The following is a 72,089-nucleotide window of genomic DNA, read 5'->3' on the forward strand; positions in this document are numbered from 1 at the left end:
TTTAAGCGGGGCGACGTTCCTCTGCACCAGCTGCCCCTGGTGTTACTCCCCTGACCAGGCAGAAAAAGGTTATAAGATCTAATGTTCCTGCTTCTTACAGTGCAGAATGTTTTCCCAGCATGTCCTAACTAAAATTTGGGTTCAATCAAGTCATTCTTTGTATGAAAAATGGCACTAAGTTGAAGACTGTACCAAGTGGTGGTGGAAGATGTGTGACGTCGCTTACCTTAGCTTGTGACGTTAACAACCTTGCAACACGTACTCTCTGCAAGGCATATAACCTTAGACATAAACTTAGTTACATAGTAACGAGCTATGGTTTTGAGGTAGATCTTTGCCCCATGATGAGGTTGGTGCAAGTGGCCACATTTGTGACTGGCAACGTTTCTGCACTTCCCATCGTTTATGAAATTCTGATGGAACCAGTAACTCCTCTTCACGGTTCCTTCGGAAATGCAGGGAGAAATTGTTTCAGGCTAAATCCTGATACTTGCACAAACATGATTTTGCCCAGGGACCAGAATTCTGAGTGCTATGATATTATCATACCAGTCCTCAAATCAAAAAACATTTTTGGATATTGCTTCTTTATGTCGTTGGTGTTAGCTTAAGGCAGTGTTTGCTCCTGACACCTTTTCCCATCATATTATGAAACCAGGACTCTGGAGGTGGGAATCTTTTATAACAGTCTTTCAGCACATTTTATTTGTGGAATGTTGTTGTGGTGGGGACGTGTTCTGTTGTTTTTTGTGTTGCTCTTTTTTTGTGCTGCCACATTGCATCATAATTTTGTTTTGTGATGCTGTGGTTGCTGTGCTGTCTTCTCTTTTTTTCTCTTGTGATAAGTCATGTTCCATTTTTACTATGTTGTTTTTTTTGTTTTGTGTTATGTTCTGCTGCTTACTTTAGATATGTCAAAATAAATACTGCTGTATATCTGGAGAAAAGCAGCACACACCTTGCAAGGTCCTTTGGGAAGCAATCATTTATCATTATCTACGGTGGTAAAATAGAACCACTCCTGCTCTTCAACTTTTTAAGACACTAGCAAACCCAGAAATGTGACAGAGACTGGTGGCCATCCCACATAAGGTAAGCACTGGGATTGATAAATTAAGACAGGCATGCCTTCTGATTGCAGAGGCATTTGCTGGACTGTTGATAAAATGGATATCTATGGCCAGTTTTACTAAGGTTTCACATAGCGCAATGAACCAAACAGAGCTTGCCGCACTGTGTGAAATGGAGAGAGCAGAAATGCGCCATATATACTCTGAAATTACGCACTTCTTCTCGCTCCTGGCGCACTATGTGCCACCTAGCATCAAATCAGGTACCCTTGCACCATGTCTGCATTACAGGAAGGATGGTTTTTGTTCAGGAAGTAATGCATTCCTGCACAAAAATAATCCTGGGAGGTCTATTCCTCTTTCGCTGTGTGCTGCAGAATGCAGCGCACATGGAAGAGGAAATAACGAGAAGACAAAGATATTCCTCCTCGTTACGCCTCTCTGTGGAAGGCACACTATTTTGGCACACACTAAGGCTTACTGCCTTTAGTAAATATGGGATTGTGTCAAATGCTTTGGGTGGATACAAGGAAACCCCCATACTCAATCCACGAAATGCATATCACAACAAAATATAATGCAGTGTGGCACAAGGCACTCTACTGTATTACATTTCTTTACAAAGTCACACAAGGCCCCACAAATTTCCCATTGTTTGGTTTGTATGTCCCATTTCAGGACCTGTGTTAGCTTGTGATGATTTGCATCACGCAAGGACAATGCAAGTCCTTATTAATTATGCCCTCTAGATTTTTTATCGTACAGATGGCATGTTTGACAAACATTTTGGGTTCGATTCAGATTTCAGACGGAAGGGCTCCGGACGACATTCTGAGCTCTTCCGCCCGCATCGGGATGTGCTGGTCAGATTCCTTTCTGACCGAGCCATTCCGATGGGCTCAGTCAGAAAGGAATACAACTCGGATTTCCGGATAGCTTATGATGGGCTCAGAGAGCCCGTCTGCCGTCCGGAAATCCTTCAGTACTCCCCCGGCCGCCTCTTTCCGTCCAAGGGAGTACGATGGCAGGTTTTTAACTGCCTTTTCGTGCCAGTGTTTACAGCACGAAAAGGCAGTCGGAAACTGTCTTTGGGGGCCCCCAGTGGGCCCCTATGGGTGCGAGGCAGCCGAATGGCGGCCTGGGGGCACTGTTGATCCCTGCACCCAGTGGCAGGCACCTTGGGGTGCCGGCCACAGGTTGCAGGGATAAACTCCACCCCTCCATTTCACAATGCGGACATGCATTCCTGGTGGAATGCATGCTCCCATTGTGTAACATACGATTGCGACCCATACTTGCAGGGCCGTAACCGACGACAGTAGGTCGGTTGGTCATGGTTCCTGACCGGTTGGACTCAGGTCCGTCCGACATCGGAATCGGGCCCTTAGTGTAAGCATTTACCACTAGTGAAGCTTTGGCTCTACCATAGTTTTTCCCCCTATCAAACTAGCAAAATGTACTTCCGTCTGCTATTTAGCACTGAAAACAGATTTTCTGTGTTCTTGCAAGTTAACACTTTCCTTTAATAGAAACAAACAGAAAAAAATATTGGCTCAAGACAGGGGTTTTAGCAGTATTTCGTACTTGAATGTTACAAATTCAGTGCATTCACAATTTGTGGCACCAGTGAATACCCTCTCGATATAACATGCAATATCACGTTTGCAAGGGAACAAAATTAGGATTTTAATTTTACACGTTTGCGAGGAAATGAAATTAATAATTTTCTGAGTTAGGCAAGAATTCATCTCTGTACAGGGCATCTTTTTCTGAGCTCCCTTGAATTTGTCTACACAGAAGGGCATGTACATATTCTCCCCAGTCAGTCAGATCAGCAGATAGTTCCTCAACGGCCCTCTTTCTGCTCATATCCACTGCCTCTGACCATTGTCTACATCTCTTATGTATTTTTCAAATGCTGGTGTTTCCTTACTAACCCATGTGCTAATGGCCATGTGTCTTGTGTTACAATCATAGGGCACTTCCAAAGAAAATGGGAAACGTGTCTGGTCCTGATGACTGTTTGGATTTTAGTCCTCTCTCTTGTTATCAATTGTAATCAAATTTGAATGCAATGTCCATTGACAATTTAATTGTATGTAGAGATACCTTACCTGGTTCTTTGTTGCTGAACTCACATTTCAATGGTACATATTCAACGGCCCATCTGGAAAACAATCCCATGCGTCTCTAGATGCTTTTCACAACCTCTGGTATTGTGGAAAGGGTTGGCCATTGCTCCAAACATCTCTCTGGGGCAACACTAGTTTGCATTCCATGTGCGATCAGGTCAACCATCAATTTACAATTCCTGCTAACAACATTGTAGAAATATAAATGGCATGGAGCACCTTCCATAAATGTGACCTACCCTACAGTGGTTCTTGTTCTGCAAACTGCGAAAGTCCCATCTTTTCATATCCATCCAATTCTACATGATCTTGCCAGGCTCATAAACTGTGGGAAGGTGTCATCAACTCATAGTATAATCATAGAACATCTCCTGCTCTCTTGCAATTGTCTTTTGATATTCATATTCCTCTTAATCTGGGATCTTGACCACTTGCAGGAAGTCCACGACATACTGGTGATGTGTGGATAAATGACAGCTTTAGAAATATATCAACCCGCGCACCCTCCTACTGTTATGTTGCCAATTAATGTGTGACTTTGAATAACAGTTACTATTGTATCTATCTGTCCTAAAATATTTTCTCTTGTACTTTATAGTATATTATGTTTGTACAAAGTATATATTTGTTTTATTTTTTTACATACAGTTTAAATATTACTCATTGTTGACTTATGCTCTTATATTGCTTTTCCAAAAATGTACTTTCATAGTTTAAATGCACATAACAGTTACAATCTAGCTGTTTTGCAAGTCAGACACGTCTTTGTTAATGTGTTAGACTTATTTTTTAAGGTACATATAACTTTGCACCTATAAATTGGTCATTGTGAAGCAGTGTACATAAGAATATACTATTACAAGAAACAGCGATCACCTTGCCACATATTGCACATGCATGCTATATCAATAAATACACTTTTTCTGATCTTCTAATCAAGCCCCTATTAATTGGTTCCCGTAGTAAGTGAATATTAGGGTGACTGTTAATATTTCTAGGATCACTGGTGCTTAGCTAACATTACTCTGTATATATCATATTGATTTTTTAAAACGTGTTTTTTTTTGTTAACCATCACCGCCCACTGTTAAACGTAACAACCTGTTTTTATATATTTTTTGTTCGTTTAAATATGTCTATAGCGTTATTCCAAGAGCCTGCAAACAGATGTGACATCTTCATTTGATGTCACATTTAACATACCATAGAAAGTAAAACTATATATATATATATATATATATATATATATATATATATATATATATATATATATATATATATATATATATATATATATATATATATATATATATATATATATATATATATATATATATATATATATATATATATATATATATATTCACTGAAAAAACCATAGGTTATAGACCATATATAGTTAGGAATTAGCATTTACAAAACCTTGAAAATTCACTGAAAAAACCATAGGTTATAGACCATATATAGTTAGGAATTAGCATTTACAAAACCTTGAAAATTCACTGCAAAAACCATAGGTTAGAGACCATATATAGTTAGCTGGACATTTTATTGACATAAAACCAATGAAATTCCATATATAGTTAGTTGCACTAACTATATATCGCGCACCCGCAATCCACTGCTGATGATGTCACATATTACATCATTCATGACATGGTCAGTGACATCACTGATGACATCACTGATGACATCTCAAATGACATCACTGATGACATCACTGATAACAACATCCAGTGATTTTTTGTTTCTATAAAGTTTAAATATGTCTTACATATTGAAGAATGAGTGGATGTGTAAGTGTCTGGACGAAGGATTTAGTAGGTGCATGACTGACTGTATGAGTGAGTGATTAAATGTGTCTCACTGAGTGCATGGGTTAGTGACTAAACTGTCTTAATTTGTGCATCATTATGTCTGTTGTTCTGTAAACTGCTGCATGTGTTGATCAGTAGCTATATGAGTAACTATATGGGTTATTGATTGATTGCCCAAGTATTTGTATGGGAGACTGAGTGTGTGTGTGGCTAGCTGGGAGGTGTGTGACTCTGTGCAGATCAATATTGAACTTGTATCAATGATTGTATAAGAAGGTAAGTATGTGTTAGTATATGTTTGAAAATGTAAGGTGCTCTATGTTTAACTGTATAGACAAGAAAATGGAAGTGTCATTGATTCTTTCCAGGACTGACTAGGTGTGTGAGTAACTCCATGGATGAGTGGCAGACTGTGAGTGTCTGTATAGGTGTATGAGTGCATATGATAGTGTAAAGATGAGTGATTGTATGTATGAATGATTGTATGGGTGAATGAGTGAAGGTGTGTGTAGACGTAGCAATCAGTGAGTGCGTATGTAGTAACTAGTATTGGTGTGTCAATGGTTTCAAAAATTATACTCTCTTTTTAACACTGGTTATATTAAAATGTGAGGAGATGCATTGTATTGTCACATGAATGATATCATCAGTAATGTGGTCATTGATGTCAAATGAGATGTCATCAGTGATGTCATCAGTGATGTCATTTGAGATGTCATCAGTGATGTCATCAGTGATGTCACTGACCATGTCATGAATGATGTAATATGTGACATCATCAGCAGTGGATTGCGGGTGCGCGATATATAGTTAGTGCAACTAACTATATATGGAATTTCATTGGTTTTATGTCAATAAAATGTCCAGCTAACTATATATGGTCTCTAACCTATGGTTTTTGCAGTGAATTTTCAAGGTTTTGTAAATGCTAATTCCTAACTATATATGGTCTATAACCTATGGTTTTTTCAGTGAATTTTCAAGGTTTTGTAAATGCTAATTCCTAACTATATATGGTCTATAACCTATGGTTTTTTCAGTGAATTTCAATGGTTTTTTAATAGCAAATATCATAAGCTGTCGAATGTCAAGTACGTGGTAAGTAAAAACATTTTCGTGTTTATGCACACTGATCTGCTTTGAATGGTGCCCCCCCCCCCTCATTTCTATTAGGAGTACTCTCTCTTTGCAGATAGTGAAAGGTAGTTAACGCAGGCCTTTGCCCCGGTTGTAATCCGTCGTGCCTGCTTCTCTCTCCATTTGATTGATTGTTATCCAAGTATTTACTGTTTTAGAATTAGTTTTCTTTGGTTCATTCTCTATTTACAAACAAACACAGAGTCGCAAAACTCTGTTTAGTCTTTGCAGATAACGAAAAATCGTGTAAAAAAAAAGAAAAGGAATCGAGTAAAATCAGTAGGCCACTAATGGGATCTCTTTTTGACCTCGCTAAAATAGAAACATTAGGAACAACCCCTCATGACAAATACAAAACTAGTGAGATGAACTGAACTCCACACAATGATGGCTGCAAAACAGCTCGGCTCCGCCACCCACCCCGCCCAAAATAACGATAAAGAGCGGCTGCCATGATTGGTTGCGGAATGGCCACAACGGAGCTACGAAATGGTGGTGCTCTCATGCTAACCCCAGCTTCAGTCTGAAACATCCAGAAACACTGTAGACTACCAATTCGATCAGTTCCAGTAGCGCCCCAATGTAACCCGGTAGAGAAGAACTAGCCCTCCCCTCTTTGACTGATGGTTCTTGTTGCCTGTCCCTTCTGTTGTCATTTAACAGAACTATTTAGCCTACTGAAAGGGGTTGTGTTTCGACCGCTGGTTGGTGGAGACATTTTGACTATATTCTGGACCTGCGTTGTCGCGTAATGCGTCATATGACGCGCCGCGTTAGCGCATCCGGAAGTCATCCGGGGCGCGCAGCGCGTAACGTAAGCATAACAAGTCATGTGACTTGTTAATAAAACTTTTCATTGGTTCATTTTACTTTTCTTATTCTAATGATGAAAGCCTTGGTCATATCACCTAAAAATTACGCTTTTATTTACTTCCGAACATTATTTTTTCTTAAATATATGTTATAATGTTCCAGGCTAATGTACTTTCCCGGAAATTTTACAACTGTTCTGCAAGTAAAATATATTCTTTTTTCGAGAAAAAGAGCGTTTCTTCGTCCCATGACGGAGCCGTTGAGCAAAAGAGGGTCGACCTGCTGTCTTAGTCGCCGATACGCCTGAATATGAGATTCTTATCGATCACTTTATGTTGCAGGAATAGAAAACACAACAGCCCTTGACCATTTATCTTTACTGCGTTCCTTCGTATTATACCTTTTACCCTTCATGTAATTGGTCTGCTTTATTTCACTTGCCTTTTAATGATTCTAAAACAGTGACTATTATTAAAAACTTTACCAATGTATATACTAATACCATGTTTTCTTTTAAAAACCTTTATTGTGAAAATTTCATTATACAAATACGAGCCTATAACCACGTGGGCCTGCCACGGAGCAAACTGTAATCGTATATGATGAATAGACATTTACACTGTAGAGGAACGTAACGGGCGGGCCATTAGGTTGCAAGAACTAAGGTGTCTAACAGTTACGGAATCGGTGGACGTACATTTTATAATTAAAATACGACAGGGCCAGTTACAATAAAATTATCTAGATATACATTTGCGAGCAAGTACCATGGGTGACGTTAATTCGAATTTTCAACAGTACAGTAATCAATAACACATCAGAACTTAATATCAATAGGGATGTCGAAATATTCAATCAATTCTCGTCCCCGCCCGCCATGTGCTTCAAAACTGCATACGTATCTCGTGATTTCAAGGTTCTGCAACCAGTACACAACAAGGAGTTACGAGTCCCATTTATTCCGGCGCCATTTTGGGCGAGGACGGGCAGGTCCAGGATATAGTCAAAATGTCTCTACCAACCATCGACTATGATGATGTTCATATGCTGTATTTATTAGAGTAACACTCATCTGTCCACATGAAATTAATTTACCACAATCTAAACATGTCATTTTAATCTTTCCAAAGTTCTTCTAAATATTTGGGACCGTTTCCCTTGCCTCTGAAGCTCTCAGTGCCACTTCTTTGATGAATGTACTAGCAGGTCAGGGGTTCTCCTCCAAATCTCTCTTTTATGCAGCACTATAATTAATTGGTGCCACCTCTCCATATGACGATGCATGGTATAGTTACCACAACTATATTTTTTTTCGGTTCCTCTGGAGAGTTCATCGTGGCAGATGAAGCGTGTAACGTACCGGGCATTTACCTTTTTTTGCATGTACAGGAAAGGAAAAAAAAATCAAGCGTCTGAGTTCTAAGGTGTCCCAGGGCCATTTTAGTGGACCAGGCCCAAATCCAAAGAACAGGCCGCCATTTTGAGAGTCCTCTTGCAGCCGCCTGTCGCTGTAGCATCAAGAGCAGCCGAAACTCAGCTGAATGGCAACTGAAACGGTAAATGGGCGCCCCACTACATTTCAGCATTGTAGGATGACCACACCAGTACAGCAACTTGCTAGACATCACCTCGGTGCCATCCGGATCTCGGCGCCCCACTGCAGATGAAGTGCCTCTCAACTATGAAACCACCACGGTGACATCCGGATCTTGGCGCGTTGTGCTGCCTTCGGCCTATTCGCACATCGGTCCGCTACTGACGCCATCTCACAGGCTAATGGGGTGACCCACGCCGAGTTTCAGCATTGTAGGATGACCACACCAACTTGCTAGACATCACCTCGGTGCCATCCGAATCTTGGCATCTCAACGCCTAGTGGTATCTTCCATACAGAAAATATTGTTACACTGCCTTTGGCCCCATTCGCACATCAGTCCGCAACTTAGACATCACCTCGGTGCCATCCGGATCTTGGCATCTCAGCGCCTTGTGGTGTCAGTCAGAAAATATTGTTGCGCTGCCTTTGGCCCCATTCGCACATCAGTCCGCTACTGACACCATCTCACAGGCCAATAGGGCGCCCCACGCCGACTTTTACCACTGTACGATGGCCACACCAGTGGCACAACTTGCTAGACATCACCTCGGTGCCATCCGAATCTTGGCATCTCAACGCCTAGTGGTATCTTCCATACAGAAAATCTTGTTACGCTACCTTTGGCCCCATTCGCACATCGGTCCGCAACTTAGACATCACCTCGGTGCCATCCGGATCTTGGCATCTCAGCGCCTTGTGGTGTATTCTCTTCAGAAAATATTGTTGCGCTGCCTTTGGCCCCATTCGCACATCGGTCCGCAACTTAGACATCACCTCGGTGCCATCCGGATCTTGGCATCTCAGCGCCTTGTGGTGTCTTCTACTCCGAAAATATTGTAGAAAATATTGTTGCGCTGCCTTTGGCCCCATTCACACATCAGTCCGCTACTGACACCATCTCACAGGCCAACAGGGCGCCCCACGCCGACTTTTACCATTGTACGATGGCCACACCAGTGCCACAACTTGCTAGACACCACCTCGGTGCCATCCGGATCTTGGCATCTCAGCGCCTTGTGGTGTCTTCAAATCAGAAAATATTGTTGCGCTGCCTTTGGCCCCATTCGCACATCGGTCCGCTACTGACGCCATCTCACAGGCCAACGGGGCGCCCCACGCCGACTTTCAACATTGTAGGATGGCCACAGAATTGCGACAACTTACTAGACACCACCTCGGTGCCATCCGGATCTTGGCGCGTTGTGCTGCCTTCGGCCTATTCGCACATCGGTCCGCTACTGACACAAACTCACAGGCCAACGGGGCGCCCCACGCCGACTTTCAGCATTGTAGGATGGCCACACCAGTGCGGCAACTTGCTACACACCACCTCGGTGCCATCCGGATCTTGGCATCTCAGCGCCTAGTGGTGTCTTCTATTCCGAAAATATTGTTGCGCTGCCTTCGGCCCCATTCACACATCGGTCCGCTACTGACGCCATCTCACAGGCCAACGGGGCGCCCCACGCCGACTTTCAGCATTGTAGGATGGCCACACCAGTGCGGCAACTTACTAGACACCACCTCGGTGCCATCCGGATCTTGGCGCGTTGTGCTGCCTTCGGCCTATTCGCACATCGGTCCGCTACTGACGCAAACTCACAGGCCAACGGGGCGCCCCACGCCGACTTTCAGCATTGTAGGATGGCCACACCACTGCTGCAACTTGCTGGACACCACCTCGGTGCCATCCGGATCTTGGCGCGTTGTATTGCCTTCGGCCTATTCGCACATCGGTCCGCTAATGACGCCGCCTCACGTGCCAACGTATTTTCTCCGCATTTTACACCCTATGCCGCATAACAGGTCATGTGACTTGTTTATAAAACTTTTCATTGGTTCATTTTACTTTTGGTTTCCTAATGATGGAAGGCTTGATCATGTGACCTAAAAACAACACTTTTCATTGGATGAAAACTTTTTTTTTTTCCCAAACGATGAAAGCCCCACCTTGTTTCTGGATGTTTCAGACTGAAGCTGGCGTCAGCATGAGAGCACCACCATCTCGTAGCTCAGTCGTGGTCATTCCGCGAGCAATCATGGCAGCCGCTCCCCACCAGAAGCCTGCAGGAGTCGGAGCCCCCAAAACTTTTGATGAATTCTCAAGGCGGAGGGGACGCTTTCGAGAATGGGGTCCAAGACCTAGCAGACAAGCGTCCGATTTCCAAGGTGTCCCAGGGCCATTTCAGTGGACCAGGCCCAAAAAGGAAACAGCCTGCCGCCATTTTGAGAGTCCTGTGACAGCCGCCTATCGCTGCACCGCAAGAGTGGGCGCAACTCAGCTGAATTGCGGCTTTTGACACAGTGGACCAAAAACGGACGGAATGGCAACTGAAACGGTAAAGGGGCGCCCCACTACAACAGATGACACTCCACCTGGAGAGGCCCGTTCACGCCGCCTCCCCCGGGGCGCCCCACGCCGTTATTCGGAGCAGCATTGTACGGTACCAAAACCAGTGCGGCAACTTACTGGACATCACCTTGGTGCCATCGTTCTGCTGCCTTGGAACTATTCGCGCAACAGTTTGCTACTGATGACCCACCCCCCGCGACGCCCCATGCCGTTATTTGCTGGGTGGCAACTTACTAGACATCACTTTCGTGTCATCTAGATTTCAACGTTCTGCTGCCTTGGAACTATTCGCACAACAGTTTGCTACTGATGACCCACCCCCCCGCGACGCCCCACGCCGGAAATCTGGACGTTGTGCTGCGTTGGGACTATTCGCACAGCCGACCGCTACTTCGTTGTTTTTCCCTAAAAATGTTTATATGTTATTACTATTTTTGTTTTCTTGTATATATTTATAAATTATTAAAGTTTTATAATCTTACTACTTTGTCGGAGTGCTATATATTTTTAATGTGACACATAATTGTAAAAACTTTGATGTACAAAGAGTCATCCCTGGAATCTTCCGCTTCAGGCTCGGTCCCCTCCCCAATCACAATACAGGATGGTTTTCAGATAATAGCAACGCTTCTGCTGTGACGGATCTCATCGAGTGTAGGCCTTGATCTACTATAACTCCTTTGAAGAGGGGTGATTCTTTACAGCTGTGGCCATAAACTACATCTGCAGGGCTAGCTGATACCCTAGGACCAGCCTGGACAATCGGACACAGAGGAAAAGGAGTGTCAGAGGGTGCGGTAGTGAATAGGGCGAAAGGGAGGTGTCGGGCGGGCACAGGGTGTGATTCTCAGGGAAGAGCAGCGCAGATGGGGGGAGGTTTATTACCCATGCATAAGACAGAGAGCGGGGGTGACCACTGCCTGGGGGAGATGCTTGCGAGGGTGGGGAGCCATGCTAAGGATCGACAGCGTGCACAGAGTGGGTCTGGTCAAGGCATCTAAAATGGCTGCCGTGCACGACAAAAGTGTGGCATTTGAAAAAAGACAAGATGGCGCAGACAATGTTTTTCAACACTTCCTGATTTCCTTCGAATCGAACGTTAACAGACGTTGGGGCATATTACCAAAGTTAAGCGATATTTATCCATAACGATGCTTAGCAACGATTTTTTTACCGTCAGAAATTATCGCAGATAAACCTTGCTATTATCAAGGTTTATCGGAAATACGATAAAAAACGACCGCAATGCATTAATATCGCTGAAAACTCAGCGATATTCATGCATTACCGAGCTAACGCTCTTAGCCATGTTATCCACCTCCCATTGGATAACATGGCTAAGAACTGCTCAGGGCAGGTGGTAGCTTTTGGAGATATTCGCGCTTATCTCGAATATTTCCAAAAGTTGATAATAGGAGATAGCGATGTTAGCGACTGTTTCCAGTCGCTAACATCTTGGCATGCCCACTTTGCATGTCATTAGTGATAAATATCACTCACATGCAAAGTGGGGCCCAAGATGGTCGCTATCTTCTACTAGCCGTCGCTAACTGGTGTTAGCAACAGCTAGGTAATACACATATAATTTTATCTCCGCGAAGCGGAGCGCTGTTACAGATATATATCTTGTTTTTGAACGTTAATTTCTCAAAATGCACTGAAGCACATATATTGAGACCTAGCAAAGGCACATCGGGCTACCAGTCCCTACAATTTTGCCAAGTTTCGTGCAAATCCATTCAGCTGTTCGATCCTACCGAGAGACAAGATGGCGGCCGCTACGGACTGTTAGGAATGTTTACAGACACCGGAGAGCCAATCAGCTTCGCTTCGCAAAGCTCCGTAACGCGAAAAGTACGCGAAGCGGTGCGCTGTTACAGATATATATCTTTTTTTGAACGTTAATTTCTCAAAATCCACTGGAGCACATATATTGAGATCTAGCAAAGGCACATCGGGCTACCAGTCCCTACAATTTTGCCAAGTTTCGTGCAAATCCATTCAGCTGTTCGATTATTATTATTTTTTTTTTTTTTTGCCCCGCGGGGCCCTTTTAAAACCTCCACATCAAACCTAGGGGGTCAGCGACAATGTACTATGCCCCCTTATGGTCATTTGCCCCTTCGCTTTGGCCTCCTCTTGTCTCTCGATCCTACCGAGAGACAAGATGGCGGCCGCTACGGACTGTTTGGAATGTTGACAGACGCCGGAGAACCAATCAGCTTCGCTTCACAAAGCTCCGTTGCGCGAAAAGTACGCGTCCTGGGGCGCTGCCCGGTCCGCTGTTACAGATATATATCTTTTTTTAAACGTTAATTTCTCAAAATCCACTGGAGCACATATATTGAGACCTACAAAAGGCACATCGGGCTACCAGTCCCTACAATTTTGCCAAGTTTCGTGCAAATCCATTCAGCCGTTCGGGCTAAAAGTGAGGCCAACCGCCCTATGGAAATTAACATGGGAAAAACGCGTTTTGGGACCCCCCTTTTTTCTCGGCCCCCCCTTGACGAACCCCCCCAAAATTTTCAGGGGCTGCTCAGAAACAAAATGCGCCATTTTCCTGAAAATTTCAGCCAATTCCGTCCACAAACGCCAAAGTTATTAGACATAGAATTTTCAAAAATCCCATAGGGAAAAAATCCTAACTATATATACCTACTGGCGACCGCCAGTAGGTAATATATATATATATTATGTAATGGAGATAGACACGTATTATTTATTTTCTTTTTTCTCATTCTTTTTCCTTTTCAGTGTGCAAAGAAGTGAATAGCCGGATAAGGGGCGATACAGAAGTAGGACCTTGGCTACTAGACATGCATAAATCGAAGATGCCCTAATCTCCACAGAGGAGGAAGCTGCACCCATCAGCAGGGCGTGATGCACTATCCTGGAATGATTCCATCCAATCCAAGATGGGCTGCGGCTGGGAAGATAACTGAGGGGATGGCCGATCCAGACATCATATCCCAGGAGGAGGCAGATGAAGCTGCTCATCATAGCCAACAAGAAGTAACATGTGTGGTGTTACAGGGTCAGCCCTTCCCATCATAGAGGCCTGATGCCCCCCCCCCGTATCACTTCTAAAACAACTGGGGACCCCAGCTGCATCCCCAGCTACCCTCATCCTAGTGTTAGTGCCCTCTGTAAATATCTGTGGCTAAGAGTGGGATATGCCACTGACATCCCTGAGCCCCTACGTGGTGTTCCATCCCTGCATGCACCTTGAGCAGGTGAACATATCTGTTTTCCAGGCAGTCATGAATAAGAAGCCAGCTGGTCAATAGGCAATCTCATAGGTTCTTAAAGAATACACATTGCAGGTGAAGGAACACTGAGAGGAGCAAGCTGATCAGCACAGAGAGCTTTGCTACCTCCTGTCCTCCTCGAGGAGAGATGTTGGCGCAGCGGCCAGAGTGGCTGGCTCCGGAGCACAGGGTCACTGTTCGATCGCCAGCGGCAGCTCAGCCCAGCATCATGTGACACTGGGCAATAGCTCACTCAGGGCCAGATGTAGGTAATTTTTATTTACCGACCTCTTAAATACCGAGTCACACCAACTCGGTATTTAAGAGGTCGGAAAATAAAAATACCGAGATGTAGGTAATTGCAGATGTGCAATTACCGAATCGGAAACAGTCGGTAATTTCCGATGTGGTAAATACCGACCAGTTAATGCCCATGCATTCCTATGGGCTTTGAAGCCCATAGGATTGATTGGGCATATACCGGTCGGTATTTACCACATCGGAAAATACCGACTGTCACAAGGGTGCAGGGGGTGTCACTTTGACACCCTCTGGCACCCCCAAAAGAGGCTCGGGTGCCATGTGGCAGGCATACCTGCCCTAAGGGCAGGTCTGCCTGTCATATGGCATAGGTGTGCATGCACACATGTGCATGCACACCAGAAACGGTATTTTACCATCAAGTAGTATTTGATGGTAAAATGCCGATGTGGTACTGCTTGTGGGACTCAGAAGAGTCCCACCTACATACCAATTGTCCGGAATCAGTAATGATACCGACTCGGTATTTTACATACTCGGTAAATTTACCTACCGGTAAATTTACCGAGTCTGTAAATTACAGGGACCTACATGTCAAATTGCTTTTACCGGGTGGTAACGGCCGAATTCGGCCGTTACCACCCGGTAAAAGCCTACCTACATCTGGCCCTCAATCTCCCCGAAGGCCCCAAGCGACTTGAAACCTTAAGGGGTGATATGTTTGCAGTCTACAAATAGGAATTATTAATAGTATTAATATTACAGCAGCCATTTCCACACATTCCATCTCCCAGAGAACCTCTACCAGAGTTGTTGTGACCCACAGTATGTCTTTCCTGTCTGTCCCTAAGCCCTCCCAGGTATGTAAAGGTATTTTGTGATGCCTGGTCCTCCACCACAACCCCCCCTCCCCCACAGCACAGAGTACCTGTGTCTTGGGACGAGGGGTGGGAGATCTTGACCTCCTGAAAAACAGAAAGGTGAATATGGATTTTGTCCCTCAACCCAGGAAAGCATTTCAGATGCTCTATCTGTTTTGGGGGATTTGCTTTACATTTATTTGGACTTTGGACTTTTTTCTTAATTGAGCATTGATTTAGGCCTATTCAACTTTGATTGGGACTGCAAATGTTTTAAATCATTTCGTTTTTTGTGTGGATAATATCTCGACTTGACTGTGTACATAGACTGCTGGCCTGACATTCCAGTTGAGTTTTTTTCTAGTTGATGCCCCCTTCAAGTTGAACCTACTTTCATGGCCTTACACTCTATTTTTGATTATCCTGCTCACAATGACAATCGACCTTTCCATTAAAAAAAAAAAAAAAAAAATTAATACATTTTATATAAAAAATAATGTAATTTTTATGGTTTAAATATTTTATTGTTTTATACAGGGCATAACAACATCAATCCACCTACATACGCAGGCCAGGGAGAAAAAAACCCCAATTGGTCTATATAGAAAAAAGAAAGAAAAAAGGGAGGTAAGATGAAGAAGGAAAGAGGGGATAAACTGATAGGGCACTTATAGTCAACAAATTCATGTAATATTCAAATAGCAATGAAAGTATACCACATTGAGATGGGAGAAATATTTAGACGGCAAATCACTCCTTCGCTGGGCCTGGTGTTTGAGGCGGAGTAAACGCAAATAGACAGGACAGGTCATCTCAGTAAATTTGTTTTTTAGACAACGGATACTGGATCCCCATGTTTTATCGAACCAGGGTAGAGTGTGTGTAACAGTTGCCGTTAACTTTTCCATACCAAGAATTTCACAAAAAGTTTGGTGCCAATCTAACTGTTTTCCACCTTCGTTGTGCCAGAGACTTGGCATGTGATGTGGGAGTCAGGAGAAACGCATAGACATCTGAGAGAATGCCCTTATCTGACTGATGTGGGATTAACGATTTCTCAAATTTTGTGAGTGGGTGGCTGACAAAGGGGTGAATGTGGGGATGTAGAACCCAGTGTCGGAGAGCAAGGTATTGCCAATATGTGTTAGGGGGGAAGATTGTAATTGGAGAAAAGTAGAGGGTCCATCCCTCCATCAAAAAAGTCTCCTATTCTCTTGCAATTCGCTTTCTGCCACTTATTAGAAGCATCCCCCTTCACCGCCGGAGGGAAGTCAGGGTTTCCTACGAATGGAGTTAGGGGTGAAATGTGTGAGGAGAGGTGTCGTGTTGCATCGCGTGCACCCTGTTCTACCCCCCATTGTGGCACTGGTGACTGTCGAGATATCAATCCCAGGCTGGCGGTGTCTCCTAGGGAGCCAGGGCACTTTCCAAATGTGAAGCCCAGCAATTGTCTTGTCGATGAAACACTAGTGTTTCTCAGTGCTGACCTGTACCACTCTACCATGTAGAGTAGCTGTGTTGCCTGAAAATACCTCTCCAGGTGTGGAATTACCAGCCCCCCCCCCGTCAGCTTGGTGTAAGTACGCCTGTTTTATAGCCAGGCATGCTTTCGCTACCCCCCCCCCCCCCCCAAATGAACTCATGTATAAGGTGCTGAAATTTACTTAAAGCTGAGAGCTGTAATTGCAGAGTTTGCATAATGAACCTTTGCCAGGAGGAAAGTTCTGATCCCGAGTTAAGGAGAAGGATAGAATATTTCTCTAGGGCCAGGCGGGCATTAGTGGATATATTTGAAGCCCAAGATATTTGACCCACTGTGTGGCGCAGTCAAAAAGGGAACAAAGTCGCAAGATGGGCCTGATCTTCTTTGGAGATGGTTAAACTAGGAGCTAGGGTTTTCTGTAAATCAATCTTAAAACCAGAAACGCCCCTAAGTTCCTCAATTTTGTGCAGGACAGGAGGCAAAGAGGTGAACAAATGTGTAAGAGTATGCATAACATCATCCGCATAGAGTGCCACTTTATGTTCCCTGCCACCCATGAAAATGCCCATAACAGTACGGTGTTGATGAACCCTTCCCGCAAGAGTCTTCATATAGAGAGCAAAGTGCAAGTGGGACTGCCCTGTTGGGAGCCCCATGACACTCAAACTGATCGAGATAATATCCCATTAACTCTAACTTTAGCCTCAGGGGCCGGATAGTTGCAGCCTATCCAGCGCTGGGATCTCTCCCTCAATCCAAATCTAGCAAGTACTACTTAGATGTAGGGCCAGTGGACTCGGCCGAAATCCTTCTCTGCATCGACTGACCGAAGAAGGGCGGGTGTTTGAGATCGTTGCGAATTGTCTAGAAGGTGACCTGATCGCTTAGTGCTGTGGCCGCAACTCTTCTCAAGAATAAACCCAGATTGATCAGGGTCAATTAGGCGCTGCATGTATGGTGCTAATCGGGAGGCAAATATGCTAGTGAAGAACTTTATGTCAACATTCAGCAGTGAGATGGGTCGGTAGGAGGCACAATATGCCGAATCCTTGCTCAGTTTGGGGAGGACCACTACTGTGGCCATGCGCATTGAGGCAGTGAGAGCCATGGTGTAGCTAAAGGAGTTATATATGCGCGCTAGGAATGGGGTGAGTATGTCTGTTAAGGCCTTATAGAAATTGGAAGTGTAACCGTCTCTCTCTGGATTTTACCCAAGGGCAGCTTTTGAATGGGCAAAAGGACCTCTCCTCATCTAGTTTAGATGCTTCCCTGTCGGGAAGTTGAGTCACAGCCAGGGGCAAGTGCTATGTATGCTGCCACGGCATCTTTGCTGAGTGCCTCTGCAGTATACAAAGTGGAATAAAATCACTCAAATTCTTTTGCTATCTAATCATCAGAATACACTCAGGCCTCCAGTGAACCCACGATCTCGGGAATCCATTTTTGGCTGATCTGGGCATGGAGCCGCTGAGCAAGGAGCCTGCCTGATTTATTGCCCCAGCATAATATCTCTGTCTAGTGTGTAGGACTCATATTCTGCTGCATCCATATATAACGCCCTAAGTCATTTACGAGATGCAGTAAGTTGGCATCTCCCTTTCTGAGAACCAGTGTGTAGTTGGACTCCCTCTCATTCCATAATTTTCCTTTCCAAATGCTCACATTTGTTCCACCTATCTTTATTCAAATATACTTTATTCGGCTTTTGAAAAACAAAACCATAAAAGTTCATGATAAAATACAATTTACAATAAAATACATTTTAAATGACCAGCGTACAGTAAGGAAGGGTCCATGACATAAAAAGTTATTTTCCGCTCTATGATTATGGCAGTATCAAAGGGGTTCGTGATTTAAGCACAGGAGTTCGTGATTAGCCTTTGTTATATATCCAGATATTCAGGGGGGAAAGCACGGGATTATGGGATAAAAGTCATGTAAGTCCCATATTGATATTGGGCCGTCTCTTACTCGAGGCGGGCAGGATTTCAAATAAGGTACTATGTTTCGATCCCTGAATCTCACAAGTACCAGGTCCCCCGCAACGTCTTTGGGAAGAGAGCCCAGCCAACCAACCCTTCTAACACTCCTTATTACTCCGTATAAATTGGAAGGCAAGGGTCTATTTTTTGAGAGCCAAAATTTGGTTTTATTGACTAAGTCATATTGTCTCTCAATTTTTCCTGGTGGCAGCAAAGGTACACCCGCAAGGATGCACACATATGGTGCCGCTTCCGGAGGTAAATTGATAGAATTAGTTTTATTTTGACCTACTCTCGATGCAGTCAACTGTGGGAGGGAAACTTTAGTGGGGACTTTAGGTGTTTGTTGCCCTGAAGCAGTAGGGCCAGTGGGTTTTATTTGATGCCTTTTATACTGCACAAGTGGTTTTGAGCCTGGATGTATAGGGGAAGTCTTAGGGCAATTGGTTGTAGGACTATGTTTGCCAACCAGCGGATTTAACATAATGGCTTTCTCTATCTCGGAAAGCCGTTCCCCTAACAGGTTCATTTTTTCTAATAGGGGTGCTATCATAGAAGTAAGCAGTTGTTCGATAATGGGTATTAGTTGGAGTTGGGACGGGGGTGCTATCTCTTCTGGGAAGTCCGCAGACAGAGGGATCGTTGGGGAGTTTGCAGTGGATGGAGATGGGATCAGAGGGGACTCATTGCTTTGTGTATTCGGACAGCAGAATTTATTATCCAAAATGGATGGATCTCGAGGTGTAGCCTTATGTGAGAGTAAACTAACATTTTTGGGCAGAAGGGGAGTATCCAATGAGGCATATGTGGTTTTACAGAGGAGATTCAGCTCGTCTAGCAGGGAGCACGTTTGCCCACTGCTATCTACATAGGTGAAATGGTTCATGGTGGTATAGGGATGTAGGGCCTTGATATGAGAAAGAGTCCACTAATAGGAACACAGGAATCTTACAGGGGGTCGTTACCTACTATATAGTATGCCTACAATGTGGCAACCAAGGGGGGTGGCCCGTCCCGACCTTTTCCGGCCTTTGAGGGCCGTGGAGGGCCCGCCCTTTGCCCGGGCTTCGCCCCGGGCTATGTCCCGCGCGCGTCCCGCGTCGCGGGAAAGGGATAGGAATTAAATCACTACTGGCGAGGGGGCGGGAACGCCGAGGGAAGAGGCAGCAGCTGGGTAGGCAGAGAGCCTGCTGGACCTCGCAGTCCCTCGGCGTCTGCTTCACACAAAGTCCTTTCCCCTTCGAGCACAAACACACAGGGAGAGTGAGCGCTGACAGAGCGCAGGGATCCCACGACGACCTGCCCTCAGTGCCTGGAAACAGCAGCAGTCCGTGAGCGGCACCCGCGGAGCGGGGGCCGCAATAGGTATTTTAAATGTCCAAGGCGGGGGGCGGGAACGCCGAGGGAAGAGGCAGCAGCTGGGTAGGCAGAGAGCCTGCTGGACCTCGCAGTCCCTCGGCGTCTGCTTCACACAAAGTCCTTTCCCCTTCGAGCACAAACACACAGGGAGAGTGAGCGCTGACAGAGCGCAGGGATCCCACGACGACCTGCCCTCAGTGCCTGGAAACAGCAGCAGTCCGTGAGCGGCACCCGCGGAGCGGGGGCCGCGATAGGTATTTTAAATGTCCAAGGCGGGGGGCGGGAACGCCGAGGGAAGAGGCAGCAGCTGGGTAGGCAGAGAGCCTGCTGGACCTCGCAGTCCCTCGGCGTCTGCTTCACACAAAGTCCTTTCCCCTTCGAGCACAAACACACAGGGAGAGTGAGCGCTGACAGAGCGCAGGGATCCCACGACGACCTGCCCTCAGTGCCTGGAAACAGCAGCAGTCCGTGAGCGGCACCACCTATCTTTATTAAGGCTGGTCGATATGGCAATGAAATGCCCCCTCATGACTGCCTTTAAGGAATCCCACACCAACACAACTGGCATATCACTAGTGTCATTGGTTTCAAAGAAATCTCGGACTAACGCTGCAATTTTAGAAATATTAGCTTCATAGATGAGTAGTTTGAGATTAAGACGCCAGGTGAACTGTTGAGGCAACCCCCCAGGGAGGCACAATATGAGAGGAATAGGGACGTGGTCCGATAGATCCACCACCCCTATGTCAGCCAATACAGCGGCCAAGGTAAGACAAGGTTAGGTCAGGAAGATGTCTGTCCGAGCATATGTCTGGTGTGCGGCAGAAAAGAGGTGTATGACCTCGTGTTTGGATTGTGTTGTCACCACCCATCCACTAATCCCATGTCTGCCTGCCACCCCCCCCCCGCATTGCCTCGGAAAGAGCTCCCGATTGCACCACTCTCCGCGGACCTATCTAGCTGTGCAACATTAACCACATTGAAATCATCCCCAACCAATATGTCTTCATCCGGCGAGGATACAACCCTCCTAATTGCATTTTTAAGAAAGTTTTGCTAGGGTTAATTCATTCATTGACTGAAGCTATAGTAAAGCAGTAGCCCCTCACCTCCAATTGAAGGGACAGCAACCTACCAGGCAATTCTGCCTGCATTATAATTACTGTACCAGGAAGGTGTGAAGCTAGGAGTATGGCCACACCGCACTCTTCCAGGGCCCAGAGGAGACAAATTGGCGATCAAACCAAAGTGAGCGAAGGTGCTTCCAATCAGAGCAGAGTAGGTGTGTTTCTTGCAACAAGCTTTTATCAGATTTGTACTCCTTGAGAAAGGAGAAGCGCTTCACTGGTGCATTAAGGCTCCGTACATTAAAACTCAATATTTTGATCATTGGTTAACTGAGTTGGCACGTAAATGGTCAAACAGTAGGAGAAATTGTATGCAGATCTCCCCCTCAGTGTACAGAAAAAAAGGGTATATAATGCTGCAGCCCAAAAAACAGATTGTCGAGTATAAGGAAAGGAGGCTGAACAAGACGCTAAAGTGGACATATTCTCATTCGGGAGTATCGTTAACCATTATCGGAGTAAGCTGAATCCCATCGAAATTGAAACTTTTACCTGAAATACTAGAGGGAATAGCCACTATATGGTGAGTGCTGTAAAATTCCAAGTAGTGAGGTCAGTACATGTGCCAGGGTGTAAGCAATGCCCAGTGTCCGAGTAGGAGCTTAGGGGAGATGGCAGCAACAGCACAGGTAAATGTAATAGTGTGAATATAAGGAGAGGAAGGAAAGAAAGAAAAAACAACAACAATACAATAGCAATACCTCTCTTGTGATTCCGTCTGCCAGGCAGCCAGTCTTCTGGATGCCGCAACGGGAAACGGAAAGGTGGTATTGCCTTGTGAAGAATTATCACTTATTAAAGTTTGTATCGCCACAGTCAAGTCAAGCCAGACACCGGGGTCACAGTACCAGTTGGAGCCAAGTCTCTACCAAGAACAAACCTCCATCCAGGTGATCAGTCCCCCGCATTGTCCGATGTGCCACTGCGTTGTTGAAGTTGATGGAGCAATGCTTCTTGCTCTCTGTGACTCTCAAATACCGGTGGCTTTGCATGCAATTCTTTCACAGTATGACGTCTCAACTTGGGGTTTGAGCTGGTGAGGGACCTAGGCTGTGACTGATGGGTCTCATCTCCCTTAGGAAGCTCAAAACCCAATAAGGTATGCGCCTCTTCTAGAGTGCAAACTGCGTGTGTTTCTTGGTTCCAAACGAAGATCGGCCAGAAAGGGTGACCCCCACCTATATTGAATTCCCTTCTTATGTAGGAAGGCCATTGCTGGTTTCAGTGTTTAGCGTCGCTGAAGGGTAAATGGAAAATATTAAGTTTTGCGCCTTCATAGGTTATAATATGCAAGTCTCTGACCGCCGACATGATCAAGTCTTTTCGTTTATATGAGTGAAGACAGGTAAGGATGTCTTGAGCAGGCCCGCGGTCCTTGCAGGGCGACCCACTCTGTGAGTGTGTTCAAGTGGAATATCCTTGTCTCCCAGTTCCAGTAAAATATGTTTAAAGGGCCTCGTCACATAGTCTTCCAGCTTTCCTGTATCTGCTTGAAGAGCCACACCCCTGTTACGAATATTGGACCGACGAGACCAGTTCTCCAAGTCCTCCAGTCAATAGAACAGTTCTTTTTTTTTGTCTCTCAATTCTGCTTATGACTGTGGTTGTGGAGTTCTTGCGCCGGTAGACAGAGCGATCCAAGGAATCCAAACGCTCTCCCAATTCACCCAGGTCCAACCAAAATTTTTTATTCTAATATATTTTATTCAGTTGCATCAACTTAAGTAGGTTCAATACAATGGGATTTAAGAGTGACCATCTTACTGCTGATAACATTTATCGACAATCATAGATATTGGTCATACATTGCCATTCGCAGCTTCTCGCCATGTATGTCCCTCTTCTCAAAGGGGAACTATAGCCTTCAATCCCATCTGAGCTCTCAGGCGAGCCACGCTCTATGTCCTTGAGCTGGGAAATCGGCCTCCCCATTGTCCGTTCCAGTTCGCACTCATATCAATCTCAGTGAACAATAAAATAACGAAACTCTCCCTCCCCTCTTCCCCCTCATACCTTACCCAGCCCCTCCCTTAGGCATGTCACTCCATTATCTGGCTCTCAGTAGCAAATAGCATCTAGTCATGCAGGGTATCGGACTCCATAGGTCAAGTAGGATAGTATCCGAAGAGAGGAAGCCACTATATAGTACAAACATGCAGTCCCCTGAACTATCTGCTCAGGCATGGCAATTGTTTCAATCCCCACAGACAATTCTCCTCATTCAGGGGGTCGTTCGTCATCATCAGCTGGGTGTTTGAGTAAGTCCACTAATGCCACCCATGCTCTCGCCATGTCTAGCATTTTTTTATTGCTTGTTCTCTGGGCCATTTGTAATCTAAGAATCCCTTCACAGTCAGCCCACTTTGTGAATTCTTGCAGCCACCTTGAGACGCTAGGTGCACTGGTCGCCTTCCAGTGGCTGGTAATTTCTCGTTTAGCCGGGACAAGTCCCAGGTCTATAAATTTGCTGGTAACTTTTGTGCGGGCAGTATGAGGGAACCAATTTAATAAGCAATACCCCGGATGTTACATCGGGAGAAACCTCAAACTGGATGCCGCACCTCGCCTCCACAGCCACGGATTCAGGCGTAGGAAGCCGCCCCCAAGTCGTGTCCAGCAGTGGCCCCCAATACGAGGCCTCTCCCTTTGGTAGCTGATCACGTCTCTGCCGGGCTTCCTTGACCTGTGGCAGGTTTCAATTACTCAAGCTGCACCCAGAGCGTGAGCACATATTCTGCCCTGAGTCAGCCATTTTCTCTGCCCCGCTGTCAGCGTGGATGGTGTTGCCAGGGCCTCACATGGAGGAGGTCCACTAAAGAGCTACTGCCCCACTGCCATCTTTGCCACACCTCCACAATGTAATTTTTAAACTTATAATTATCTGTGTTGTTACATTTGTATGTGTGTGGGATACTTATAGATTAATGTGATTGTGTTGTTATATAGGTTAGTGTTCAATGTTCAACAGCCTGTAAAACAATGCGCAACAAAATCCTAATAATTGTGATACATAGTCATTGCCAGGCATTACATTAAAAGTTGTGGAATGGGATTTTAGCAGTTGAAGAGAGTGTTGTTAGGATGAGTCACTAAGTGGTAGATAAATACTTCTTGGGGGTGTTGCAAATCAGTCTTGGTCCTGCTTCAGTAGTAAAAGTCGAGTCTGAATGGCCATGTCAGGTCCGCTACAGATGGGGTGACAAGCAACCTCGGACCGGTTTCAACCTACGTAGGTAAATGGAAATCCAGTGTTTGTAAAGCACGAACAGCTACCCGAAGGCATCCCGGCACGTTGGGGGCCATCAGGAAGATTAGCAAGCTATTGCCAAGAGTCACATGGTGCCAGGGATCGAACCGTGAGCCCCAGATTCTAGCATCAGCCACCCTGTCCGCGGCGCCACACCTCTTTCCTTCTGATTAGTGAGGTATAACTGGAGTCCTATAGCACAGTAGGCACAGCACTTACGTCTAGGCATTTCCGTTAAACTGCTCAAAAACAACAATGCTGTGGAATAAATACTTGAATTAACCTTAGACACTAGCTTTTGCAAAGGGCTGCATTCCAGGCAATCGTTTTTCATCCAATGTGCTGTTTTAGACAGATACTCGCCTTATGCAAATTAGTCTTAGTCCTTCGTTAATAGGGAAAGTCCAGCCCAAACTGCCAGGCAAGGTCCCCTCCAGATGGGACCACAAGCAACTCCAGACTGGTTTCAACCTATTTTTACTTCAGTACAATGCCCTAAGTTCTAATCTGAGGTGGCATGGTGGGCAAAAAAATGATGGACTGGGATGTGGCCCTGACTATTTACCAGTCGCTGAGATTACTTCAAGCATTCCATACATCATTTTTTTGTTTAATTCAGTACGACACCCTAAGGGTGAAGGGTATTCCCAGTTGTGGTTCAGTGCTCACTGTACCACTGCAACCTAGCTGTATGCGATTGCAGAGTCTCAAATAGATTGCAACTGGTCTTTGGCTACTCGTGCTCTGATTCGGAGAGGTCTTGGCTTGGCAGTTTGGGCTCAAATGTTCCTATCGCAGCAGGGTCATGCTGATTTGCATATGGTTAGGTCTAATCGGAGGTGAAAAAGCAAAAAGATTGTGTGGGCACACTTGTCAAGTATAGTTCAATGTCTTAATTTATCTTCTCTTTATAAAAATTCCTGGCCAAAACGTTTCACAAATTCTTCACTTCCTCAAGGCCTCAAGATTATATCAACATCACTTCTATTTCTAACACAATCGGCCCCTTGATCTTTGAATCACTTGAAATAGGCTTTATAAATTTGGATCACTGTCCACCAGGAAAATGTTCCTTTACTGGCTTAGTGGCTACCACAATGTTGGCGCCTGAATCCATTCTCAACGACTTGGTTGTAAGTAGAGCAGTCTTCTCTTGCTCTGCCTTCTTTTGAGAAACTGATAACTTTGGAGGTGCTCAGTGAGAATTGAAGACCTCTGATTCGATGTTAAGTAGTCATCTCTACCGCATACCAAGAAGAGGTGGATCCTAAAACAGGGGATGCCTAAAGGGATGCAGAGGAATCCTGAGAAGATGCCAGGGGTGCTTCCAGACATCTACAGAGCTACTATGTGCTCTACTACAAGTATATTACATAGTTTAATGTTGTTGGCTTGTTAAACGAGCTAAGTCCTTTCCGCTTGAGGGTCTTCATGCTGTGACTGATGTGTCATTAAAACATCTGTTTTCAGCATTCTTCTGTTGGGTGGTGCTTTGTTTGGTCGATCCACTATTTACTGCAGGGCATATCCTCACTTACTAAGGATCTGGATTAAAAAAAGAGAATGATTAGTAATGCTCATGTCACTTACAGGTAATCTTCATTACTCTGACGTTCATTTACTTGTCAACCCCTTCAGGAATAACTTCAATAGATTTCCAGGAAAAGAAAGCTGTGTAGTCACTGTTAAAGTTCATGTTTATAAGATCGTCCTACGTAGAAGAGGTATTACTTGTTTAGGTAAACCTGGGGATTTCCAGTAGTCCTTTGGGGTGAATTTGTAGATCACCTTACTAATTAAAGTAGTGATGTCTAAGTAATGATTACTGATAAGTAATGTGAGATTTGCAAACACCTGTATATTTTCAGTTCAAGGGGAGAGCTGCTACTTCTTGTAGAGACATGAGAAAATATAATTTCCTCAAATTATAGTCCATCAAACCCCAAGTTTGGAAATTGGCCAGTGCCACTATGTTTGTAGGACGACTGAAAGTAGTACTCTTGAGTAAAATAAATACTTACAGCCAGATTCATCATCGGAAAATCGGCTCGCAAAGGGCCAGATTCTGAGAATCTGGCCCTTTGCGAGCGCAATTTTTGCCTTTGGGATTCATCATCCCAAATGCAAAAATCGCAAATCGCTAAATTGCGAGGAATTGCATTTAAGGAATCCTTATTTGAGATTCCTTAAATGCAATTCATGAACCATTTTAGAATTGCAAAATCGCAATTTTTGGCCGCTATTTACCGCGAAGTCTGACTTCGTGGTAAATAGCGAAAACTTAGAAAAATGCACTTTAGTGCATTTTTCTAAGTTGTATGTTACACACACACATGTCCTTTGGACACGTGTGTGCGCAACATCAGTCTACATCTTCATTTCAGGGGTGCTACAGGGTGTCCTTTGGACACCCCTGGCGCCCTTGAAATCGCATCCTTATTTGCGATTAGCAAATTGCTGATCGCAAATGAGGAATGACTCCCCATTCATTCCTATGTGCCTTTAGGCCCATTGGAATGTATGGGGAGTCATTCCTTATTTGCGATTAGCAATTTGCTAATCGCAAATAAGGAAGCTGTAGAAATCGCAAATAATATTGCGATTTCTACATGAATCTCGTTTTGCGAGTCTTTAATAGCGATTCCTTAATAATCGCTATTAACGACTCGCAAAACAGGACAATGATGAATCTGGCTGCAAGTTCCTGCAACAGTCAGAGGAGTTCTGAACACTGCTCCCATGTTACCTTTCAAAAAGTATTTTCACTAGCAACACTGTAATTTTCATAGGCACTACAATGTCTGCCTTTAAATCACTGTCTATCTCCTAAATTAGATACTGTCACCAGTACTGCTAAACTGGGCTTTCGGAACAACAAGGATCCCCAGTCTTGATTTCACATCACAGGGGCATTTTAATAATTTGGGGGGGCCGGGCCGATCATATTTTTGGAAACAAGTATATATAGTAGTAGGGGTCATTCCCAAATTACCCTCATATACCTGAGCATAAACATCAACAATGTAGGAAAAAAATAGAAATGGTACTGAGGGATAAATCACAGATATTTATTTTCAAAACAGAGTACAATTAATTACTCTGCTGTTCTCTTACTCTTATTGTAAACAAACTAATTTCTACTAATCTCGCTTCTGCATGTTACAAGTGACTGGAAAGGAACACAATATAGTCACAGCAAAATAATACAAATACAATATATACACACTATACATCTCATTACGGGAGAAAAATCACATTCATATATATATATAATACACTACATCTATACTATATATACAACATATACACCATATATTCAACATATACACATATCAACAAAACCACTAAATCAATAAATGGTTCCCCTACTGTGAACAAAAAAACAGAGTGTATACTCTAATGTCAGAACAATACACTATGAGGTAGTCCCTACAGCGCCTGAGGAATAACACCTCCAAAAATATACAAGGGGCGCTTCACTTTCTTCACACCACTCTACTTGATGGTACTCCTTTAGAAGTGTCGACGCTTGCGCGGTCGCGTTTCAGCCAGATATTTCTTATGGCATCATCAGGACAGGGGATTCAGTATTTGTAAACTGGGTAGTTGCTCTCTTAAAGCAAGACACGGCTGACAGGGACCATACCCACGACCGGCCTGCCACAAAATGGCCCTCCAACCCTTCGGGTGCTGTATTCCACTCTCAACGATAAGGAAATAGTATCAGCCAGTCCACTTAATTTTTAAAAAGGTGCAGTCAAACAGGCAATAAATACCTGCAAATTAATAGTCCCGTCACTTCCACAACGACTTCCAACAGCAAGTATCCAAACAGCGAGGGTGCGCGTCCCATCAGTCCCTGCTTTCAACGCGCACACGCGCTTACGTCATGCTCCGTCTGTCACTACCATAAAGAGCGTATTTTTGGGGCCCCTGATTGAGACAGCTTTGAATTTTTAATCCAATTTCAGCTCTTTGATCAGACATGCCACTGACAGTGCACATACGCACTCGTCCAAATTCTGAAGTTATTACATCTAATATTCAGGGATAGTGACATGTGTTTTCAATATTTTAATACAATAGCAGCCCACTAATATAATTGCAAATAATCTCTGACATTCTCCCATTTCTCATATGTGGTCCTGCTTTGATCTTAAAGAAACTTTGTTATGGTTGTTGCATAAAACAAACACATTTCACTGCAAAATGTCTGTAATAGACTCACACATCACCCATGTCAATAATACATTAAAAGGAAACTGTACTTAAAACAATCTGTTTAAGAATTACCCTAAATCATCAGGGCAAGAGTCTGTGGGAATTTAGCTGGCCCTATCAGGGGGCCTCCTGACAGTCTGGGGCCCTGGGCCACAGCCCACTTTGCCCATGCCTTAAAACGTCTCTATCACACCATGGCTTTTTAGGTCAACTCTACCAGACAGCACAAGCTGTCTGGTTGCAATAGGCCTATTGTCAGCTTACCTATAACTTATACTGGGCTTAAAGTCCACCCAATACTTACCATTGATTGACTTTATCTTCTCTTTCATTTGCACGCTTCATATTTGATGTCTTGCCTTGTCCATCTTTGTGTTTGACCCACGGCAGCGCAGTAAGAAGGCTTGTAACTGAGGCCCTACTTTTTTTCTTTTTGCTTAAGCATTCCATAAGAGTGCTTGTGTTTTCCATCTTTCATCCCAACACTACCCAGGCCGACTCCTCTTAATACCCCCTGCACCCTGCTGTTCTATTTGTTTGAAGTTGCTTTTTAACCCCTTGGCCGCGACGGTAATTCCGCCGTGGTGCTGGGGGGGAGGGGGGCCGCGCGGCGCCGCCATGCTCATGACGGAACCACTCCGTCACGAGCCACAGGCGCGCTGTGCTTGTGACAGAGTGGTTCCGTCACGGCCCCGCCCGCTCATTAGAACGGTCACGCAGGCGCGGAATTCCTGCAGCGTGGGCGGGGCGGCCGGGCCGTGACGGTACCACTCCGTCACCAGCACAGCACGTCCGTGGCTCGGGACGGAGTGGTTCCGTCACGAGCACGGAAGGGGTTAAATAAAAGCGCTTTCGCACTTTATTTTTTAAATGTAGTCATCTATCTAAAAAATTGCAAAATTACGCTTTGTGCAAAATTATGCCTAGGGCCGGACTGGCCATAACGGGCACCGGGTGTTTCCCTGGTGGGCCGCCAGGGTGTAGGCCGGTTTTGGGCCCACGGGGAGCTGTTTTTGATACCGGGGGCCTGTAGTATTTGCCCGCTGTAAGAAAATCGTCTGAAACTGGCCCTGCAAACAGCCCCGCTGCTCACCCCCCTAACCCCTAGGGTCCGGCCGAGCAATTTGCTGGGGCCAGTTTCGGTTCCCAGTCCAGCCGTGGACGCGCATGCATCATGACGCAGGTGTGCCTACAAAATGACATGACTGCACCATCATACCTTTTGTTTCTTTTCCCTTTTGTTCATGTTGCACAACATCTAAATTTTTACATGAACAAAAGGTGTTGGCAGAGCCAATAGGTCTCAATGACGAGGCCTATTGGCTTTGCCAATGCTTGTTCTTCTATCACCATTCACTTCCAGTCTCTTAACCACACTCCTGCAGGTTAATATTCATCCCTTTGATGTCATAGTACTCTTAATCTCTTTGCCTCCCTTTTCCTTACCACAGATATATCTTGTTTTCTACACTCTTTTGCTTTCTCTGTATCAATTCTCCTTCCTCCTTTTCTCTCCGACATCCTTATTTTTGCACCTTCTCCTTCTCTTCCCTGTCTTTTGTTTATTATCTCCTTTCACTCACCCTTATCTTCTTGCCATCTTTCTCTGACTGTTTCCTTTTCTTGCATACCCTCTCATATTCTTGTTTTTTCCATGTGTCCCATATTCTCTTCTCTCTTTTCCACTTCACATTTCTATCTCTTCTCCACATGTCATCTCCTTACTCTTTTTTTACGCTGCCCTTTCCATTTCTACCCACTTCTTCTCTCTCTACATTTGAATCTCACGTTCTTCGCTGGCCATGACAGGGACTATGCCCTCAACCCAACTCTTTCCCCCAGTGAAGAGTAAACATGGGCCAAGCTCCAGGGAGGCATAGGTAAAATACATTTTCAGCAGTAGCGAGGGTGGCCTGTCAGAAACAAGCATAGGTAAATCCAATTGTTTAGTCTTTTGAGTTTGTTAATGCTTGTTCTGTCATGGTTTTTAAAAAAAATATTGGTGGGGAAGCTGGTGGGTAAACGTCAATCTAAAAAAAAAAAAGATAGGTTAAAAGCAAAAAATATATTTTTGGTCTCAAAAGCACATTGCTAAAGGAGACCCTTGCCCCGGATGGAACTACTTTGGGTGTGGATGTGCTCCTTGAGAAAGGGCAGAATGACACTGCTCACAGTGAAGTGGGCAGACCCACTAACCCATGCTGTATGCTGTAGTGTGCTGACGAAAAATGTGAATGACACAATAATAGACCAATAAATGGAGAGGGCTTGCTGAAAGCCCCTCCAAGCATGTTATACATATAATTCTGCTAAAATCAAAACGTCTTGGCTAATACCAGACCTAAAAAAAGAACTGCAGTTGTCACGGGCCGGGCTGTGCACCAAACCCCTCTGGGACCTGGTGTCACTGCACTCGCTGCACCATTGATAGCTACGCCTAACCGTCGGTCAAAGCGTGCTGTTGAAAATTAGGTCCTGGTCCCCAAAAACGAGCGTTGGTGCTCACCACCTGCCACCACAGTCGCATTTAATCTCCCTAATTTTATATGTTTTTATGTTGGTGTGAACTGTAAATACGTCATTTTGTGAACAGCGGTCGGGGTAAAAATAATAGTCCCAAGTCAGTTTTTAGTTTTCAAAATCTGGTCAAGGAACAATTCATGTGTCTGAAACAAAAAGTTGGCTGGATGTATTAACCTGCCATTTAGTCCCCCTCACCTGTTTCCAGTGCTTAATTTGTGGAAAAACAAAAAACATAAGTGCCGGAGCTCAAAGATGCTCTTAATGCTCCCAAATGCCGATTCCCACAGCTGCATACAACCTCGTGTCTGTTTTTTTAAACACCTTACACTTTCTATCTTTATCTCGCTGATTTCCTATCTTTCGTTTCCTTTTGCTTTCTTCTTTTTTCTACCTTTCTCTCTCTTGCTCTGGGATAATTTGATGATGGAAAATAAATTCCGGTCAACAAAAATGAGTGCTGGTGCTGCTTCCTGCAACCACCTGCACAAATTAAGCGCTGTTTTCAATGTAGCGCTGCAGCTGCAACCACTGTTTCTGCTGCACTAAAGCAGTCTGAATGACCCACCATTTTACTGCGAAACTTTCAGGCATTTTGATCAATGCTTTGAACGCACACATGAGTTTTCCGTGGAAAGGAATGATGTTTTTATTTAATACATATTCAAAGCCAACATTCACCTCATTGTAACATAATACGATCTGGGGCCTCCTTTGCACAACTGTAAGCCTTGTTTACAGTACAATCTAATTGTGTTATAAATAGGCGTGATCGCTGTGAATGCAGGTCCCTCATGTTTGCCCATCATGTGCTAATGTGTCTGATGCAAGACTCTGCTATGATGCAACGCGCTGATTGACTAATGAGGAGGCCGCTGCGTCTGTATCACCGCCAGTCGCGCTCGAGGTGGAGGTGAGCTCCTCCGGGCTGGATGTGCACGTACTCAATGGATGTCAGCCGACCAGGGGCGTAACACAGGCCCCTGCAGTCCCCGTGGTACGGGGGGCCCTCACCCTCCAGGGGCCCCCGTCAGCACCGCACTTCTGCTGGGGAGCTCTAGATTGAGTTCGGAGGGGGACCCTTCATGTACCCTGCAGGGGGGCCCCTCACAGTTAGTTACGCCACTGCAGCCAACATCCACAAAACTGTAGCATCTCACCATAAATGACTCAATGGGTTGCACTCAGGCGCGGCCGGTACGGTAAGAGCCAGCCGCGGCCAATGCAGGTAAGAATGGTGGGGCCAGGTTGGGGGGGGGGGGTTTCGACAGACGACGACATGGGCAAATTAATTATTTATTTAATTTTCCCATTGTGGTCGTCTGTCAAATCCCCCACCCGGTCCCACCACCCCACTGCTCTCACCTGAATGTGTCGCTCCTGGTAAGAGTGGTGGGGTGGGTGGAGGTCAACAGACGACGGGTTAGGGAAAATAAAATAAATAAATAAAACCACTTACTTTGCGCTTGCCGCAGTGCCGACTCGTGACACTGACTTTTGTGACGCCCCGGCGGTGTAAAAAATGCACCCGTTCCGCCCGATTTACAAAGTGGCGAATCTAGGCAGATGTGTCACTTTGTAAACCCCTGTGCCAGGTATAATGAATATAGGATGGGCGTTCCTCTGCATAAAAGCCTCATAAAATGGCGCATCTGTAAGATTTCAGTGCACTACTTCTAGGACTACATTGCATCAAAACCTTACACCTGCCTCATGGCTGGTATAAGGGTGACGCAGTGCATTAAGGATAGGCCTCCCCCAGGCATTGCTGGAGTTGCGTCATGCGTGCGACACAACTCCAGCAATGCATGACTTTTACGCCGACAGATACGTCAGGATTCCTGACGTATCTGTCTTTCCTTGCGACATGGAGCGCCGTACATTAAATACAATACATCCATCGTGTCGCAAAGAGTGCGCACTGAAAACTGTTGCAGCGATGCATCAGTTTTCATAAATGAGGCCCTATGTACTAACAATAGTAGAAAGGGTTTTTGAACCATAAACAATGCCATTTTGAAGCAGGTATTAAATAAAAGAAATGCATCTATTTCTCCTAACGCTTCCAACTTTGCATATGTGCTATACTGTACGCCACACATCCAAGGGGGGAAACGTTTCAAAGTTAGTCTAAGCATAGTATTTTGTACTGGAAGGGTTCACTTCCAGTGCAAAACCTATGCTATACTCATGCATGTACCCTTTCACTATGGCACAAAGGTGTGTGAGTGACGCTCAGTAGCCTGATTGTGTGCCCTATCTCTGTAGATATGGCGCTGTCCTTCTCTCTCTCTCTCACGCAATGCAGCACAGCAACTGTGGGTGCTGTCCTGGGGCTGTGCTGCAGTGTGTGAGAATTTTGTAAATGTGGGCCATAAATTAAAATCCCATGCTTCACGTCGTGCGCCCGTGACCAGTATTTGGGTGCAGGGCCGGACTGGGAACCACAACCGGCCCTGGCTAAGTGCTCGGCTGATCCCCCCTTCCCCACTGGGGGGGGTTGGAGGTGCAGCCGAGCTCTTTGCCGGGCCGGTTTTCGGCTGATTTTGGTACAGGGCCGATTTTGCAGCTCCGTAACAAAAACGGCCCCCCGGGGCCCAAATCCGGCCCCCACCCTTTCGACGCACCGGGGGATTGCCCGGTGCCCGCTATGGCCAGTACGGGCCTGTTTGGGTGCTTCTCTGTGAGTTTTCTGTGATTGCATCCAGACATATAACGCAACTAGAGACCTTCTGACTTTGTCAATACTTGTTAGCAGTTTCAAATAAATTAGTAACAAGAGCGATTTATTGAGCTTCATTCAAATTGAAAAGGTTGCAGACTGGCAGAGCAGTATTAAAAATCGTAATTCAGCTTTGCCATTTAAACTATTGGCAATGCCTAAACCTTCTTCATTAATAGATATACGCCATCCCTATAGCAGGTCTGTTGAGTTCTAAGACAGGGTGCAATATAATAAAGAGTAGGACATATTTTTGTATATTTCCTAACAGTAAAACCCCCAAATGTTCAGTTTTTCTGTGGAACTTTAGCGAGCATAGGGTGACGACTCAGCTGTGTCAACTTCTGACAAGAACAAGTGAAGCTGATACCTTGGGGTATCAAAATATAATGGCATTAATTAGGCTTGATGCCCAAGTAGAATTTAATGTCAATAAAAACAAGCATTTGCAATGCAATAGGTCTCGCATTGGTGAAAGTTAGAGCTACTGGCGATGTAAATGGCAATGTTTCCTACTTATGTTTTTTTTCTGCTGTCGAGTGGTTGTGGGTATGCATGAGCTGTTTGATGTTTACAATCAGCAGGTTTGAAAATATCCAAACAAAAAGCAAGTTAATAAAGCGATGGATCAGGAGGCAGAAAGTGAAACCCAAAAACCTGGATTAATCACAGCTCCCGAGTTTAAGTAAATTGTGTGATATGGGGCAAATATATTATTTTACTGATAACACCTAAACTTGGCTGCAACAGCAGCTAGACAGGTGGCATTTGTCGAGCGGGTGAGGTGGTTACTCCTCTAACTAAAGACAGACTGCAAACAATCACGTCCCTCAAAATGAGGGCTAGTTTTATAAAGAATAATAAAGACACCGTTTTTGTCGAGAGGATGGGGAAGAAACGGACCTGTGGCAGCTGGTGAATTTTCTAATTGGTGTGGCGAAAACATGCATCATGAATTGCACTGAGCGAGGAAATATGAGCTGGTCTATCTCTCTCATTTGGAAGTAGAGAGGCTTCTGGCATTTATCTGCATAGTAGCACCAGTGGCCAAACGTACTATACGCCTAACTGCAAATGTGTTTCAACTGCACCCGATTTCTCTCTCCCTTCAGATGCTTCTCTTTAGTAATGCTATGTTGCCTTTGTGTCCTCGTTTGCACTATAGAATACTGTATACATTTATACAGTTTACCCATTCAGTCTACTGGATAAAAGCTCACAGAAATCAGCACTGGTTTCTGTGACAGGCGAGGCCCATGGACACCAGACTCTGGAGCGTGGGGACGACGAGAAAGCATAACTTGACCAAATGTTTAATATTTGATCTAGTAGACAAAGCAGCCAGCTTTGCCACGGGGAGACTGTTCAGCGAGATTTGTTAAGACTAAGAGCCATGGCCGAGAGTCACTGTGTACAGAGCCATTAAGTGCACCAAGAACATTGGACAGCGAGTGCAACGTCTGCCGCGCCACAGGAAGGAGAATGTGCAAAGTTATCACCAGGAAAGGCAACATTGTAATAGTAAAGCAGGTATTATAGAACACCAAAAAGAGAGGGAGTTCAATCGCAAATACAACAGGTGCAATCAGATTATCAGAATTTGCATGAGCTTCATCTAGAAATAATTGTACTTCTTTAAAACGTAAACCTGACCGTATTTATTGGAGCGATTTAAATGAGCACCAGTTACATTATGTAGAGTTTCAGACACTGGTAGATTACGTGATTTGCCTCGAATCAAAGGCTGTTGAGGCTACGCCTCAGACTAGAATCTCGCTCCCCGGTTTCAAAGTCGGCAGGTTTGGCCATAAGGCCACATTCTCTACCTGTATGAAATAAACATAAGCCATTATTACTTACTTTATTGCCTACTACATTAGAATATGTAATCCTATCACTTAAAGCTTTATAACTCAGGCATTAGTCCACGAGAGAGTCAATGTAGTCCCTAAGCAGCGGGGTTGCAATTGAAGACAGACTGATGCAAATAAGGAAATTTCACATGGACGTGAGCAATGATGGCATCACACGGGGCTTCCATATTCAGCGTCCTCTAAAACCGAAACTCCTGTGACACTAGTATTCACTCTGATGCAGTCCCTCTGCTACGATAACTAAGGGCTGTAAAAAGGTAAGCCCAGACATGCGCCTTTCAGAGCCTCGCATTTGCTTACGATGCAATAATGAACAGAAAGAGATCAATTAATCAGGGATGGTTTACAGTGCTACCAATACAATACTTTGTAAATGTATGCAAATTAGAGGTTCGGGCCGCAAAGCTATAAGGCAGAAGTGGCTGCTGAAACAAACAAGTCCAAAACGGCCGCCTGATTTGCTCTTTTCCCGGGCAGGAGGCGTGTCCTTGAGCACCTGCCTCGTATGCCATTGGCCAATACGATGCCGGAAGTGGCGCTAGACCCGCTCTCGAGGCTCCCTCTTACGCTTGTCTTTGGGCAGGTAAACAAACCAGCCTGAGGCCACCTTCACCCGATGAACCCTGGGCTCTCTCCCCGTGCACGGTGAGTGGAGGGGGGATATGTGTGTGTCTGTGTGCGTGTGTATGTGTGCGCGAGAGCCCGTGGGGGGGTGTACGCGCGTGTGTCTGTGTGTGTTCGAGTGTGTCTGTGCGTGTGTCTGTCTGTGTGCGCGGGGGTCTGTTTAAGGGGGGGTGCGTGTGTGTGTGTGCCTGTGTATGCGTGTGGCTGTGTATGCGCGCATGCGTGAGTGTGGCTGTGTGTGATTGAGAGAGGCTGTGAATGGGAGGAAGGGGTTGTGCACGGCGCCGTGCGCGCCCTCGAGGGCGAATCTGAGACAGCAGAGGCTTGTGCCCTAACGCTGTCTCAGATTCCCCCGAAAGTGAAAACAATAGGTGCTTCGCTACGCTCGACCTAAAAATGAAGGGGGGGATGATTTAAAATCAAGATCGGATAAGGATCTCAAAATTGTTACCAGCCGTCTCATTAAAGAGTACTAATATGTTTACAGGCACAGCTGCACTTTAGAAGTTTTTGCACTTTCATGCTTTTTGCACTATTGTGCACTTGCACTTTCTTAATGATTGCACTTTATTGCTTTTTTTTGGCAGCACTTTATTATAAGATATTGCTGATTCTGCACGTTGTCCTTCTAGAAATTTGTTAAGGCTGGCTGATACTGTTTCGATGGTTTTAAACATCCTTCTACCCTGTTTTTAGTAGGAAGAAGCTTTTTAATGTATTGAAACTGAAACCTAAATTGTTTATAAAATATATGTTCTGTACCAATGGCTCTGCTCAATAAAAAAGATTTTATAAAAAAATTTTTAAAAAAATTGTTGCCACTCTGTTGCCCAAGTCTTCCTGTGGCCACTCGCAGATGTTGGCCACAAGTCACTCTTCTGCCCTTCTGGGAGAAAAACAATAGAGGCCTGCCATTGAAAAAGCTGTCATCCCTCCCAGGCAGGAAGCCACACAGGATGTGAGCCCAAAAGTCAAGCTTCAAAGGGGAAGCCATTTATAAAGGGGATATGGTGAACACACGAGTGCAGCAGTTCTTGATGAGGTAGATGGATTGGTATCAGGGATAGAGAGGGGAGACCAGTTGCACAACTGCTTTTCTGTGGGCACGTAGCACTCAGGTAACCACACCTCTATGGTGGGCTACCAAGCTCTAAATATGGACAGAGAGAGGTCCTGCTATCTTGGGCAGAATAGTGCACTTTGGGATAGCGTAAGGAATCAATGAGGGGGCCTTGTGCACAGGCAGGTATTATGATCATTACAATCTCATCTGTCTTCCTCATCTATGTCCTTACATTTTGAGGGAGAATCTACTTTGCTACCCAAAAACAAATGTTTAGCCATAGGGCACCCAGGGGTTACTGGGCCCAACCGTGGTGTTTGAGGCTGTTTACTCCTGAAGTGCCAGGGCTCGACCTACTATGGATCGCTCTTAACTGGGCACAATACTCCTTCTGCGCTTGACTCTCAGTGGTAGCTGTGGTTGAGCAGTTAAGGCTCCGGCAGTGGGGAATTTAGATACAGGTCAGTGAGCATGACTTATAACTCAGTGAGCAAACAGTACAAATAATAACTCATTGTACAGCCAAATATTTGCTTTAACGTGTTCAGGGTTATTCCCCATTTCTTGGACTACACATCAGGAAGCGTAAACTATTAGGTTGTACTCAAGAGTTCCCTTTGACTGTTCAGGATTTTAGTCAAAGGTGTATATGGTGCCGCAGCACCTTCAGCAGCGCAACCACCAGGGCCCCAAAGGCCCTAGTTCAAGTCTTACCCACTCCTGCAGCACTGAAGTATTCGGAGTTACAGTGGATGAACTCAGCACAGACACTCACAAGATCAGATCCTGCCTGGGGAAGTTGGACTTCTTGCAGTATACATTGAAGCACCAGGCTGTCCCAGGCTCACTCTCCACTGTGGTGAGGCTGCTCTCTGCAGCGATCAGAGCAGCTTCCAGTGTTTAGTGAGGCAGTAAGTCAAGTTCACCACTGCGGGGTGAATGCAGTCCTTTGACTCCAAACTAGAGTCCTGCGAGAGCGTGTTGTCCTCCTCCGAGTCCTCCTGGTCCACAGGGGTCAGTAAGGCCAGATCCTTTTGTGCAGCTAGACCCGCCGGTCACAACCTCACTCCAGTCCCAGGAGACAGCCCAAGGATTTTGGTGATTTGGCCCTGGAAGCCCGTCCTGGCACACTGGGCTGCTCCAGGGCCTTCCGGATACACGAAGACTCCTCAGGTGCAATCGCCCACACCAGACGTGGGTCACTTGCTCACTTTGCCACTGGATTCAAGCTAACCTGACCGATGGCGGCTGTTAGCCAGAAACCGGTCCCAGGATGCTTGTTTCTGGTCCAGTGAAGACATGGCTCGGCAGTTCGGGCTGGACTGTTCACATGAGGCACAGGGCCAAGACGGATTTGCATATGGCTGTGTCTGAACTGGGGTGGAAAAGTGAGCTAAAGAACGATGATGGATTCAACCCCGATCTGTGACTGGGGGTGAGTGTCTGAAATATTTCAGTGCTCTGTCCATTATCTCCTTGTGTTTTCTTTGTTCGCCCTAGGTTGGCAGGGTATGCCCAGACGTGCGTCCCTTTCTTACTTTGCCACTGAATTCAAGCTTGCCTGGATGATGATGGCTGTTAGCCAGAAACTGGTCCCAGAATGTTTGTTTCCGGTCCAGTGAAGACATGTATTGGCAGTTCGAGCGGGACTGTTCCCATGAGGCACAGGGTCAAGACTGATTTGCATATGGCTGTGTATGAACTGGGGGTGGCAAAGTGAGCTAAAGAACAATGATGGATTCAACCCAGATCTGTGACTGGGGGTGAGTGACTGAAAAGCTTAATTGCTCCGTCCATTATCTCTTTGTATTTGCCATCAAAAGGTTAATCCCAGACCACCAGCTCTAGTTTTTATGATTTCCTTATGAGCCCCATCTTCCTAAGATGTGTCCGTCCAGGCCCCTCCCTTGTAAAAGTATCACTGCATCATAGAGCAGTCTTTTCCTTTTCCCACCAGTGTGACCCCCACCCAGCTCACAGGAAAGCATCAATACCCTTCACGTATTGTACTTCAAACAAGCCCACATACATCCAGCACATTCTTCCCCTACACATTAACTACACAGCTCTATACATCACTACATCTCTCATGTAATGTATTCCTCTCAGGCAAAAATACGGGAAACATCCATTACAACGCAGTCATTACAACGACCTACCTTTACAACCCAACTGTTACAATGCAACTGCCTTTACATCACATGCCATTACAAAGCTTGCCATTACAACACATGTCACACCAACGCATGCCATTACAACACATATCATTACAACGCATGAAATTACAAAGCATTATAAGGTAAGTAATAGAGATATTTTTAGTATTAGGGTGGGTATGGGTTTTGGGGTACATGGAAATAGTAATTTTTACCCCTATGCTATCTAACACTTTCCCTACTGTTGCACTCACTGGAGTGGGAATAGTAATTTTTACCCCTACAATTTCCAACACTTAGTAATTTTTACCCCTACACTATCCAACACTTTCCCTACTGTTGCACTCACTGGAATGGTTATAGTAATTTTTACCCCTACACTGTCCAAGACTTACCCTACTGTTGCCCTAAAAGTATTATGCATTGTAATGGTATGCGTTGTAATGGTATGTGTTTTAATGGAATGCGTTGTAATGGTTGTTTTAAAAAATGCGTTGTAATGGCATGCGTCGTAAAATCATGCGATGTAATGGTAGTTGAGATGTAAAGACTGTGTTGTAAAAGCATGCATTGTAATTACGTGCGCTGTAAAATCATGCAATGTAATGGTAGTTGCGACTGCATTGTAAAAACATGCGTTGTAATTGCATTAGTTGTAACGTCATATATTCAAACATACACCCAGCACATGTACTAGCCACATGTGCATTGCACAGTACTGCTCCATTCTTGTACTGTATCCTTCCTAGGCTCACATACAACCAATGCAGTGTCCCTACTTCTCCGATGCACAGCACTCTACATCTTGCCTGACGTAGGCAAAGTGAGTTAATTACACAGCACCTCAATGTTTAAAAAGGTGAGTGAGTCTGTAGGTCTCCCTTCAGTGAAACAGGGTAAAAAGGTATTGTTCACTAATACTGATCACTACACAGTATGTTGCCACAACCGCAATCGTGCTGCTTAACTGCTGGTGAAGGCTGTAGCCTACCACCACTATGAAGGTAGCACTTTGGGCACTCCTCTCGGTCCAACAAGACTGTAATCTGTGGGACACGCCTATGTCATGGTGCACATGTATGATCCTTGTTCACCAATGACAAAAAGGTCAGCATTAGGGATCCAGACAACTGTACAGTTGGGCAATCAGGGCAGGCGTACACGTCTTTACCAAGCAGAGGAGTTTTCTGTTCCAACAGCTCCACACTCTGTGGTTACATAAGGGCACCTTATAGCCATAATCGACTGTTTTTTATGTCTCCATTCGGTGATGGGTTAATATGCTCCCCAAGACAGATCCTTTAAAAAAAAATTAAAGTGTCACCTCCTGCTTGAATGTCACATCCTGCTTGACAGATCTGGTGGGGTTTTTCACATGACACTTGGGGTGCAATTCAAAGAGGCCCCCTCTGTCACAAGCAAATCTTACCTAACACTTGGGCAGTGCCCTTCTTTTGTACACCCAGCAGACAAATCACAGTGGGTATCACCACCTACTTACCTGGCAGCTGACGGCGTCTGCGCTTCTTAAAGGGTGCGGTCTTCTCTGTTGCATTGTCCTGCAGCACAGCATCTTCCTCTGTGGCTGTGAAATTGCCACTTAGCATTATGCAGCCAACCTAGTTGCTGGCAGTGGCATTTCAGCAGCATCTCACATCAGGAAATGAAATGCCTACAGTGACTCAGCAATGCTGCAAGAAATCTGTAAGTAGAAAATGATGAATCCAATATTAATTAGGGGAAAAGTTTCTATTTAATCCTGTCAAATATAAGCTCCCAAAGTAAGATGGTGGGGTATTGATTCATTTTTCCCAACAGGTTCACTTCCTCCTTTGGGGCTACAAAGGAGACCAGACCAGTTTCAACTTGCATCGCAATTAACGCTTGATAGCCTTTTGCTCGCTTACTGGATCAGTTGGTTATCCTTGTTTGCAGTTTCCTTTCCTTCATCTGCTTGCCCTGTTGATTGGTCTGGTTTGTGGGAAGTTTCACTTCTACTTTTCGTCACACCTCAGAACTTCCAGTTCTTCTTTCCAATCTTGAGCCAGAGTTCACCTCAGGAATTGGTCGGCCTTTTCTTCACTCCAAGAAAAGACTCCGGCTATTGCAAAAGAGACTTGCCCTTGGCAGGTTGGGAGGCCAAAAGGAGGTGATGGAAATGGATTTTTAACAATAGTGATCATCAAGTCTTCGAAGATTTGATGATCACTATTATTAAAGAGAGTGTTCATATAAATTAAGTGTGGTAAAGGTTAGTCAGTATTGGAAAATTTTGGTGGTATATACTTTTAGAAATGTGGCATTTTCTTGCCTTAGGCTTTTAGTGCCTGCAGCCTGTCTCTGAGTCACATGACTGGGTGAGGGTGACAACTGTGTTTGTGTATCCTTCCTAGACAGCCACACATAATAGGGAGCTTAGGCGGGCCTAGATGGGACATCACTGACAGGAGGAAAGGGAAGAGCTGGCCACAGTCCCACTTACACTTAAATAGTCTGGGTCCTGCCTTCATACAAAGGGCTTAATGACCCTGCATTGTCACTTTAGTCAGCATGGAGCCAAGACAGGTGAGGCAGGCAATTCCATGCACTTCAATGCTACTGTTTAGAAGCTTCTCCCACCTTCTAGACCAGTGCACTAGGGTATAAAAGAAGGACCCCAGACACCAACTTTTCAGTACACTTCTAGACCTGTGGATACTCTGTGAGGAAGATGGACTGCTGTGCTGTTACAAGGACTGCCCCTCTGCTGGACTGCTGCTCTGCTGCTCTACTGTGCTACCCTACTACCTGCTGGCCTCTACCTGAGTGAAAAGGATTGGGCCTGCATCTCATGAACCCGGGACCCAGACTGCTTCCAAGGGCTAGCTGGCAGGCTTTCCTGATCTGAAGCCTCAGGGACATAACAGGCTTCCAACAACCTTGCATCTGTACCTGGACTCTGCCATCTGTGAGTCTACCCTGCCAAGTGGTGCCACCCTAGTCTTGGACCCATGGAAGTGGGCCTAAGGTGCTTGCCAGCCTCTGTGGAACCAGTGGAACCAACGCATCATTGCCGCTGCATGGACCGAACTGCTGCAAAGACCCACATCGCCTGTGCAGTCCTAGGAACTAGCGCATCACCTTGCCTACACCATGCATCTTCGGCATGGGCCCTCACATCTCTTGCCAACGACATCCTGGTGATGACTCTCGACTACGCATCACAGCCTCGCAGCTCCTCCGAATTGGTGTATTTCCCCAACTGTGCACCACATCCTCGATGCTGAACTACACATCACTAGTCCTCATCGACAGGATCCTGGTTGACAGCACAGAACCTTGCATCAAAGCCTTGCCACATCTCGGAAACAACGCATTGCTCTGGCTGCAAAATGCATCTTTGAATCATATTTAAGGTACCTTATTCAGCGGGCCTAACTTGGCCCCTGTAGCTGTCTGCTGCAGTCCACCTGAACATGTGACTTTGTCCCAGTCTGGCGAGACCAGATAACCGCAGGTGGCGCTTTGTGCTTTTTGGCACTATTTTCACTAAAACCTTTAAAAATTGAATAACTCTGGTTCTACTAATTGGATTTGTGCCATTTTGGTCTTGTTTTATTTTTGAAAAATTACTCTATTTTTCTAACTCTGTTGTGGGCTCCATTTGTGGTGTGTTTTAACTGTTTTAAGTGTTGCATACATACTTTACACATATGCTCTAAGTTAAGCCTGACTGATCTTTGCTAAGCTGCCAGGGAGTTGAGCACATCTTAATTTGGGGTTTGCTTGTGCCTTTCCCTGACAAGGATTGCGGTTGTTGCTGCTTGACCAGGGCTCACACCCTAGTCAACCAGAAATCTATTTTCTTACAGTTAGGGTGACCTCAGGGGTCATTCTCACCCACTTCAAGAGCCCTTTTTGAGCCTGTGGAAGAACAGATAGGACTGGACCTTCTGTCTGTGACCTGAAAAAAACCTTGAAGATTGGACCTGATCCCTCTTTTACCCAGGATTCCAAGGGCCATAAGGCTGACCTCTTGTTCAAGCCTTTCTTGCAGCTGCCCAGCTAATCAGTGGCAACTGGACCTGGACAGGACGCTGCCTGACACCCAGTGAGTCTCTAGTGCTTTCCTTGATGTTGGGGTAGGCTTTAGAAGTGTACTCCTGTGGTGGATTGGGACATGAAGTACTAAAGTCAGAAGCTAAAATCTTTTGCCCATTACGAACCTAGTTGGTGGGCCTGACCTGTGCTCCTTTGTTGTCAGCGTCAAATTGCGCCCAGCTCCTGTTCTACCGCGACTATTGACTATCATTGGCACTTTATGCTTATCAGTACGATTTCTACTTAAAAATCTAAGAATGCATATGTCTGGTTCCCCTTATTGGATTTTTGTTTATAAAATTGTGTTCTATTTATTGTAATTTACTTTGGCATTTCTTTTGTTTTACATTTGACTTTATTACTGTTTTAGTGCCCCATGCATCAAACCAAAAACCGGTCGCAAATGGGCAGATTCGCAGAATCTGCCCCTTTGTGACCGGTATTTTTGCATTTGGGATGCATCATCATTCCAAATGCAAAAATCGCAACTTAAGGAATCGCTAAAATTGCGATTCCTTAAATTGCGATTGCATTTAAGGAATCGCAAATTGCGATTCCTTAAATGCAATGCATTAAGCAAAAAATGATTGCGATTTTGCTATTAGGAAATGCAAATTACTATCAAACTAAAGTTAATGATAATTTGCGATTGCTTTGAAAAATGCACTAAAGTGCATTTTTCAAAGTCACATTTTACACACACATGTGTATGAGCAAAATGTGGAAAAAGGGGAATTTCAGGAGTGCAACAGGGTGTTTTTTGAACCCTTGCACCCGTGAAATTGCATGCACAATTTGCGAGTACCTATGGAGTACTCGCAAATTGCACATGCAATTCCCATTGATTCCTGTGGGACTCTAGGCCCATAGGAATGAATGGGAATCAATTTCTTAATTGCGACTCGCAATTAAGGAATTTTAAGGCATCACATTTTTTTTGCGAATCCTTTATGCATTGCATTTTGCGATTTCTAAATAGCAAATCGGTAAAATTCGCTATTTAGAAATCGCAAAATGCGGACTTGATGCATGTGCCCCTTAGTGCGGTATAAATACCATACAAATTGCCTTCAAGTTAACACTGTCTGCTTTGTGCCGTAGCTACCAGAGGGGTGAGCTCAGGTTTACTCAGTGACTCTAGTGGTTGACCCTGGCAAGGTTTGTGCTTATTACCGGAGGTGGGTATCTAGCCACCCTCCCCACCAACTAATAGCTCAATTTCTTGCAGTCAGCCACCACACCAACAAACCATAGACTACAGAAGCAGATCCTGGTTCAGCATACTATAATAACCAGTGGCAACACATCGTCTCTGCACAGGCAATAAGTGAAAAAGGTTGCCTTACATACCTTTCCGCTACTTACTGCCCACAGCAAACCCTGCTGGCAGCCACACCCCAGGATCAAAGCCTTCCACTTACTACCATCCTGTAAAGTATGTTGTTGTAACTAGGAGATCCAGTGGTGCCATTTCACCCCCCAAAAAATCAAAGAAATAGCAGACTTTAAACCACACGCTCTTTGACATCTACTCTTAAATTGAAGTCAATTTAAGTTTTTATTAAATAATATACTTCACTTCAATGAACTATGATTGGCAATGGGCCACCAAACCCAGCAACATAAATACATTAGAACAACTCATTACAAAGCTGGACATATGGGGTTGTAGGCAGTGACATCCAGTGCTTAATTTGAGCCAGTGCTTTATGGTGTTACGCATTGGCACATAATTGTCAACACCGAGGCATGTGACAGTTTGCTACAAGGTGACTGTGTCTGGCTACTTTAGGGATGACCGCAACAACAGGTAATTATTAATTCACTATACATTAAAAAAGACTAGGGGCCAAATGTATCAACATACCCTTTTGCGATTTCTTAATAGCGATTTTTAAGGAATCGCTATTTAGAAATCGCAAAATGGTATGTGTTGTAGAAATTCGCTTTTTTTTTGCGATTTCTTAAAATCCCTTAATTGCGATTAGCAAATTGCTAATCGCAATTAAGGAAATATTTCCCATTAATTTCTATGGGCCAGGAGGCCCATAGGAATGAATGTGAAATTATTCTCAATTTGCGATTCGCAATTTGCTAATCGCAAATTGAGAAAAATTTCAAGGGTGCAGGGGTGTCCTAAGGACACCCTGTTGCACCCCTGAAATAAGCATGGGTACACATGTGGTGCACATACATGCCCTAAGGGCATGTATGTTCATCACATGGCACTTTGAAAAATGCTGAAAAGTGCATTTTTCAAAGAAATCGCAAATTACCACCAACTAGTAGTTGGTGGTAATTTGCGATTCCTTAAGGGCATTTTGCTAATTTTTGGGGCTTCATACATTGCATTAAATGAATCGCAAAATTTGCGATTCCTTAGTTTGCATGAAGATTTGTGTGATACATACCATTTACCGAAAATGCGTTCGCAAACGCCGAAATGTTTGCGAACGCATTTGGGCTTGATACATATGGCCCTAGTACCTGCAGCCCAAGCCATTCTTACAGCTTCGTGGCCCGTAATAGTCCAAATTGTCACACTTAGAGGAGTGTGGTAGTTAGTAGTATGTTGACAGCTCTGGCAGGGCCATGTGTGATGCAAGAAGCTGTGGCCTCCTGGCGAGTACCCCAGCACCTATTTTTTTCTTTTATACAAATTAAGCACTGGCTGAAATCTGATTAGCAATGAGTGCTCCCAGCAAATCCCCAAAAGATGCCTGTGCACAGTCAAGCCTGCATTTCAGTGTGATAAGTATTTAACACACCTTTCTTAGAAATAATCTGTGGACACAAACAGCTGCAGGAGTAAAGTTCTAACACCTTTGTTTTGCTGCTCTGGATTTCTCTGCTTCCTGCTGGAATTATCTGCACTTTGATGGAGCGCCGAGACCAATCGCTATGAATCTATTCTATTGACAATATCAATTTGTGTAATTCCTGTGTTAGGATTTTGTTCTAAACCGTATTTGAAAGGAGCTGCTGACCCCGATTAGCTGTTTAATTGTGGTTAAAACCCAAAGCAATTCAAATATCCTCTCTGCCTCCTCTTAAGGAGAAGCCTGGCCGTGACACGGAAGTCAATACTTCTCGTGGCCTCCGAGGAAATAGTTATTTTCCTTTAGACAGCACCAGGGAATGCAGCTAATTCATTTTGATGCACCCAGCAAACTCCAGGCTTGATACAGCAGAGATTCCATGAGATTGCAAAAAAACCCAGAACAACATTAAAAAAACACAGCCTGAGAAACAGGACAGGAGCTGGGCCAGAATCGACACAGTCGGTGTGTGTGTGTTCAGGAAACTGGATCTTTCATTCAGCAATTACCAGCAGTCACCTAATATATACGACATCCCCACAAAAGTTAACACGCTGAAATCAATACATGTTACAAGGCAGCTTAAAGGGACAGCCAGCCTTGTGTGAGGCATTGCTCTTGTTTCACAGGAAAGATATTACACCCAAACATTTACTGCTCACTCTGGTGTATTGCTTCTCTGTGGTCAGAGTGTGTGTCTGGATATGCGTGAGCTCATGAAATTATGGGCCTCATTTACAATGGTTTGGCGTAGGGCAGCAAAGCAAAGTCTTTTTAATGCACTGCCCAATGCTAAATCGAAAGGTCAGGAATGCACTGTATTTAGATGATAAAATATGTTGCATTCCTGTCCTTTCAGCCAGAGCCGGCACACGATATGGTGCCTAGAGCTAACAGAGGCACCCTTGCAGCAGGGCCGGACTGGCCATAGCGGGCACCGGGTGTTTTCCCGGTAGGCCGCTAGGGTGGGGGCCGGTTTTGGGTCCCTGGGGGAGCCATTTTTGTTACCTGGGTCGGCAATGTCGGCACCCGGTAACAAAATCGCCCGAAACCGGCCGTCGCAAACTGCTCAGCTGCACTCCCCCTGACCCCAGGGGGGGGCCAGCTGAGCAGTTTGCCAGGGCTGGTTTCTGTTCTCAGACCGGCCCTGCCTTGCAGTATGGTGAAAGGGTGTCTGCGTTGTTGGCAGGATTGTTTTTGTGCAATAAGGGACACCCTCCTGCACAAAAAGATCCTGAGGAGGCGTGTTCCTCTTTATATGTGCGCTGCTCATGTTGGCTACATATTGCATTGGTTGAATTGGATGCATACGAAGATTGAAAATAAAAGGAACATATCTATATCAACTTTTTGTGGAGATCTGTGATTTGAACACTGGGGCTCGGGATTAACTTTAATGGTGAGTAGGGGCAGGTTTGTCTCTTACTGGGAAGTGAGGCGTGGCCACTTTACATCCCTGGAGCACCATTTTGACTTCGTGTTTGAAAAATTTAACATGATAGTGCACAGAAATTACGCTGACACATCATTGTTGTGAATTGTCTCCGGAAGCATTGGTATATTGTCAATTCGGTTCCAGAAATCGGCCCCAAAGTTCCAAACAACCCTTTGATTATATACAGGAGTGTCTACTCAATGAGAGATGCATTAGTAAAAAGTAGTCCTGAGTTGATGAGTAAAATCAATTGGCTTAGGCCCAAAGAAGGGTCCTGGAGGTGCTCCAAGTGTAGGACATGCACAATAGGGAATATATATATATATACATATATATATATATATACATACATTCGGGAGAGACCTATTAAGATCAAAGACGCATATAATTGCAAAATGGAGTTTGCTGCATATGTAAGAAGGGAGTGCTTAGGGAGTCCAATAATTATTCATTCAAAAATTCTGAATTCAGTTTAGTGCAAAGTCCTTCTAAATTGTTTTCACACATACAAGATCTTCTTATAAATCCAATATGAAGCAGGAGCCATGATGATTTTCACTCAACATTTTCTTTATAACATCCAACAGCAGCCCAGCCAATGTGTTTTGTCTCAACATGAGACTTCATCAGGGCTAAAAACAAATAATACACACATTTATATAGGAAATAAATAATATATACTTTTGCCATCAAACAATCCAACATATGCATATACGGGTCACATAAAAAAATATTTAATGGCTCCCTAAACCCACACAAAAAATGAAAAAACAATGACTAACACATATGCCACTATACATATATATATAGGTATACTGGTACCAATCATTTGTTTATGAGTGTCACAAAAGTTGGAAATTATACTTGTGTTTCTTAAGAATTGTTTATGTTCCCTAATGAAGCAATGTGCATCCAAAAAAATCAAAAAACATTTATTTTTAAAACATCCCTAAACTTTCAACCTCGGAGTAGCTGGTATCTGGTGTTTGGTGTCACTCAAATTATTTCATACATTATCTGGTTTTTATGTCGCTCCACTCGGTTCGAGTCAAATTGCAACAAGATAATACTATCCTGACTAGCACTCTTTATTATAATCTGTAACAGTAGTGCACATAATCCCATTTGTTACTCACTTTTAAAAAGTGTTTCTTGTAATTCATCCTGGGTAGTAGACACCAGAAAAGAGAAGACACTGAGTATCTTTATCCCCAGTGGGACCTAGGAGAACAGAACACAATCAGGGCATGTATTCAACTCTACACCCCAAATTCTTGACAAAGAGAATTACTCTTACTAAACAATCCTATATCCAAACAACTCCAGATATAATTGTTTAGTTCTAATTTCAACTAAGGCTTTCTGCTCTAGTTCCCTGTACCCCAAACATATGACTTATTCTTCCAAATACAAGGCCCAAATTCCAGGCCTGAATTTGGGGACTTGTATTTGGACGAATGAGTAATATGTTTCTTTGTGCAGATGTTTTAATTACGCCATGCCATGCCGTAGTATATCAATTTCCAAATTTAGTAAATACATATTTACTGCAGCCATGTAATGAATTTAGTAGCAATGCTGCTGTTAATGATAAACTACACCATGACAGTATGGTATTTGTGTCTGTGTCAAAACAAGGTAGTATCTTCTCAATGTTCATGATGATATAACGGATATATTGAAAACAAAATGGCACACATGTGTTTTGATCAAGACTGCATGTGTTGGCTTCTGTATCAGAATGGTGATCGAGTGGCAAACTGAATTAACTACATTGTGTTAAGAGCAGTATTCAAGTGTCTGCATCAATCCGTACTTGAAGTGTACGTTTGCTGAGGATTGGCGTTTTTTCATATATATACATGTCTCAGTCTCTCTCTCTCTCTCTCTAGATATATATATGTATGTAAATATATATGTATGTATGTAAATGTGTGTGTATGTTTGTAAACATATATATGTATGTAAATATATATGTATTTAAATATATATATATATATATAATATGTATATATATATATATATATATATATATATTCACTGAAAAAACTAAAAGTCACAGAGACGTTTTAGTTAGGGTCACATTTCACTCATATAAATCCAGTGAAATTCAGCAGTTATAGTTACCTCAGCTAACTATAACTTACACCCCCGCAATGCAATGCTTATGACCTCACATATCACTTTACTCATAACATGGTCATTGACATCAGTAAAATGGGGAGGGTGGCCCACGCGGCCCCCCTCCCTGGGCCAACTTCAGCCTCGGGTACCCCATCCCCCGGGGCCTGGCCTCTCCGTTGGGGGCCGTGGGGGGAGTCTGAAGACCCTCCGCAGTCCCTGCTGGCTCCCTGCCTCCTGCGGGAGCCGGTATTGCTGTTGGACAGAGGGAGCTACTAACATGCAGCTCCTTCTATCCAAAAGCATTTCTGCACCGCTTTGTGAAAACAGGAGCATTTTTAATGCTTACGCTTCCACAAAGCGGACTAAAGTTTGCAATGGCTGGACGGGCACCCCTGGACATTGCTAGAGCGGCCCTGGGGGGTGGTGGTCCCCAGGGCCATGTAGGGCTCCTGGAGAGGGGCCACACGGGACCCCTCCTTTGTTCAAATTTGCCCCGTAGGTACCTTACAGCGGGATTCCTGAGAGCAGGTCGGAGGTATTGCCCACTTTCTCCACCACTCTGCAACGCAACTTCTAGATAAACAACTATAGAAATTCACTTAAAAAAGCAAAGGTTACAGGGACATTATAGTTAGGAAATTGAATTTGAATAAACTTAGAAATTCATCAGTAATGTCATTTGAGATGTCATCAGTGAAGTCACTGACCATGTCATGAGTGATGTAATATGTGAGGTCATAAGCAGTGCATTGCAGGGGTGTGAGTTATAGTTAGCTGAGGTGACTATAACTACTGAACTTCACTGGTTTTGTGATCAACCAAGCAAGGGCCGAAAAAAACAGGGTGTTCCAAAACTTGCTTTCCGAATGCAATTTTCTCACCCAGGGTCTTTAGAAGGCCCCAGCGACCCCAACCCCAAGGGCCAATTTCATAATTAGGTGGAGAGGTTATGCAACCCCCTCCCGAGCCTTTATAATGCCCTAGTGAACCCATGCACTAAGGCAAATGCCATTAGACGGCCTGTCAGGGACCCCATCTCACAGGGTCCAAAGAGTTAGTGTTCTGGGATCAGATCCCCAGACACTGACTTGTACCCTTCCCGGGAGACTGAAGGCAGGGAATAGAAATCTGATACCCTGCCCGCACTCTCCCTGGCAGTGAACATAGCTTTCCTACCACCCGGCGGCAGTAAGGAGAAAAAAGCCTGTGTGGGAGCAAAGCAACAGAGCTGGCTTGGGCTGTGGGTGCCTTGGGGCTTCCCCTGTGGCCCACAATAAATAAAACAAGCATTTACAATGCAACGGTTTCGCCTTACAAAAAGTTAGACACGCTTTCAGTTTTAGTAGAGGAGACCCCTTGCCTCCCACTGCAGCTGAAGCATTTCAGCGCTGTGAATTAACCCCCTCCTGGGAGAGTTAGCTCTACTTTTTCAGAGAACTTTTAAGGCATCTGCAAAGTGGACTCTGGCCCAGGGCCCCAGCCTTTCAAAGGGGGTGGGAGTGAAGGGGAGGTGTGGTGTGAAAGAGCCAGCTCTGTTCTACAGATTTTTGCGCTCATCACTTAAACTATTTCCAAGATTGTCTTTAAAAATTAATCTATTTTTTAATTTATTTTTAATGTATATTACAGACATTTTGCAGACAAAATGTGTTATACAAGGAAGCCATAGCTGGATGGATTAGTGAAAGTATGAATGGATGAGTGAAGGGGTGAATGGAATGATGAGGGAAAGGATGGATAGATGAGTGAATGAGTGGAAGGATGGATGAGAGAAAGCGTAAATAAATAGATGTATGTGTGAAACGGTGGATGTATGCGTAAGGGTGGATGGATGAGTGAAAGGATGGATAGATGGGTGAAAGGGTGGATGGATAATGAGTGAAGGGTGAATGGATAATGAGAGAAAAGATGGATGGATGCATGAGTGGAATGTTGGATGAGAGTAAATTAATTATTTTATTGGTGGAAGTGTAGATGGATGTGTAAAAACAGGTGGATGTATTATTGAAATGGTGGATGGATCAATAAAAGGGAGGCTGATGCATCAGTCAGTGGATGGATGAGAGAAATTATGGATGTATTGATAAGTGAAAGGATGAATGAATAGATAGATGGATGAGTGAAAGCGTGGATGTAAGGATGTATGAGTGAGTGAGGAGGGTAGAACAGACTAAGTGTGGATGAGCTGTTAATGGATGAATTCATGAGTGGATGAGTAAATGGATGAGTGGGTGGATGGGTGAAGGGCGGATAGAAGGATGGGTGCAATTGGAGGCTGAGCAGAGAGTGCATCAGTGAATGGACGGTGCAGGGAGAGGCTGAGCAGAGAGTGCAGCAGTGAAGGGACGGTGCAGGGAGGGGCTGTGGAGAGAGTGCATCAGTGAAGGGACGGTGCAGGGAGAGGCTGAGGAGAGAGTGCAGCAGTGAAGGGATGGTGCAGTGAGAGACTGAAGAGAGTGCAGCAGTGAAGGGATGGTGAAGTGAGAGGCTGAGGAGAGTGCAGCAGTGAAGGGACAGTACCGTGAGAGGCTGAGAGAGAGTGCAGCAGTGAGTGATGGTGCAGTGGAGGAGTGAGGGCTGCAGCCTGGATGGGGTGGCTGAGCAGAGAGTGCAGCAATGAAGGGACAATGCAATGGGGGGCTGAGCAGAGAGTGCGCCAGTGGAGGGATGGTGCAATTGGAGGCTGAGCAGAGAGTGCATCAGTGAATGGACGGTGCAGGGAGAGGCTGAGCAGAGAGTGCAGCAGTGAAGGGACGGTGCAGGGAGGGGCTGTGGAGAGAGTGCATCAGTGAAGGGACGGTGCAGGGAGAGGCTGAGGAGAGAGTGCAGCAGTGAAGGGATGGTGCAGTGAGAGACTGAAGAGAGTGCAGCAGTGAAGGGATGGTGAAGTGAGAGGCTGAGGAGAGTGCAGCAGTGAAGGGACAGTACCGTGAGAGGCTGAGAGAGAGTGCAGCAGTGAGTGATGGTGCAGTGGAGGAGTGAGGGCTGCAGCCTGGATGGGGGGCTGAGCAGAGAGTGAAGCGACGGCGCAGGGAGAGGCTGAGGAGAGAGTGCTGCAGTGAAGCGATGGTGCCGTGAGAGGCTGAGGAAAGTGCAGCAGTGAAGGGACGATGCAATGGGGGGCTGAACAGAGAGTGCATCAGTGAAGGGACGGTGCAGGGAGAGGCTGAGGAGAGTGCAGCACTGAAGGGACGATGCAATGGGGAGCTGAGCAGAGAGTGCATCAGTGAAGGGACGGTGCAGGGAGAGGCTGAGGAGAGTGCATCAGTGAAGGGACAGTGCAGGGAGAGGCTGAGGAGAGAGTGCATCAGTGAAAGGATGGTGCAGGGAGAGGCTGAGGAGAGTGCAGCAGTGAAGGGACGATGCAATGGGGAGCTGAGCAGAGAGTGCATCAGTGAAGGGACGGTGCAGGGAGAGGCTGAGGAGAGTGCATCAGTGAAGGGACAGTGCAGGGAGAGGCTGAGGAGAGAGTGCATCAGTGAAAGGATGGTGCAGGGAGAGGCTGAGGAGAGAGTGCAGCAGTGAAAGGATGGTGCAGTGAGAGACTGAGGAGAGTGCAACAGGGAAGAGACGGTATAGTGGAGCTGAGGAGAGAGTGAAGGGATGGTGCAGTAAGAGGCTGAGGAGAGTGCATCAGTGAATCGATGGTACCGTGAGAGGCTGAGGAGAGAGTGCAGCAGTGAGTGATGGTGCAGTGGAGGAGTGAGGGCTGCAGCCTGGATGGGGGGGGGGGCTGAGCAGAGAGTGCAGCAGTGAAGCGATGGCGCAGGGAGAGGCTGAGGAGAGAGTGCAGCAGTAAAAGGACAGTGCAGTGTAAAAATAAAAATATGCCTTACCTCTAACATAAGCTAAAATCAACATACATACCTGTCTGAACAACTCCGTGCACAGCGGTGCACATTGCTGAAGGGAATCGCCACGGGCCATGTTGAACCTAGAAAAGAGAGAATAAACATAAGATTAGCACAAAAAAAAAAAATGGCTTACCTCTGAACGAAAACAGAGACAGAGAGTGAGGTAGTGAAAGAGAGTGAAAGTGACTTAGTGAGATAGAAATAGAGAGAGTGAGGTAGCGAGAGAGAGAGTGAGGTAGATAGAGTGAGACAGAGAGAGTGAGGTAGTGAAAGAGTGAGTTAGTGATGGAGAGTGATTTTGGTGGTAGTGAGATAGAAACAATGAGTGATGTTGTGACATAGTGAGATAGAGAAGGACTGAGGTAGCTTAAGAGAGAGTGAAAGTGACTTAGTGAGATAGAAAGAGAGAGAGTGAGTTAGTGAGATAGAGAGTGACGTAGTGAGTTGGAGAGAGAGAGTGAACTTGTGAGCTAGTGAGATAGAGAGTGAGTCAGCGAGAGAGTGTTGTAGTTATTTTTTGAGTGAGTGACTTGTGTTATAGTTAGGTAGTGAGAGTGATATGGAAATAGATAGAGTGATGTTATGGAGAGAGTTAGTGAGAGAGAGAGTGAGATAGTGTTATAGATATAATTTGAGTAGTGATGTAGTTATTTTTGTTTTGTGGGAGAGTGAAGTAGATATAGAGTGAGGTAGTGAGAGAGAGTGATGTAGTGAAAGAATGAGGTAGTGAGGGTGAGAGTTGTTGTGCTGTATTGAGATAGAAACAGAGAGATGTGAAGTAGTGAGCTAGAGAGAGAGTGAGGTAGTGTATGAGAGAGTGAAAGTGAGTTAGTGTATTTGAGAGAGAGAGAGAGAGAGAGTGCGGTAGTGAGATAGAGAGAGAGTGAAGTAGTGAGTTAGAGAGAGAGTGAAGTTGTGTGGTAGTGAGAGAGTGATGTAGTGAACTTTAGAGAGAGTGTCGTGATATAGTGAGAGAGAGATAGTGAGATAGAAATAGAGTGAGGTAGTATATAGAGAGAGTGTGAGGTAGTGAGTTAGAGAGAGAGTGAAGCAGTGAGTTAGAGAGAGAGAGAGAGAGAGAGAGAGAGTGAAGGTGTGAGGTAGTGAGAGAGTGTTGTAGTGAATTTTTGAGAGTGTCATGATATAGTGAGGCAGTGAGATAGTGAGATAGTAATAGATAGAGTGAGGTAGTGATGTAGAGAGGGTGAGGTAGTGAGATAGAGAGAGTGAAGTTGTGAAGTAGTGTGTTAGAGAGATAGTTACTGTGGTAGTGATATTGTGATGCTGTGAGAAAGAGAGAGTTGAGTAGTGAGGTAGAGATTAAGGAAGAGAGAGAGTGAATGAGAGATAGTGTAGTAGTGTGAGAGATAGTGAGGTAGTGAGAGAGATAGTGAGTTAGTGAAAGAGAGAGTGCGGTAGTGAGATTGAGGTAGTGAGAGAGAGAGTTTGAAGGGACGGTATAGTGGAGCTGAGGAGAGAGTGAAGGGACGGTACCGTAAGAGGCTGAGGAGAGAGTGCAGCAGTGAGTGATGGTGCAGTGGAGGAGTGAGGGCTGCAGCCTGGATGGGGGGCGGGGCTGAGCAGAGAGTGCAGCAATGAAGGGACAATGCAATGGGGGGCTGAGCAGAGAGTGCGCCAGTGGAGGGATGGTGCAAGGAGAGGCTGAGGAGAGTGCAGCAGTGAAGGGACGATGCAATGGGGGGCTGAGCAGAGAGTGCATCAGTGAAGGGACGGTGCAAGGAGAGGCTGAGGAGAGTGCAGCAGTGAAGGGACGGTGCAAGGAGAGGCTAAGGAGAGAGTACAGCAATAAAGGGATGGTGCAGGGAGAGGCTGAGGAGAGAGTGCATCAGTGAAGGGCCGGTGCAGGGAGAGGCTGAGGAGAGAGTGCATCAGTGAAGGGATGGTGCAGGGAGAGGCTGAGGAGAGAGTGTAGCAGTGAAAGGATGGTGCAGTGAGAGACTGAGGAGAGTGCAACAGTGAAGAGACGGTATAGTGGAGCTGAGGAGAGAGTGAAGGGATGGTGCAGTGAGAGACTGAGGAGAGTGCACCAGTGAAGGGACGGTGAAGGGAGAGGCTGAGGAGAGTGCAGCAGTGAAGGGACGATGCAATGGGGGGGCTGAGCAGAGTGCATGAGTGAAGGGACAGTGCAGGGAGAGGCTGAGGAGAGTGCAGCAGTGAAGGGACGATGCAATGGGAGGCTGAGCAGAGAGTGTATCAGTGAATGGACGGTGCAGGGAGAGGCTGAGCAGAGAGTGCAGCAGTGAAGGGAGGGTGCAGAGTGCAACAGTGAAGGGACGGTACCGTAAGAGGCTGAGGAGAGAGTGCTGCAGTGAGTGATGGTGCAGTGGAGGAGTGAGGGCTGCAGCCTGGATGGGGGGGCTGAGCAGAGAGTGCAGCAATGAAGGGACGATGTAATGGGGGGCTGAGCAGAGAGTGCGTCAGTGAAGGGACGGTGCAAGGAGAGGCTGAGGAGAGTGCATCAGTGAAGGGACGGTGCAAGGAGAGGCTGAGGAGAGTGCAGCAGTGAAGGGACAGTGCAGGGAGAGGCTGAGCAGAGAGTGCAGCAGTGAAGGGACGGTGCAGGGAGAGGCTGAGGAGAGTGCAGCATTAAAAGGACGATGCAGTGGGGGGCTGAGCAGAGAGTGCAGCAGTGAAGGGACTGTACAGTGGGACTGAGGAGAGAGCGTAGCAGTGAAGGGCTAATGCAGTTAGAGGCTGAGGAGAGTGCACCAGTGAAGGGACGGTGCAGGGAGAGGCTGAGGAGAGTGCAGCAGTGAAGGGACGATGCAATGGGAGGCTGAGCAGAGAGTGCAGCAATAAAGGGACGGTGCAGGGAGAGGCTGTATAGAAAGTGCATCAGTGAAGGGACAGTGCAGGGTGAGGCTGTGGAGAGAGTGCATCAGTGAAGGGACGGTGCAGGGAGAGGCTGAGGAGAGAGTGCAGCAGTGAAGGGACGGTGCAGGGAGAGGCTGAGGAGAGAGTGCAGCAGTGAAGGGATGGTGCAGTGAGAGACTGAAGAGAGTGCAGCAGTGAAGGGATGGTACCGTGAGAGGCTGAGAGAGAGTGCAGCAGTGAGTGATGGTGCAGTGGAGGAGTGAGGGCTGCAGCCTGGATGGGGGGCTGAGCAGAGAGTGCAGCAGTGAAGCGATGGCGCAGGAAGAGGCTGAGGAGAGAGTGCTGCAGTGAAGGGATGGTGCAGTGAGAGGTTGAGGAGACTGCAGCAGTGAAGGGATGGTGCAGTGAGAGGCTGAGGAAAGTGCAGCAGTGAAGGGACGATGCAAGGGGGGCTGAACAGAGTGCATCAGTGAAGGGACGGTGCAGGGAGAGGCTGAGGAGAGTGCAGCAGTGAGTGATGGTGCAGTGGAGGAGTGAGGGATGCAGCCTGGATGGGGGGCAGGGCTGAGCAGAGAGTGCAGCAATGAAGGGACAATGCAATGGGGGGCTGAGCAGAGAGTGCGCCAGTGGAGGGATGGTGCAGGGAGAGTCTGAGGAGAGTACAGCAGTTAAGGCGACGATGCAATGGGGGGCTGAGCAGAGAGTGCATCAGTGAAGGGACAGTGGAGGGAGAGGCTGAGGAGAGAGTGCATCAGTGAAAGGACGGTGCAGGGAGAGGCTGAGGAGAGAGTGCAGCAGTGAAAGGATGGTGCAGTGAGAGACTGAGGAGAGTGCAACAGTGAAGAGACGGTATAGTGGAGCTGAGGAGAGAGTGAAGGGATGGTGCAGTGAGAGACTGAGGAGAGTGCACCAGTGAAGGGACGGTGAAGGGAGAGGCTGAGGAGAGTGCAGCAGTGAAGGGACGATGCAATGGGGGGGCTGAGCAGAGTGCATGAGTGAAGGGACAGTGCAGGGAGAGGCTGAGGAGAGTGCAGCAGTGAAGGGACGATGCAATGGGAGGCTGAGCAGAGAGTGTATCAGTGAATGGACGGTGCAGGGAGAGGCTGAGCAGAGAGTGCAGCAGTGAAGGGAGGGTGCAGAGTGCAACAGTGAAGGGACGGTACCGTAAGAGGCTGAGGAGAGAGTGCTGCAGTGAGTGATGGTGCAGTGGAGGAGTGAGGGCTGCAGCCTGGATGGGGGGGCTGAGCAGAGAGTGCAGCAATGAAGGGACGATGTAATGGGGGGCTGAGCAGAGAGTGCGTCAGTGAAGGGACGGTGCAAGGAGAGGCTGAGGAGAGTGCATCAGTGAAGGGACGGTGCAAGGAGAGGCTGAGGAGAGTGCAGCAGTGAAGGGACAGTGCAGGGAGAGGCTGAGCAGAGAGTGCAGCAGTGAAGGGACGGTGCAGGGAGAGGCTGAGGAGAGTGCAGCATTAAAAGGACGATGCAGTGGGGGGCTGAGCAGAGAGTGCAGCAGTGAAGGGACTGTACAGTGGGACTGAGGAGAGAGCGTAGCAGTGAAGGGCTAATGCAGTTAGAGGCTGAGGAGAGTGCACCAGTGAAGGGACGGTGCAGGGAGAGGCTGAGGAGAGTGCAGCAGTGAAGGGACGATGCAATGGGAGGCTGAGCAGAGAGTGCAGCAATAAAGGGACGGTGCAGGGAGAGGCTGTATAGAAAGTGCATCAGTGAAGGGACAGTGCAGGGTGAGGCTGTGGAGAGAGTGCATCAGTGAAGGGACGGTGCAGGGAGAGGCTGAGGAGAGAGTGCAGCAGTGAAGGGACGGTGCAGGGAGAGGCTGAGGAGAGAGTGCAGCAGTGAAGGGATGGTGCAGTGAGAGACTGAAGAGAGTGCAGCAGTGAAGGGATGGTACCGTGAGAGGCTGAGAGAGAGTGCAGCAGTGAGTGATGGTGCAGTGGAGGAGTGAGGGCTGCAGCCTGGATGGGGGGCTGAGCAGAGAGTGCAGCAGTGAAGCGATGGCGCAGGAAGAGGCTGAGGAGAGAGTGCTGCAGTGAAGGGATGGTGCAGTGAGAGGTTGAGGAGACTGCAGCAGTGAAGGGATGGTGCAGTGAGAGGCTGAGGAAAGTGCAGCAGTGAAGGGACGATGCAAGGGGGGCTGAACAGAGTGCATCAGTGAAGGGACGGTGCAGGGAGAGGCTGAGGAGAGTGCAGCAGTGAGTGATGGTGCAGTGGAGGAGTGAGGGATGCAGCCTGGATGGGGGGCAGGGCTGAGCAGAGAGTGCAGCAATGAAGGGACAATGCAATGGGGGGCTGAGCAGAGAGTGCGCCAGTGGAGGGATGGTGCAGGGAGAGTCTGAGGAGAGTACAGCAGTTAAGGCGACGATGCAATGGGGGGCTGAGCAGAGAGTGCATCAGTGAAGGGACAGTGGAGGGAGAGGCTGAGGAGAGAGTGCATCAGTGAAAGGACGGTGCAGGGAGAGGCTGAGGAGAGAGTGCAGCAGTGAAAGGATGGTGCAGTGAGAGACTGAGGAGAGAGTGCAGCAGTGAAAGGATGGTGCAGGGAGAGGCTGAGGAGAGAGTGCAGCAGTGAAAGGATGGTGCAGTGAGAGACTGAGGAGAGTGCAACAGTGAAGAGACGGTATAGTGGAGCTGAGGAGAGAGTGAAGGGATGGTGCAGTAAGAGGCTGAGGAGAGAGTGCAGCAGTGAGTGATAGAAATAAACATAAGATTAGCAAAATAAACAAAATGCCTTACCTTAACTGAAAAACAGCAGCATACATACCTGTCTGAACCACTTCGTGCACAGCAGTGCACACAGCTGCACGGAGACGCCACGGGCCATATTGGACCTGAAAAACAAAGAAATAAACATAAGATTAGCAAAATAAACAAAATGCCTTACCTCTAACAGCAAAGCAGCAGCATACATACCTGTCTGAACCACTTCGTGCACAGCAGTGCACACAGCTGCACGGAGACGCCACGGGCCATGTTGTACCTAGAAAAGAGAGAAAAAAACCTAAGATTAGCAAAATCAAAACGATATATTACGTCAAACAGCAAAAGAGCAGCATATCGGGACCAGTTCGTGCACAACTGTGCACACAGCTGCACGGAGACGCCACGGGCCATATTGGACCTGAAAAACAAAGAAATAAACATAAGATTAGCAAAATAAACAAAATGGCTTACCTCTAACAGCAAAACAGCAGCATACATACCCGTCGGAACCACTTTGTGCACAGCAGTGCACACAGCTGCACGGAGACGCCACGGGCCATATTGGACCTGAAAAACAAAGAAATAAACATAGGATTAGCAAAATAAACAAAATGGCTTACCTCTAACAGCAAAACAGCAGCATACATACCCGTCGGAACCACTTCCTGCACAACGGTGCACACAGCTGCACGGAGACGCCCCGGGCCATATTGGACCTGAAAAACAAAGAAATAAACATAGGATTAGCAAAATAAACAAAATGGCTTACCTCTAACAGCAAAACAGCAGCATACATACCCGTAGGAACCACTTCCTGCACAACGGTGCACACAGCTGCACGGAGACACCACGGGCCATATTGGACCTGAAAAACAAAGAAATAAACATAAGTTTTGCAAAATAAACAAAATGGCTTACCTCTAACAGCAAAACAGCAGCATACATACCCGTCGGAACCACTTCCTGCACAACGGTGCACACAGCTGCACGGAGACACCACGGGCCATATTGGACCTGAAAAACAAAGAAATAAACATAAGTTTAGCAAAATAAACAAAATGGCTTACCTCTAACAGCAAAACAGCAGCATACATACCCGTCGGAACCACTTCCTGCACAACGGTGCACACAGCTGCACGGAGACGCCACGGGCCATATTGGACCTGAAAAACAAAGAAATAAACATAGGATTAGCAAAATAAACAAAATGGCTTACCTCTAACAGCAAAACAGCAGCATACATACCCGTCGGAACCACTTCCTGCACAACGGTGCACACAGCTGCACGGAGACGCCACGGGCCATATTGGACCTGAAAAACAAAGAAATAAACATAGGATTAGCAAAATAAACAAAATGGCTTACCTCTAACAGCAAAACAGCAGCATACATACCCGTCGGAACCACTTCCTGCACAACGGTGCACACAGCTGCACGGAGACGCCACGGGCCATATTGGACCTGAAAAACAAAGAAATAAACATAGGATTAGCAAAATAAACTAAATGGCTTACCTCTAACAGCAAAACAGCAGCATACATACCCGTCGGAACCACTTCCTGCACAACGGTGCACACAGCTGCACGGAGACGCCCCGGGCCATATTGGACCTGAAAAACAAAGAAATAAACATAGGATTAGCAAAATAAACAAAATGGCTTACCTCTAACAGCAAAACAGCAGCATACATACCCGTCGGAACCACTTCCTGCACAACGGTGCACACAGCTGCACGGAGACGCCACGGGCCATATTGGACCTGAAAAACAAAGAAATAAACATAGGATTAGCAAAATAAACAAAATGGCTTACCTCTAACAGCAAAACAGCAGCATACATACCCGTCGGAACCACTTCCTGCACAACGGTGCACACAGCTGCACGGAGACGCCACGGGCCATATTGGACCTGAAAAACAAAGAAATAAACAGGATTAGCAAAATAAACAAAATGGCTTACCTCTAACAGCAAAACAGCAGCATACATACCCGTCGGAACCACTTCCTGCACAACGGTGCACACAGCTGCACGGAGGCGCCCCGGGCCATATTGGACCTGAAAAACAAAGAAATAAACATAAGATTAGCGAAATAAACAAAATGGCTTACCTCTAACAGCAAAACAGCAGCATACATACTCGTCGGAACCACTTCCTGCACAACGGTGCACACAGCTGCACGGAGACGCCACGGGCCATATTGGACCTGAAAAACAAAGAAATAAACATAGGATTAGCAAAATAAACAAAATGGCTTACCTCTAAGAGCAAAACAGCAGCATACATACCCGTCGGGACCACTTCCTGCACAACGGTGCACACAGCTGCACGGAGACGCCACGGGCCATATTGGACCTGAAAAACAAAGAAATAAACATAGGATTAGCAAAATAAACAAAATGGCTTACCTCTAACAGCAAAACAGCAGCATACATACCCGTCGGAACCACTTCCTGCACAACGGTGCACACAGCTGCACGGAGACGCCACGGGCCATATTGGACCTGAAAAACAAAGAAATAAACATAGGATTAGCAAAATAAACAAAATGGCTTACCTCTAACAGCAAAACAGCAGCATACATACCCGTCGGAACCACTTCCTGCACAACGGTGCACACAGCTGCACGGAGACGCCCCGGGCCATATTGGACCTGAAAAACAAAGAAATAAACATAAGATTAGCGAAATAAACAAAATGGCTTACCTCTAACAGCAAAACAGCAGCATACATACCCGTCGGAACCACTTCCTGCACAACGGTGCACACAGCTGCACGGAGACGCCACGGGCCATATTGGACCTGAAAAACAAAGAAATAAACATAGGATTAGCAAAATAAACAAAATGGCTTACCTCTAACAGCAAAACAGCAGCATACATACCCGTCGGAACCACTTCCTGCACAACGGTGCACACAGCTGCACGGAGACGCCCCGGGCCATATTGGACCTGAAAAACAAAGAAATAAACATAAGATTAGCGAAATAAACAAAATGGCTTACCTCTAACAGCAAAACAGCATCATACATACCCGTCGGAACCACTTCCTGCACAACGGTGCACACAGCTGCACGGAGACGCCACGGGCCATATTGGACCTGAAAAACAAAGAAAACAAGTCAGGTCCCGGGCCGCGCTGTGATTGGCTGACGTCACGGGGGTGTCCCGGGCAGCAGCCAATCACAGTGCGGCCCGGGAATGACGTCATGGGGGTGTCCCGGGCCGGCAGCCAATCGCAGCGCGGCCCGGGACAAAGGGGCGGGGCTTTAAAAAAGCACCAGAAACGCCCCCGAATCGCGTTTTCGAGAGAAAGCGCGATTGACAGCCTCTGTCTCCCAATGGCTAGCCTCCATTTATGGAGCTAGCCAATGATAGACAGAGGCGGTCCAGACATCCCTACTGAAAACAAAAGTTTTCGATCTGGGAGGGGCTTTGCCCCTCGCCAGGTCGAAACCTAAAAAGGTGTGGGTGCTCCTGGTGACACTCGGGCACCATCAGTACTAATAATAATGGCCAGCACCCAGGATGGGTGCTGCCTGGGGAGCCGGTCAGGGACTTGGGGAGCTTTGGGACTCCCCCAATAGGCCCCAAAGTATAAATAAAGTGTGGGTGTCCCAGGTGGCACCGGAACATCCCGATCAAGAAAAAAGAAATCAAATAATAAGGGATAATACATAAACAGCATAAGCAGCTCATTTATTGTTCAATGCTTCAGGTATGGAGCACCACATAATGCCCTGTGAGAATTTTTTAGTTATACTTTCTGACCCTCAGGGTGCCTCTAGAAGGGGCAGAAGCACCACATTTTGTAGTGTTGTGGAGGGCATCAGGGAGTGCATCGGCCCTCTGGCAACATTAATAACAAACACAGTAAGGGGCATATGTATCATTGAAATTCGCATTCGCAAAGGCCGAAATTCGCAGAATTTCGGCCTTTGCGAATGCGAATTCTCAATATGGTATGTATTAAACAAATGTGGTTCAAAATAAGGAATCACACAATTTGCTATTCCTTATTTTGCGATTGCATTTAAGGAATCGCAAAATTTGCAATTCCTTAAATGCAATGTATGATGCAAACAAATATTGCTAATTGTCCCTAAGGAATCGCAAATTACCACCAACTTCAAGTTGGTGGTAAGTTGCGAATTCCTTTTAAAAAGCATTTTATTTAAAAACAAAAGGTGCCATGTGACGCTCATACATACCCTTGAAAATATTCTCAATTTGCGATTAGCTAATTGCTAATCGCACATTTCCCCTTCATTCCTATGGGCCTCCTGGCCCATAGAAATGAATGGGAAATTATTCCTTAATTGCGATTAGCAATTTGCTAATCGCAATTAAGGAATATTAAGAAATCGCTAAAAAGAAGCTGATTTCTACATACATACCATTTTGCGATTCCTAAATAGCGATTCCTTAAAAATCGCTATTTAGGAATCGCAAAATGGAATGTTGATACATATCGCCCTAAGTCTCCAGGGTCATAGATTCCATGACCCCCGGAGAGCTTACCATTAATTTTAACACTCCAAGCTGGAGCTATGTACTCTTCAGATAGTGAGCAGGGACCACTTGTGGTTGATTCTCTGATTTCTTTTTGCGGCCTGAAAAAGGCTAAGAAAAGACTCAAAGACATGATAATGTTGTTTTAAAAAAATGCTTTCTTTAAAATATTTTCAGACAATATGTACTATTAAACATTGGAATGTGTGTATTTATAAAAAAACATTTTAATATCATTATTGGTGACTTCTGACAAAGTCAATAGGTCTGCTTTACATATATGTGAATGTGTTCACCTCCTGATAAAGCCAGTAGGCCTGCCTTTTATATTTTATAAAATTAAAAAAGGAGGTAGGGCACCCGCAGGTGATTGGGCATAGACATGTCTTTTAAAGGGTCTCCGGGCGCCTGCGGGGAGCTGGGCACAGGGCCTGGGGCCCTGCACCCAATGGCAAGCAGTGGATGCATGACCAAAGGCCATGCATGGCGACGGGTTGGGTGTCCATGGGAGAGTTGGGCACAGGACCTCGCAGTGGCTGTGCACAGACAGTGGCCATGCACGGCAAAGGCACTAGGCGCCAATAGGCCTACTCTTTATATTTTATAAAGTTTAAAAATGGGGTAGAGCACCCGCAGGTAATTGGGTGCAGACATGTCTGTGGCAGGGTTGTTGGTTGCCTGCAGAGGGGGCGGGAACAGGGCATGGTGCCCTGCACCCATCCCATGCAGTGCATGCATAGCCAAAGGCTGTGCATGGTGAGGATTGGGTGTCCGTGGGGAGTTGGGCATAGGGCATGGCCGCAGGCTGTGCAGAGATGAAAGCCAATCACAGTAGGTGGCGTTGGGCACCTGCGGGGGGTTGCACAGTGATGGACATCTGATTTTCCATTAAAACAACCACAGAAATTCACTGAAAAAAACAAAGGTTAAAGTAGAATCGTAGCTAGAAATTGAAATAGTATCTTACTTTAGGTTAGAAGAAACATAGAAATTCACAGAAAAAAGCAAAGGTTAAGGGGACGTTACCATTATGTGACAATGCCAGTTAAAGAATAACATTTTAAACTAAGAAAACGACTGACATTCACCAGTTATAGTTATCTCAGGTCACTATAACTCCTGCTCTAAAGTTACTCTAACTCATGTCTTTGCCATGAGTTTTATCTTTTGTAGTCCTTCAACTACTGTTCAAATTGATGTTCCATTACTGTTGGGAATTCTATTCCAGCCAGGGCCTTCCAATCACTGCACCAAAACAGACCATATTCTTTCATGAAAGTGGTGTGTTGTTGTTTGATTTGTGCAACCAGGGTTTTAAATCGAAAATGGATCGCTCACTAAAGATGTATTGTTTGGTGAAACATGCATTCAGAATTAATTGAAACAAGTGCTTTTTTATCATGAGTGCCTATGGATTTGTCAGACTAATATGTTCCTCTTCTCTCTTTTGAATGGAACTGGTTCTTCATATCAGTTTGCCATTCCTAGGAGAACCCTGTGCTGCTATATGCCATGTTCACCCTAGACAGATTACTGGTGCGTGTTGTGTTTGCTTGGGGGGTTTCAGTCAAGAATGGAAGACTAAGAGAAAGTAATAGTGTTAGAGGAGCTATCTTGTACTCTGTAAAAACAGAACTTCTGCTGGCTGTGGATTGGGATATCTAGATTGTTAGAAACTCATCACATTGCTGTGATAGGGGAGAGCACAAAATTGAATGTTTGTGGACCAGAAAAAGCATGATCGTCTCTCAGTCTCTGTCTCTGCCTCACTTGCTTTTTGACAATTGCTTTCCATTCTACATCTATGCTTTTTTGCTTTGTAGAGTGTTGCAATTAATCTTTACCAGTATATGTCTAGAGATAATTGACCCTAGATGCCCAGAAAAAATGGTAACCGCATTCCCTTTGAGATTTTAACATCTGTGTAATCTGTAGACTAGGACGGTTGAACTGAGTATCCGTCATGGCGGCAGTAGCAGAGGATGGAGCACACTGGTCCGGAGAGTCCAATAACTAGCTTTGATAAAAGAACCTTATTTGTTTTCCCTCAGTGATTATGTCTTTCTGCATCTCTTCTTCTTTAAGAATAGCTGAGCATGACAAGTTTTGGGGGAACTGTAGGAAACTGTTTTCTTTGTTGCAGTAACCCCGCTCGTAATCGGTGCGTGCCTCATAATTTGTTTGTGCCTGCTTTCCTCCTCTACTATTCCTGTGTAATCTCTGCTGTTTTTTGCTGTCTTGCCCCCATTTTTCCTGTGTCCCCCTTGTGCCTTCTGTGACCCCCGCCCGCTCACCCCTCCGTGTTTCCCGCCGCTGCGTCCCCTGCGGCCAGCTCCCCTGTATTCCCATTCGCCACCCCGCTCCCGCCTCCCAGCTGCTCCTCCCTTCCACATCCCCTCATATGGAGGCCGCACAGCGGGCACGCCACTGGGGAGGCAAGCCCATCTGTGCCTGGACCGTGCCCAGGGCCAGGACCCCTGGCCCCTGCACACACCATGATGCCCGCCTCTGCTACGACTCCAGCACCCTCCATGCACTCAACACCGAATGATCACGTACCTGCTGCTTGGCCGCCCCGAAGCGCACCCAAGGACCCTTCGCCTGCCGACACTGCAGCTTCACTAGCATCTGGCCCGCCAACCGGCCCAACAAGAATCCCAACTTCCTCAGATGCATCCTGCTCAACACCCGCTTCACCCGCAAACACGCCGTCGAACTCTGGGACCTACTCGACACCATTGCCCCAGACGTCACTGTTGTAAAGAAGACTCTTAATGCGGTAGAAGGTAAGAACTTGTCTTTATTCAGTCACCCACTCTCCAAGACTGCCAGTTGGCAGTCAACATTCTAAGGTAGACTTCAGTGGAGCATACCATCAGGAAGGGGCAGGGGGGAGCAGGAATGTACCACAGTAAACATTCAAAAGGTGTGGGTAGATTAAAACACATCTCCCAATGCACCATTATACATATACATTTTAAAGCAGATTACAACAGTCACCTTCCTGACGGAGACCTGGATGACCCCCTCCTCAGCACCTGGCGTCGCCATAGCCATCCCGGAAGGCTACAAGATCACCCGCAAGGACCGCACCAACGGAATAGGAGGAGGAATTGCCATTGTACACAGAAACACTCTCAAAATATCGACAGACGCCGATGACACCCTCAGCACTGCCGGACACCTGCACTTCCAGATCCACACCGACCCCAACACCACCCTCAGAGGCACCCTCATCTACAGACCCCCGGACCCCGAACACTGTTCAGCGACTCCATCGCCGACTTCATCAGCACACACGCCCTTGCCTCCACAGACAACATCCTCCTTGGGGAACTGAACTTCCACCTCGAGAACAACAACAATGCCAACTCTTCCACCCTGATCGACAACCTCAGCAACCTTGGACTCAGACAACTCGTCACAACATCCACGCACTCCACCGGCCACATGCTTGACCCCATCTTCTCAGCAAGCACCCACGCCTACTTCGACTGCACCACCGACCTCCACCGGCCTGACCCCCGCTGCATCCACCCCACCTTCCGGAAACCCACCACACACCACCGCACCCAGCAGATGCCTCGCCGCACCTGGGACAAGATCACCGAGGACCAGCTAACCACCGCCCTCGTCCAGAGCCCACCCGCAGGCCCAACCGACCCGACGCCGCAACCCGCAGCCTCAGACAATGGATCAACGACTGCGCCAACACCCTCTCCCCGCTCAAGAAGCCCCCCAACACCTACACCGGCAAGAGAGTCAGCTGGTTCACCGAAAACCTCCAGGCCTCCAAGGGAACCTGCCGAAACTATAAAAAAACTGGACCCGCGAAAGAACACCGGAAAGCCACAAAGCCCACAGGAACGCCACCCGCCGACACCACCAACTCATCAGATCCACCAAAAGGACCACCTTCAGAGACCTCATAGACAACAACGCACACAACAGCAGAGAGCTCTTCAGCATCGTGAAGGAACTCTCCAACCCCAGCTCCAACACCAACATCATCCCACCATCACAAGACCTGTGTGACTCGCTGGCCACCTTCTTCCATCACAAGATCGCAGACATCCACAACAGCTTCGACGCTGTCACCACCGCGGCAACCGCCGACACCACCGCTCCCACGACCACCACCCGCACCAACCGCCTGCGCGCCTGGACCAACATCAACGAGGATGACACCATCAAGATCATGAACACCGTCCACTCCAGATCCCCGGAAGACAATTGCCCTCACCACATCTTCAACAAAGCCAGCAGCACCATCCCACCCCACCTCCGGAAAACCAGCAACATCTCCTTCGAGACAGCGACCTTTCCGGAGAGATGGATGCACGTAGAGATCAATGCCTTACTTAAGAAACCCAAGGCGGACCCCAAGGACTTCAAGAACTTCCGACCCATCTCCCTGCTCCTGTACCCGGCAAAGGTCATCAAAAAGGCCGTCAACAAACAACTGACCAGCTTCCTCGAAGAGAACAATATCCTGGGCTCCTCCCAGTCCGGGTTCTGCAGCAACCACAGCACGGAAACTGCCCTCATCACCGCCACTGACGACAGCAGGTTCCTGCTTGACAATGGAGAAACGGCGGCTCTCATCCTCCCGGACCGGTCAGCTGTTTTCGACACAGTCTGCCACCACACACTAAGAGCATGCCTCCACAATGCCGGAATCCAGGAGCAGGCCCTGGACTGGACCACCTCCTTCCTCTCCGGGAGAACCCAGAGCGTCCCCCTCCCCCTTCCGCTCCGAAGCCACCGAGATCATTTGCGGCGTACCCCAAGGCTCATCCCTCAGCCCAACGCTGTTCAACGTCTACATGACACCACTCGCCCATGTCGCCCGACGACACGACCTAAACATCATCTCCTACACTGACGACACCCAGCTGATCCTCTCGCTCACCAAGGACCCCCACACCACCAAAACCAACCTCCACGAAGGAATGAAGGCTGTCACCGACTGGATGAGGAATAGCTGATTGAAGCTGAACTCGGACAAGACAGAGGTCCTCATCCTCGGTTCCACCCCCTCGGCCTGGGACGACTCCTGGTGGCCGACGGCACTAGGAACACTCCCTACACCCACCAACCACGCACGAAACCTAGGGGTCATCCTCGACTCCACACTCTCCATGACAAATCAGGTCAACACCGTCTCCTCCCCCTGCTTCAACACCCTCCGTATACTTCAGAGGATCTTCAAGTGGATCCCCACCGAAACAAGAAGGACGGTCACCCAGGCCCTCATCAACAGTAGACTGGACTACGGCAACGCACTCTACACAGGAGCCCTGGCCAAACTCCTAAAATGGCTCAAACGCATCCAGAACGCCTCCGCACACCTGATCCTCGACATCCCCTGCCACAGCCACATCACACCCCACCTGAGAGACCTGCACAGGCTTCCCATCAACAAGAGGATAACCTTCAAACTCCTCACCCACGCACACAAGGCACTCCACAACACCGGACCTGCGTACCTCAACAGCCGACTCAGTCTCTACACCCCCGCCCGCCAGCTGCGCTCCGCAGACCATGCCCTCACCACCGTCCCCCGCATCCGAGGAGTTACCACCGGCGGCAGATCATTCTCCCACCTCGCCGCTAAGACATGGAACACCCTACCCATCAGCCTAAGGCAGACCGAAGACCTCCTAACCTCCAGGAGATTCCTCAAGACCTGGCTCTTCGAACAGTAGCAGCGTTCCCCCCCCTAGCGCCTTGAGACCCTCACAGGTATGTAGTGCGCTTTACAAATGCTATGAATGATTGATTGATTGATGGATTGATTGATACAACTTTGACTGAAGTGTACTTGGTTCCTACTAACCAGGTCCACAGTACCAGAGCTCTTTCCCTAAAACTGTACGATTGTTTCCCCAAATTGGCAATACCTTTGGCACCCTCTGTAAGCACCTAGTAAATGGTACCCCATGTACCTAGGGCCTGAGGTACCAAATAGGCTCCCTCAGGGCTGCAGCACGAATCGTGACAGCCTAAGGGACCCCTCGCCAAATACATGCAAGACTACCATTGCAGACTGCATGTTTTGGTGCAGACCAAAAGTGAAAACACAACATGAGTGCCATGTCCCCTACCACTGCATTTAATATTTGTAAGAACCCCCTACATCAGGCCTTACAGCCCCAAGGCAGGGTGCCTTATATCATGTGAGGTCACAACTGAATGAGCAGATGTACCCCTGTGCTGGTCAATTCCATTACTGCCAGTTCAAGTGAACATGTGAACACAATGGTGAAAATTAGCTCTCCAGCTACATGATGGCTTTACTGAAAATAGGTATGTTTGGTGTCAAACATCTCGCATTATTAAACCACACTGATTCCAGTGGTGGATTTATTATTACATGCACCAAGGGGGCACCTTAGGCCTTCTGGAAAACCTACCAGCCGCTGGTGTGTTGGCTGACTGGATTCTGCCAATCTGCCACCGGAGACGAGTGTCTGACCCCCAAGGGTGAGAGCCATTGCTCTCAGGAGGTCAGAAACAAAGCCTGCTTGGGAAGAGGGTAATAACACTCCCTACCACAGGATGACCAAGGCAGGGAAGCTTCAAAGAAGCTACCACCTTTGAAATGTGAGTCTGGCTTCCCTCATAGGAAAGGAGAGGAAGCCAACCCACTTTGTCCAGAGCCTTTTGGCACCCAGACAGGCGGGTATATTCGCTAGTCATGTAGGCGTGCCCATTCCCAGGCTAGTTCCACCCCTAAGGTGACCTAATCTTATGTGGGTATGACTGTTCAGAAGGAGCCATCTTTGCATTGGCAAACGTAGGAATTCTGGGACAGCGTTATGCCCACTTCCCACAGGAAGTCATCATATAGGGGGCGTAGTGATCCCAAGGGTCAGTAACCCATTGGCTACTATCCTACACTCCCCTAATGCCCCTAAGTTCAGTATTTAGGGGAGCCCATGACACCAGAAAATCAGATCCTGCTGATGTGAAAGACTAAGAAGTACATGAACAGTCGCATCCTGCAAGAACTGAAGACCCAGCAACTGACATGGCACCAACCCTGCCAGTCTGCATGCTGACTTTGACAATTGAGCGAAAAGTCAACTTGTCCTGCAGCTGCTGAGTCCTCAAAGCCCAGTAGACCCACTAGCCATTCACCCAGGAACCAAGCCCTCCCAGGAAGTAGCGGACCTGCTTTCCCGCAACCTGAAGGCATCCAAAGACTCCTGTGAGGACTTTGTGACCGCAGAAACCTGACGCCTGAAGACACCACTGCACCGTCGCTCCAAACCCACGTTGAAGTGGGCCAATAGTGTAATTGTGGTCCCTGAGCCCTCCAGAGACTGAGTCCACCACGGTTTTGCCCCCAGTGAACTCTCCGACGAAGCCTGCAGCCTCTGCAACCAGACTCCCTCTACCGCCATTGCCCCTGGTATGAAAAAAAAAACAAAGCCTAAAGACATATCTGCACCCGTCACCACTGTGCAGTGGAGAAGGGGACCAAAGGTGTCCCTACATTCCTGAGCATTGTGATTCCTGAGCCCCCCGTTGGTTCATCCTGACTGGCCTCCCAGTCCGAGTCTGCAGCCTCTTTATGCAAAAAGACCAATCCCCATAGAGTAACATTTGGCACCGATGCTGTTTTCAAGCCTGCAACCGACTGCCCTAGTGCCGCTGGTGGTGTTCTGCTGGTGCTGCCTTGGACCTTGCCCATGACTAACCTTAACTCCTGGAGATTGGTCCTGTAAATTGATGTACAGTACCTGAATGCGGCATTGATTTTTCCTCCCATAGGATAACATTGCAGCTTATAAAAATAGCACAAAGTGTCCACTTTTTTAACTGAAAAGAATTTCTATTTAAAAACGCACTTACCTGAACAAATTTCTTCTGGTGCCTAAACATATATAAATACATGTGTTACTTTTTGTTGTGAAACTCCTTATTGATTTGTGTTTCTCATTTATTGACCAGTATGTATACTTTCAGATGTCTTACACTCCTCTGTGATAGGCCTAAGGACGCTGACTACACTACCCCCTAGAAGAGAACCTTAGGATTCCC

This window comes from Lissotriton helveticus, chromosome 10, assembly GCF_964261635.1.
Source record: "Lissotriton helveticus chromosome 10, aLisHel1.1, whole genome shotgun sequence".
NCBI classification, from domain to species: domain Eukaryota; kingdom Metazoa; phylum Chordata; class Amphibia; order Caudata; family Salamandridae; genus Lissotriton; species Lissotriton helveticus.